At 44.8% G+C, this 72,089-nt stretch overlaps 1 protein-coding gene and 1 non-coding gene across 2 annotated transcripts; both read left to right on the top strand.

Moving 5' to 3' along the window:
- The first annotated feature begins 43,821 nt into the window (after positions 1–43,821).
- On the top strand, positions 43,822–44,573 carry LOC136520941 (uncharacterized). The gene has a single exon (XM_066514632.1). It carries the CDS (start codon positions 43,838–43,840, stop codon positions 44,300–44,302), a length of 465 nt encoding a protein of 154 aa, XP_066370729.1. The 5' UTR covers positions 43,822–43,837; the 3' UTR covers positions 44,303–44,573.
- Positions 44,574–65,223: 20,650 nt separating this feature from the next.
- LOC136525105 (small nucleolar RNA R71) lies at positions 65,224–65,330 on the top strand. The gene has a single exon (XR_010776429.1). It is a non-coding gene; the product is annotated as a small nucleolar RNA R71 (small nucleolar RNA).
- The last annotated feature ends 6,759 nt before the right edge of the window (positions 65,331–72,089 follow it).

Here is a 72,089-nt window from a genome sequence, read left to right as displayed (position 1 = left end):
ACATGAAAAGCCAAGCTGATTGGGATACGCGTTTTGGCCGGTGGTTAAAAACTAGCATTTGGTCAAACGGTATCACCACTTTCACTGCCGTAGCGATAGAAGCGACGGTGTGATACCTCCATCGTCGATTGACCGATAGCGGGGCCTCGTAAGGAAGGAAACCAATAGTTGAAACTGCTACCACTGATGGGTTAATGGTAGATGGGGCAATGGTATTGGGGTTGCATTTTCTTTGTTGCATGAAAAGCCGGGCTGACTGGGTTACGTGTTTTGGCCGGCGGTCCAAAACTAGCGTTTGGTCAATCGGCGGTAAAAATTCAGCACGAGTGTTGAATGCCCTCAACTTCCAATGCCATCAAATCATCATTACTTCCGTTGCCTAAAGCCAAAGAGCCATACCCACTACTCTACATATTCTTCAAGCCCAATGCCCTCTGAAACCCACCCCTCTTCTTCATCCATCATCCCCGTCTCTTCCAATCTGCAAAAAAAATGTTTGACAGCCCCATCAAGTTTTCAAGTAGCCTATCGTCTAAGGACGATTTACTAGCCCACCAGTCCTCTGAGGAGGATGTCTCCTCTAATGACTAGATGCCTTCTGATTATAGTCCTCCATGGAGCTCTGAGAAGGAGGACCCAGAGGAGGAGGAGGAGGACAAGGATGAGGACGAGCAGGACGCCGCCGATGCCGATGCCAATGATGACGACTCCAACTCCGATGACTCTGACTCTGACTCCGACTTCGACTTGCCTCCTCCCAAGTGAGCGAGGCAAGCATGATTCTCTCTACAAGAGGATCATATTTAGATTAAGTAGTTTATAGTTAGTATAAGTAGTTTTAATAGTTTAGGTTAGTTATTATGTTTCTAGACGAGTACAATCGTATACTCATTCAAATTGTATTTATCTGTATATGCAATGAATCAATGAAAAAAGTTCTTTGAAATATTATGTTTCCTACTTCTGTTCTTGCTATCTATCTTTGATCCTTGCTATATTCTAGGAGATATTGCTACGCGATGTCTATTTTTTTCTTTTTTTTTTGTATATATATATATATATATGGATGAAAAGTAAAAACTATCATGTACGGTTCCGGTTCTAGGAGAATCTAATAGCAGTTCAACTACTAACAATCACCATATTATAGTGTTGGATTAGCGTGGCAATGGTTGGCTTAATATAGATATTGTTTACCTTATCCCGTGGCATCCGTTCTCGTTGCCGATCAATCTAGATCATCTATTTGGAAAAAGAAACCTAGAACTACCCGGTCTGTTCCCCAACTCACCTTGGCCCTATCGGTGCATTGGCGGCTGTTGGAACCACCAAAAAACCCCAATACAAAGCCATTAGTTCTCCCCCACCCGCTATTTTATCTTCATTCTCCCCACCAGTTGCTTCATCTTCATTCTCCCAACCCGCCTTTGCTTGCCCTGCTTTGAGCACCTTGCATTGTCGTCGTGGACAACTTAGATGGATTCGGTCACCCTCCCCCCCTGCTGTTTGCATTTGGTTCCAATTGGTTTTGGGTCTGGTATCAGTTTTGTTCATATTAGGAATATCTTCATTGCAACAGATGTCTTACTTCAGAAGAAGCCATTAAAATGCAAGCAACCTTACCTTTTGGCGGCTATGGGTGGCACTAGGACCCCAGATGATGTTGTTTGCTACTTGGGGATGGAGCATTCACCTGGACCGACTGTTGATTGTTGAAGACGCTGTTCGTCACCTCCTCGGACCACAAAATTTGACAAGAATCGTTCAAGACCCTGTTTGTGGAGAGATTTTTGTGCTTTGTAGGACTGGACCGGAAGAAGACATACTTTATAGATACAATGTGTTCATGGATGGAGATGCAGTCATCTTCGCTATGGTTCACTACCTCTGGCTGTCGGGACCGCATCAACCAATTGAGTACCTTAGCAACTGCCTACCCATCGGACATTAAGTCTTAGAATTTGTGAAACTTTTATGTTAATGAAGTTTATATGTACTGATGAAACCCCTGGATTAGTATATATGAGTACTGCATAATCGTTGAACTATTACTTTGGTTGAACTGTTAATTGAATCAATTGGTCTTGATTGTGGTCCATGTGTACACCTCTATGTAAGCACGGAGGATCCAAAACAGACCTTCTTCTACAGGCGGATAGTACCCTGAACCAACGGTGACACATCATTTCATCTTGGAGGGAGTCTGAGGGTTTTGAAGGACGTTTTGGTGCCTTGGTGGGAGGCAAAAGCGTAGACAAAAGGCCTAGGATGACCTCTTCACTCAGAGTTGCAACACTTTGAACCCTGACTGCTCCATGGCTGCATCTAGCTCCAACTCCTCCTAGTGGTTGGCACCATCCTAGGGCGATGTCGTGAGAAGAACACCGGCTTCCAGCGGAGGAGGCTACAATGGGAGGGGGCCACCCATCCCGTGCCATGTCGAGAACCACCCTTGTGTTGCTGTGGCTTGAAGACGCCTCGGTGGATTTCATGGAGTGATGGAAACCTAGGACATCGGTACCACAGATGCTGTAGGGCAAATAATGTAACTCGATTTTTTTCTTGTCCATTTTATTTTCGCAATACAAATGCTGAAATCCTACTGTACTCATGGTAATTTGGTTTTTTTGTAGCCCAACTTAGATTGCGGGTTCTTTAAATGGCACGATCCCCAATATGGATAATTTCTGAGGACTTTGATATTGGATTTACGTAACAAGATTTGGGAGCCAAAGGCGAAGGCCAATGTTACAACAAATGAAGAACATCTATAGGAGGAGGAAGAGATTATGCCACAGATTGAAGAAATGGCCATGGTTCCAACGAAGATGATGGAAGATTCTATACCTTTGAGAAAGAAATGTGCTTCTTGTTCTTCTTTCACCTATTTTGTACTTACCTTAGTTCTTGGCATGTTCATTGGCAAGTTGCTTAGTTCACCGCAGTAGGTTCAAGTATCAATTTATGATGTATCGGACTAAAATCTATCACTTTTGTACAACTATTGTTAAACTAAATGCAACGTGATTATCTAGGTGTTTAATTTATTGAAATGTAAATGCTAGTGCATCCAAGTACAATTTGATGTGTCGAACTGAAATCTATCACTATTGTACAACTATTGTTGAACTAAATGCAAGGTGATTAATCAGGTGTTCAATTTATTGAACTATAAATGATAGAAGATCCAAGTATCAATTGATGTGTTGGAGGCATCCTACTTCCCTAGACACTAGGCCCTGGTACAGGGGCAACCAATTTTATTTAACTGTATATACACTCCTACAGTCCTACCACACCTTCCTCCCATCCATTCCCAACTCTACTCCCTTACACTGCTTCACCCTCCTAGCTTCGGATGAAAGGCAGCCTCTCGAGTGCTCACTGCTCCTTCACCTTCAACCTCGCCGGCGCACAAATCTTCAGTGTGTCGTCCCTGCTTCTCTGCTCCATATAGATCTAAGGTAACTGCACTAGATCTACTCCTTCACCAGATTCTATATTTCTTTGTATTGCTCTCTCATGCTCTCTGCTCCTTCACCTCCAACCTAGCTATAGTAACTTTGTTGGATCTGTAGATGAAAATGCATCTTCTTGTTCTGGAGTTTGTGGCCTTGTATATCCGTTGAGTGCAGCTTGTGAGCCTTATTGTCCTCAGTATTGGTTCACCAAATCAGTGCTTTGTGAACAAAGTCGTTGAGCTAAAAGAAAGTGTACCAATGGATGTGGATAGGGTTGTAGTGGCTAAGGCTCGAGATGACATGGAGATTGACAATGATCCCATGGAGGTCGATAATGATCTGCAGGATATTAAGGAGATTCACAATGATCCCATGGAGGTCGACTAGGATCTGCATGGAGAATGATTAATTATGCAACCAATGATGTACACACTACTACAGAAAATCTTTTCTACAGTGTTTCATTTTGGGGCTCCGAGGCGGGCGGCCTGGTTTCCCACCTCGATTATTCGAGGTAGGGCAGCCAGGCAGCAATCACGTCAGTTAATACATTAACCGAGGCGGGCATTGTAAAATAACCGCCTCGGTTAATACTTATTAACCGAGATGGGCCTTGTAAAATTATCGCCTCGGTAAATCAGGCCTAGCTCGCTAGCCCACACCAGCCCACTATCATCTCCAATATATAAATGAACCCTAAAATCACTCTCTCCCTCCCCCTTAGCCGCAGCAAACTCTCTCCCTACCCTCAACCGAAGCCGTAGTGCACTCTCCTCCGAGCTCCCTCTCCCAGACTCGACCGTGCGACCATGTCCCTCTCCCCTCTCACCCATGCGACCATGTCCCTCCCCTCCTTCTCGATGGCTTGCGTGGGGGCAGTGAGCATGGGACTGCTCGGCGGTGGCGGCTTCCCCTCCCCCCTCAACTCCGGCGATGCTGTAGAGGTCGGATCCGGTGGCATGGAGGCCGGATCTAGCCTCCCTATGGTGGCACACTTCCTCAATGTCGTGGATCTAGGCGGTGGTAGCTTCCCCTCCCCCTTCAACTCCGGCAGTGGCATAGAGGCCGGATCCGGTGGTGTGGAGGCTGGATCCAGCCTCCTAACGGCGGCGTGGGTCCTCCCTGTTGCGAATCTCAGCGGTGGTAGCTTCCCCTCCCCCTTCAACTCTAGCGGTGGCATGTAGGTCAGATCTGGTGGCGTGGGCAATAGATCCAGCCTCCCGATGGTAGTGTGGGTCCTCCATGTCGGGGATCTAGGCTATGGTGGCTTCCCCTCCCCCTACAACTTTGGCGGCAGCGCGTGGCTTCCGCTCCCTCTTCTACTCTGGCAGCGGCAAATCCAGTGAGCTTCGGCGATGGCGGCGGCGCATGGACAGGCTTGGTGGGCTCATGGATGGGCTCGCTGGGCTTGTCCATGGGATTTTTTTATTTGATTAACTGAGGCAGGCGTCCAACCACCTCGGTTAAGGCCACGATTAACCATGACCTTTTGACCGAGGCGATTGGCTTGCCCGCTATTGACGATAGTTAACAACCATTATAAACCATCAAAGAAACATGAATAAGGGCATAAATATGATCACCAACAAAGGTATAGGGGTTTAAACTAATAAATTCCACAAGTTTTGGTGAATCTGTATTTTTTGTAGGGTTTAACCAGAAAACTGTCAAGGTAGACCTACATGTCAGATTTAATTGCGCTTATCCACCACTAAACGGACAGTAGAAGGTTCTAGAGGACACCAGAGGACACTGCACTGAGGCTGAGAGGCAAAGGCTGCCAGGTGGGACCGGCTAGCCCCACCTGTAGGCCGCTCGGCCCCTGGGCCCACCACTCAGTCTCCACGTTGCAATGTCGGTTCTCCATCGCCTTCTAGGTTGCATCTCCGCTGTTCCTCAAGTCAGTTTGATCCAAGGGCTCATGTTTGACGCTCTAGCCTATATATATCAGCCGCTGCCACCCCCTAAGGCATCAAGTCATTTGAGAAGATAGAAACCCTAATCATCCTTAGAGCTCCATCAATTCTAGGGCATAGCTAGTTAGGTTAGGTCTAGAGGGAGCCCGATCGTGTCAAGAGTGTGGTTTGGTATAATCCTTGTACCCCCTCTCTTTTGTATCTCCATTATTTTTATATGCTTGCTATAATTGTTATGACAATATTAGTATTCATCTTATTCATGTTCTTTGTTATAATGTTCATCGTCTACTTTGATTATATACTTAGTATAGCTAGTTTATCATTATGTCTATGCATAAGTTCACAAAGTGCTCGCTCCAAAGTACACGGGGTGAGTGGTCGACATTGTGTAAGCATGGTGCTTATGCGTTGTTTACCTACGGATACACCCTATATTCTAGGTCATGAGGTAGATACACCCTATATTGTGGGCCATGCGGTAGATCACGGATGTGACACTCCCATTGAGTCCTTTGTAGTCCACTCCTAGAATATAGGTATACAAGTAGGATCTAGTTACAAAGGAAGACAAGCTTTGTTCTTAATCTTCCTTAGTAACATCCCTTATGTGTAGATATAAATATGATCTTAGCCATGATTACTTGGTGTAATTGCACTAATCAATGTATGCTTTTGAAAGGACCGTGACGCCTAAGAGGGAGGGGTGAATTAGGCAACTTAAAAATCTAACTCTAAACTATGGCCTCTTTTTCAACCTTAGCAAAACCTATGCAAAGGATAAACTATCTAAATGTGCAACTATGGTTTTGCTAGTGTGTTGCTATCTCTACCGCAAAAGGAGTAATACAATCAATGTAAATGCGGAAGGCAAAGAGCAAGGTAGAGATATGCAAACTCCCATCGACGACTCCGGTATTTTTACCGAGGTATCGAGAAGCACGCAAGCTTCCCCCTAGTCCTCGTTGGAGGCCCTCGCAAGAGACAAGCTCCCAGTCGGGTAACTCCGTGGATAGCCTCGGGCCTTCCCCATGCGCAAGTGGGTCTCCAACGTGCCTCTCGGCAAGCCTCTCTCGGATGCTCCCCGCCGTCTTCACTATCAAGCTTCCAGCCAAAATGCCACGGGCCTTGTTCCCTCCGATACACGGTGGCAGCTACAGCACAAACGTGGTTGGTGTGATCTCGCAAGACTTCAAGCCCCTTTGATGTACAACAATGGTGCGCGCAAGCACCGAGTGGTAAGAGGTATGCAAATCTCACTAAACACTAGGCCTAAACCTAGAGCAAGCGCATAAGTGGTGGTCTAATCAACCTAAGCACTTCGCAAAGCACCTACGCTAATCACCTGATGAATTACTAAGCACTATGCAAGTGGAGATTACTAAAATGGTGTATCAACACCCTTGGTATGTATCCTCAGCTCCACACCACTCAAAAGGCCGGTTGGGGGTTGTATTTATAAGCCACGCTGAGAAAGTAGCCGTTGGGGACGAAGTCCCACTTTTCTGCTACTGACCAGACGCTGAACTCGTCCTGACAGGACACGTTCGGTCGTCCCGACCATTGGAGCCGCGAACACTTGATCGGACGCTGCCAGCGTCCGGTCACCTACCATCAGACATGTCCGGTCGCAGTTTTGTCGCTCTAGAACCTCTCTGTACTCAATCGGATGTTGCTGTCCTACGTCCGGTCGGTTGCCGCCAGCGTCCGGTCGCTGCAGATGATGCCTGTCTGCCGAGCCTCCGGTCCAGCATCCGATCGCTTCTTCCAGCATCCGGTCCAGCGTTCGATCGCCTCTGCGAGCTCGTTTCTTTGTGATCTTGCATACGGCTTGGTTCCTATCTTCATGCTTGGACTTTGCTTGATATCTTGGGTCTTCTCTTGTGCTTCTAAGGTCTTGCTTGAGGTGTTGATCATCGGATCATCGCGTCGCCTTTGTCCAAGTCACGTCTTGCATCCTATTGAACTACAAAACAATCACTTGCAAATTCATTAGTCCAATTTGGTTGTGTTGATCATCAAACACCAAAATCCAAAGTAAATGGGCCAAGGGTCCATTTTCCTTACAATCTCCCCCTTTTTGGTGATTGATGACAACACGACCAAAGTAAGCAAATAATAGAATTTTGAAATTTGAAAACTACCTACTTGCTAGGATGCAATGCAAGGGGCAAGATTATATGATGCTAAAAGATACTACTTGTAAGACTATATAGAGACTTATCTTGCCCTTGCAAATGTCCCCATGTGGTATTATGGATTTAAGCCTAGATTCCTACAAGTTTTCCCATTACTTAGGCTAATCCATAATCCACTATCCTCCCTTTCTCGGACCATTACTACAAATCAATGCTTGCTTTTGGTCCTCTAAATTCTCCTCCTTTGGAATCAAGCACCGAAAAGGAAGACATGAGTAGCACAAGTGAGGGTCAAACTTTGTGATCCTTTGTGTGTAGAGTGAAATAGATCACAAAATTTGACTCTCACATTATATAGACAAGGCTCCCCCTAAATATATGCATAGATATGATAGAGTGTAAAGCATATGCATAATTGGCAAAAAAAAAATTCACGGGAATTTAATCTATATAATGCATGGAGAAAGCATATAAATATCAAAATGAAATCAACATGATGATATTGGTTTAGAAATACCACTTGCAACCGGTGGTGGATCTTTAAATTATGATGCTTAACTCCGGGGACTCCATTTTCCTTGCAATGAGACTACTACACACATGATAGGCTTGAAAAGGTGTTAGTCTCAAAGCATCCAACTTGTAGAGTAACCTCCCCCTAAATTTGTGCACACAAGTATGGAATACTTGTTGGAAACATGCACATTGATTTTAGAATAAAAAAATACCACTTGAAAGATGACATCTCATGAATGTGAGAATCATTTTCAAAGATGATATTCAGGAGAAATTATCTACAATTTGGACTTTGGCACATATTAGATGAACAATTGAAGGACAAGCTATGTGCCGTGCTCCTAAAGAATTTTAAACCATGTAGGATTGCTCCAAAGAATAAGAATGAAACCGAGCAAGCCTACCATATGAAATACCTAGTGTATGCATGACAAAAGATATAAGCATGCAAATGCAAACCTAGGCATGAATAGTAACTAGATGCTAAAAGATACCAATTGTGGGAAATTTAAATCAAATACCAATTGAAGTAAATTGAATCTAGTTACCTAACATGGGAAGGGGAATTTGGGTCCATAGTATTCACTAACCCACTTGGCAATGATTTTGTCCATCATGATGCACCCCATGAAATGCATCCAAACTTTGCTAAGTCTCCAAATTCCCCAAAGTCCATTGGACTTCTCACTTCCCTTTCGGGATCCAAACCTTCTTGGTGCTCTTCATGTTGGAGATGATTTCCTTCGGCACCCAAAAGTGTTTGACCCTATTGTTGGCTTGCTTGTTCACCTTTATGGCCACCACCTTATCATTTTTCTTTTTCTTCAAGAGATAAGGTGTGGAGGCCTTCTTGTCCACCTTGTTGGTGTAGGTGTTGGAGAGCTTGCTTGTTTGCTTCTTCTCTTTCTTCTTTGCTCCTCCCCCATTCTTCACCTTGCACTCATAGGACTTGTGTCCTTCCTTGTGGCACATGTAACAAACCATGGTTTGTCCTTCATCAAGCTTCTTCACTCCCTTGGCGGTGTTATCTTGATGAAGTTGGGTTTGCTTCGCCTTGGCTTTCACTTGAGTTAAGTTCTTGGTGAGGCGAGCTACTTCTTGCTTGAGTTGCTCATTCTCCTTTGCAACCTCTTGTGTGCATGTGTATACAACAACTTTCTCAACACAAACTTGGTTGCACAAAGGTGAGTATAAACATAAATCCTTACAAGAAGTAGATGCATCCTTTTTAGATATAGAGCTTTTCTTTTAGATGCCTTGGTGGGGGTTGTACTAACAGCTTCAAGATTAGCAACCTTATTAGTTAGCTCATTACAATGTTAGCACATGGTTTCCTTTTTTGCAAGCAAACTTTTATAAGCATCTTGTGAGCTAGCTAACTTTTCTTTTAATTTTTCATTTTTCTTTACAAGTTGCTCATCATTGATTGTGCATTCATTTGTCGTTGCACTAGCCTTGAGTTGCTCAATTTTAGTAGATAGCTCAACATTGAGATTAGCAAAGTTCTCATATTGTTCAAGCAAAGTTTTGTATGCTTCTTGTGAACTATCTAGCTTTTCTTTTAAACTTTTGAGCTTCTTTTGTTGACTAGTGCAAACTTTAGCATAATTGAGATTTTGTAGCACAATTTCATCAAAAGAAGGCATATCATCATCACTATCACTCTCACTAGAGGATGAGCTTCCATTACCTCGTGCCATAAGGCACACACGTGAAGAGCTTGATGATGAGTGCTTGCGACCTCACCTCTTGTGATGATGTTCTTCATCACTTGAAGAATCATCCCATGATCTTATTGATGTGAGGGCTTGGTTCTTGCATGCCTTCTTCTTTGTCTTGGGTGTGGGCTTGTTTGGACAAACTTCCATAAAGTGCTCCAACTTGCCGCATCCATAACATCCTCTCTGAAACGTCCTCGATTTCCACGAAGGGAAATCCACAGAAATGAAGTGTAAAATGACAAAACAATCCATCATCTTACCCAAATCTCAGTGATACAGCAAGTCATGCATGATTATCAGGGTACAATATAGATTTTTACATGAATTATTCTCTTCGCCACGTAGGGCGGAACACACTCACACATAGCATCCTGAACCGCCTCAGATGAGGATAGCAGCGGAAAACGATCTCCTGGAACTAGCTCGAGCGCAGAACAGACCCTCTAGTCCTCCCAGTCATCGCCCTCGTAGTCGTACTCGGGCTCGGAACCTGTCCAAAAATCTATCAGTACACTTGGTACTGACCACGCATCGCCCACCCTATGCTTGCATTGCTTTGTGGAGAGTAGAATGCATTGGGGAAGTAGAAAGAGACCTATTTAGGCTGTGGGTTTCCTATGCCAGAAGTTAATGTTATAATAATAGTATGTTCATCAAGTTTTCTCTTCTTAACCCATCTTATTCACACGTTCTCCCCACCCATCTCACACACACCTCATCTCATCTCACTCTCTAGGCGACGAGATCGACTCCCGCTCAGATCTCGCCTCAACGGCCCAAGCCAGAATCCAACACGTAACCCGGGGGAAAGGTAGAGAAGGACTCATCTCTCTAATCAAGTGAAGCGTAGGTCATGGGAATGTCCATATCCGCGGACGCGGCTATACGTATAGATCGATCAACTCTGTAGAGCGGGTACACCTGGTAATCCACAAGATCGCCATCCTCGATGATCCGGCTCGTCTAGGCTGATTTCGACTGCCTCCCAACTGGTACAGTACCACCCTACCACTCAGCCCTGGGCCACCCCGAAGTCCACCAAAACGCTGAGACTGTGAGACGTAGTACCGGGCCCCCAAGGTCACTACGCTGTATTAGGAGGGTGTGGGTCCCCATGCTCATACCTCCCTACACTATCACCTTCCAACCTAGTAGTAGTGGTACCGCCCTAGTCAGTCGGGTAATCGTCCCCCGCCCATCGGGAGCGAGTGGTGTGCACGAAGGTCCCATGGTTCCGGTTCTCAAGACATACTAGTCCTTAGGGGGACCGGACAGGATATCTTCTCAAAAGGGGTTCACCAACTCCCCGTGCTATGACAACACCTCACCAGGGATAACCAACACCCCGGTCCACCTCTCACATATACCCGCCACAGGTAACTCTCGCAAGGGATGCCTAGGTCACACCCCTTCGGCAAGACTTGCCCCAAAGACTCATCGTAAGATCCTGTCCGATCGACTCAACCCTCACCACACACCCAAAACACACGCCAAGATTTCCCCATGTTCATTATCCAGTTTTACCAATTTTTACGGCACCTCGTGCTTCGCGCACATACGTCTCTCCCTCACCAGCATCACATCACAGACATAATGCGAGTAAGAGTAAAGCAGTAAGTATATAACAAGCGAGCATCTAGCCTATCAGTGGGTGTGCAGGAGTAAGGTTGCAGCAAGGTATATGGCTCAAGTAAAACTACCATGCAATCCTAACATCATATTATTGCATAACAGATTAAGCGCTAGCAATTCTAGTATAGCATGCGTAATAGGATCTACGAGATTGGGTGGGGCGTGGCACCTGGCAGGTCATCTCCCAAGTCCTCGCTGTAGTCGGGGTCGTACTCCTCAGTCGGTAGGTCCTCCGGCTCTATTAATCGTAACATATGGTCGCGTGTGCGACTCTTATAAAAATGCACAAAGGAGCAACAGAAATTCGAAAGATCCAAAGGTACTCAAGCACAAGCTTATGACGTAGGGTTCATTTTTAGAAAAATTTAGACACTGGTTTGGTATTTTTCTGAGCTAAAATGAATTAGTTATGGATTTTCAAAGATTAAATGAATTTCTAAAAAAGAAAAAGAGCTAGAAAATCCAGCAGTGACACGTGGCAGCACCCGATTAGCTGGGACGGAGTGAGTCACTGACTGGTGGGTTCTTTGACTGGTCAGTGGTCAACGGTCAACTTTGATCGGGCCGAGGCCGGGCTCTGGTGGGCCGACTAGGGCTGGATACGGGCCGAGCCGGCCCGGACACGTGGCAGCTTCACATGATCTCCTGGAACCCTGTGGATTTAAACAAAAGTGCTCCAGTCTTGTAGGCGTGGCTCACGGTGAGCATGAACCAGCTGTTCACGGGTGTACGTGGGGGTCTACGGTGGACCGTGTTCACCTTACCTTCCCTCCTCCTGGTTCATGGTGCACCAGGTGCACGAACTATGGTTCCGGTCCCTCCTCTTGCTTCACCGCGAGGTGGCGCGCCCGCCGGCGGCGAGCGGCCGTTCCTGGCCATGGCTGTACCTCGACAACATTTCCTTGGGCTTGGCCAAAACTTCCCGGTCCATTCTTCCCCAGCGATGTGACCGGCGTGACTGGGTACGCGCTCGGCATAACGGCGCTCAGAAGCACGGCTCCACCGGCGAGGTGAACGCGAGCGGCTCCTTGCTGGGGCTCTCTCTCCCTCCACCTTGCTACGCACGGTGCATCCCTTGCCGTAGCGAAATAGGTACACCTTCTCTCCTCGCTTCTACTGGTCTGACGCGGTAAGAACAGAACCTCGCCATGGTGAGCTCTAGCCATGGCGGGCATGCTCCACGGCGCGTCGCCCTTTGGCGTTCCCAGGCCCTCGGTGCATGGTGCGGTCCGTGGTCGGGGCGGCAGCTGTGTGTGCGTGTGTGCAAGTAGGGTACAGGGGTCTGGGCCTTCTCTCGCTCGCTCCCGGTACGGTGACGGCGAATGATGCCCGCGAACGCTACTGTGGAGAGCCGGAAGGGTGATTGGGGCTCACCGTAGGTGGCCATGGCAAAAGGATGTCGATGCCGGGCGAGTCGAGGCAGTGTGGAGGCGTGGCCATGCCATGCCAAGTAGCTACTCCGCTGTGGTCGGACGGTACGTCGTCCTCCGATCCAGCGGCTCCTCTTCGGCGGCCTCTCTTGCTTCCCCCTTCCTTTCCTCTTCCCTTTCCTCTCTTGGTCATGACGAAAAAATGGTGGCCACCAGGGCGGCGGCGAGGCGTTGGGGATTGGCTAGGGCACCTTGGGGTGTTCTCTTATAGGGGGGGTGATCATGGTGAGGTGGACGGCGGGAAGGGGCCTAGGGCCATGTGGAGGTGATCGGCGTGTTTAGGCTAGGGTTGCGGTCATGGCGCGATCGCGGGTCACCCTGGCGCTTCTGATTCGGCGCAACCACCCGCTCAGGCTTTGTACGATGGTGTCGGAGGTGGTTGCAAGAACGCGGGCCACAGCGCTGGCGTCATGGTGCGGATGGCTCCAACAGGGGGCAGTAGCAGTGCGGGTGGTCGAGGTGGCGTCGCATCCACGCGTTCGCTGCCACCCGACGCGAAGAGACGGCTGGCGATGGAGATTCCCTCTCCTCTGTCCTGACTCGGCGCGAAAAGGAGAAGAGGCGCAAGGAAGGTGATGACGACGGGGTCCCAGCTGGCAGTGACCGAGAGAGAGGGGAGGGCAGCTCCCAGCTAGGCCGCTTGACGTTGTCGGGCCGCGCCGGATCCGTGGCCCGTCACGGTGGAAATGAGGCTGCCGGTTGGCTGGGCCATTTGGGGCGGGGGGTTGGGCCGGCCTGCGGGTGCAGGTGCGTGGCCAGATGGGCTGGAGCCTGCGTGTGGCCTGTGAAGCCAGGCTGGCTTGAATTCCTGGGCCAAAAGGGTTTCTCTATTTTAATCTAGTTGAATTTGCTCTTCTTTGTTATCTCATCATTTTTCTAGCTACTCTATAGTTCCTACTTGCATACACATGTGCTGCCTACTCATGTATGCCCTAGTGGGGTCCTCTATAGGTCATTTAGAGTTCCACCAAGGGTTGGCAGCATCACCCACACATTTATTTAGATATTTTAAATAAAGGTGGTTGCTTTTATTAATCAATACCAAATAACATAAGAAGCAACTCATGCAAATTTAATTAATTACAAGGATATAAACATCTACAATAGGTACTACTTATACCACTAGGGTAGTTTTCCTACAAGACAGTCACCAACCATTGGCTATTTCTAGAAAAAATTTTGTAGTTGTGATTTTTATTCTTTTTTCTGTAACATCCCGCCTCCCCGAGGCTAGGCCCGCTTACATCTTGTAGCTTTCCTAGGACATAGACTGTCCTCACATGCCAACACCAGTCTTTTCTGCGCACTTTGTCCTCACTCATGCGCCCTCGGGAAGAACTTCCCGGTCGGTCACCCATCGCTCCAGGCCAAGCACGCTTAACCTTGGAGTTCTTAACAGATGGGCTTCCAGAAAAGAAGTTGCAACTTGTTGGTTTGAGTATCCTATTAATCCTATTAAACCCTAGGCTAGGGTGTTACATCCTCACCCCCTTAGGAGACCGACTCGCTAGGCGTCCCCACAAAGAAGATCGAGTATGTGTGCCGGGGTGAGCCAGGACCCGACGGGTTCAAGGGCCACATCGTGGTCCACCTCAAGGTCCCCGCCAGTGAGTTCGTACCCGTGCTGCATGCCTTCGAGACATTGGAGGTGGAGAACTCCATCGCTTCGTGCGTGCAGTCCGTCTCGCGCACTGCTCTCTGTGGTGTGATGCGTGACGCACACGACTACCTCAAGACGGGACCTCACCACCTGCACTGATGAGGAGTGCGTGGGGGTCGCCGCCCACCAGCTCACTGGCGCTGCACGTGCATGGTGGGATAGTTACTGTGACGCCCACGAGGACCCGGGGAGAATCTCTTGGGAGGAGTTTGCCGAGGCCTTCCATGAGCATCACGTGCCCGAAGGTGTCATGGATGCCAAAGTGGAGGAGTTTCGCAACATCTCCCAGGGCTCCCAGAAGGTTCAGGAGTACACCACTCGCTTCACTCGCATGATGAGGTATGCTCCAGGTGAGACTGATACCGAGAAGAAAAAGATGTACTGCTTCAAGAAGGGGCTGAACCCTCATCTCAAGGTGGCCCTCTCGGGTCATGCCTGCCGCACCCTTCGTGAGATGGTCAACAAGGTACTAGAGATGGAGAGGGATCGTCTGGAGGCGGACGCCCTCCACAAGGAGAAGAAGCGCTGGTTCGAGAGTTCCTCTCGTGGCCTGGCCCCGCAGAGGCCACATGCTCACGTGCTTCCCCCGCCCACTCATGCTACACTCAGGGGGCTGTGACCACTCCGAGCCATGGAGGTGGTACCTACACCGCCAACTACCACCGTCCTGCTCAGAGCCGTCCTGCTCCGAGTCGTCCCACTCAGGGAGCTGGCACGTGGAGGACCGCTACGCCCACCCCCATAGGTAGCGCGCCCTTCACTTGCTTTGGTTGTGGCTAGCCTGGTCACAAGATCGCCGAGTGCCCCGTCAAGAATGGCACACCGCCTGCTCCGACCCAGGCGAGACAGGCTACTACACCTGCTGCTCCGCGCAAGAACGTTGCAGGGGCTATCCATAGTCGTCTCAACCACATGACCGCGGAGGATGCCCAGGACGCTCCCGACGTGGTGTACGGTATGTTTTTAGTACAGGGAGTTATAGCTTCGGTTTTATTCGAATCTGGAGCTACTTGTTCATACATTTCCACCAAATTTGCACGGGGGCATAGCATACCTGTGACCCCCCGCAAGGAGCCCATCGACACCAGTTCACCTTTGGGTTGCATTATATGCACCAAGATATGTCAGGGAGTGAGTATCACCATCGAGGGCTACCCTTTTCTAGCCGATCTCACCTTACTTCCATCTAAGGGACTAGATGTCATACTGGGAATGGATTGGTTGACACATCACAAAGGAGTGATATCTTGTTCACCAAGGTACGTGGAGATCACACACCCGAGTGGTCACATAATCTGCTGTAAGCCTAATCAGGGAAAGACAGTCGCTATGTTGTGTGCCTTAGAGGCCAAGACAGTTGAAGAGGTAACCATTGTGAATGAGTACCCTGACGTGTTTCCTGAGGAGTTGCCAGGCATGCCACCTGATCGGGATGTGGAGTTTATGATTGACCTTCTGCCAGGTACCGGGCCTATTGCTAAAAGACCCTACCGCATGTCAGTCGATGAGCTGGAAGAGCTAAAGAAATAGCTCAAGGAGTTGTCGGACAAGGGGTACATCAGACCCAGTGCTTCACCCTGGGGTTCCCCTATTCTGTTCGTGAAAAGAAGGATGGATCCATGAGGATGTGCATTGACTATCGGAACTTGAATGTCGTGACAGTCAAGAACAAGTATCCTCTGCCCAGGATCGATGACCTCCTAGATCAGCTAAAAGATGCCAAGTACTTTTCTAAGATTGATCTTAGGTCTGGGTATCATCAGATGAAAATCAGAACCGAGGACATTCCTAAGACGACTTTCGTCACCAGATACGGGCAATATGAGTTCACAGTGGTGTCCTTCGGACTCACTAATGCCCCGGCCTATTTCATGAATATGATGAATAAGGTATTCATGGACGAGCTGGACAAGTTCGTGGTGGTGTTCATTGATGACATCCTTATCTATTCCTCCACCACCGAAGAGCATGAACAACATTTGAGAGTGGTTCTGGAGAAGTTGAGGCAGAATCAGCTATATGCCAAGTTTAGCAAGTGTGACTTCTGGCTCAAAAAAGTCACCTTTCTTGGTCATGTTCTCACTGCTGAGGGAGTCGCTGTAGATCCCGCAAAGATTGAAGCTGTGAAGGGGTGGGAACAACCCCGCAATGTGACCGATATCCGCAGTTTCCTCGGATTGGCTGGGTACTATCGAAGGTTCATCGAGAACTTCTCAAAGATAGCCAAGCCCATGACCAACCTACTAAAGAAGACTAATGAGTTTGAATGGACGCCCGAGTGTGAGCACAGCTTCCAGACTCTAAAATAGAAGCTTACCACCACTCCTGTTCTTGCCTTACCCGATATCCAGAAAGACTTCATAGTCTATTGTGATGCATCCAGATAGGGACTGGGTTGCGTGCTGATGCAATGTGGAAGAGTAATTGCCTATGCGTCCCGACAGTTGAAGGACCATGAGCAACGCTACCCGACCCACGACCTTGAGCTTGCCGCTGTTGTGCATGCCCTAAAGATCTGGAGGCACTACTTGATCGGGAATAAGTGTGATATCTACACTGATCACAAGAGCCTAAAGTACTTCTTCACACAAGAGGATCTGAACATGAGACAGCGCAGATGGCTAGAGCTTATAAAAGATTACGACCTGGAGATTCACTATCATCTGGGAAAAGCTAATGTAGTCACTGATGCCTTGAGCCGAAAGAGTTATTGTCACAATCTGTCCATGGAAGCTGTACCACCCGAGCTGTGTCAGGGAATGGGTGACCTTCGTCTTGAGATTCTACCAAAGGGTATGCTAAATGAGCTTCGAGTGCAATACAACCTCAAGGATCGGATCCGCAACGTGCAATTAGAGTGTCCAGAAATCTGGGAGATCCGAGAACTCATGAAGAGGGGCAAGTGCCCCGAGTTCAGGGAAGATGTGCAAGGAGTGTACTGGTACAAGGACAAAATCTGTGTACCATCTGATCCTGCCTTACAACAAGAAATTTTGGAAGAGGGTCATGACTCTAAGTATTGTATCCACCCAGGGGGCACCAAAATGTATGCCGATATGAAGAAACAGTTCTGGTGGAAAAACATGAAGGCAGATATCGCTAGACATGTCGCGCGATGCGACATCTGCAATAGAGTCAAAGCTGAGCATCAGAGACCGGCCGGGCTGCTTAAACCCTTGGATGTCCTGGTGTGGAAATGGGAGAGCATATCCATGGACTTTATAGTGGGTTTACCTCGAACCCCTAAAGGCCATGACTCGATTTGGGTGATTGTTGACCGACTGACCAAGGTAGCTCACTTCGTAGCTGTGAGGATTGACTACAGAGTTGATAAGCTAGCAGATCTGTACATCGATCACATTCTCAGACTCCACGGAGCCCCCACTAGCATAGTGTCTGATCGTGGCACGCAATACGTGTCCAAGTTCTGGAAGAGTCTCCACAAGGCCATAGGGACGCGACTGGATTATAGCACCGCGTACCACCCACAGACAGATGGTTAGACAGAGAGGGTTAATCAGATTTTGGAGGACATGCTCCGAGCTTGTGTCTTAAAGTATGGGTTGGATTGGGAGAAAAGCTTGTCCCACGCAGAGTTCTCATACAACAACAGCTACCAGGCTAGTCTCAAGATGTCACCGTTTGAGGCATTGTATGGCAGAAAGTGTAGAACCCCTCTGATGTGGTCAGAGGTAGGAGAGAGATCATTCTTTGGACCCGCAAAGATAAAAGAAGCCAAAGAAGGAGTCGCCCAAGTGTGAGAGAACCTGAGGATTGCCCAAAGCCGACAGAAAAGCTACGTAGATAACCGTCGGAGAGACCTCGAGTTCCAGGTGGGGGACTATGTTTATCTCAAAGTCTCCCCACTCCGGGGCACTGTCAGATTTCATGTGAAAGGGGAAATTGGCCCCCAGGTATGTGGGACCCTACAGAATTTGTCAGAGGATCGGCAAGTTGGCATACAAGGTAAAGTTGCCCAAGGAGTTGACAGGAGTACACCCAGTGTTTCATGTGTCCCAGCTGCCAGAGCAAGAGGTGCATACAGATGCACTAGATATTCAGGACACCCTAGAGTACAAAGAACACTCGATCCGGATACTAGATAAAGCCGAGAAAGAGACTAGAAGCACCGTGATACCCATGTGCAAGGTCTAGTGGAGCAACCACACTGAATGGGAAGCTACATGGGAGAAGGAGTCCGAACTCTGGATGCTTTACCCCTACCTATTCGCACATGAGTGAGGACAAAGTGCGCAGAAAAGACTGGTGTTGGCCTGTGAGGGCAGTCTATGTCCTAGGAAAGCTACCAGATGTAAGCGGGCCTGGCCTCGGGGAGGCGGGATGTTACACTCTCTTTCTTTGCTCATTTCTTTGATTGGTGAAAATGAGATCTTAAATTTGCATAGGCACACCCTTGACATTGAGCCTTTGGATCATCTTCTCCACCTTGTTGATCAATTTGATTGATTCTTCATCAAGGTTGGAAGTGGAGGAAGATTGATCGTCACTTGAATCTTCATCATCATCATCATCATCCTCATCTTCTTCTTCATCTTCACTTGAGGAGCTTGAGCTTGAGCTTGTCTCAACTTGCTTGCCCTTCATCTTCTTTTTCTTGCTACAAGTGAGAGCTTTGCCTTTGCTTGATGAAGAAGCTTCTTCTTGACCCATCTTATGTGACATTTCAAATGCCACTAACTTGCCAATGACTATCCCCGGGGTCATGGTGCTCAAGTCCTCCATGTTGTGAAGGATGGTGATGATGCTTACATATTTCTTTTGTGGTAGTACAGAGATGATCTTCAACACAATGTCCGCATCATCTAGCTTTATTAATCCTATTGAATGGAGCTCATTGATAATTAGATTCAAACGTGAATACATATCGCGAACAAGCTCATCATCATTCATTACAAAGGAATCATAATTTTGTTTAGCTAGACAATATTTTTGCTCATGGACATTACTTGTGCCGTCATGGAGCTCTTGGAGTTTTAACCAAATTTCATGTGCCATACTTAAAGTGAATACTTGGTTAAACACATCCATGCTAAATGATTCAAACAAGCAATTCTTAGCTCTAGCATTGAAATGCATTTCTTTTTCATCACTCTTTGTGGGTTTTTCGGGATTCTTAATGGGTTTCATCCCGTCATGAGTGACTCCCCAAACTCCCAAATCAACCGGCTCAAGGTGGCAAGCCATTCTAGCCTTATAATAAGGGAAGTTAGTGCCGTCAAAGTATGGAGGCCTAGAGGTATCCATCCCAACCACTCTAAATGGCGTCGGCTTAACGGCGGTTAAGCCAAAGGTCCAAATTTGAGCCAACCAGCTCTGATACCAATTGAAAGGACCATGATGCCTAAGAGGGGGGTGAATTAGGCAACTTAAAAATCTAACTCTAAACTATGGCCTCTTTTTCAACCTTAGCAAAACCTATGCAAAGGATAAACTATCTAAATGTGCAACTATGGTTTTACTAGTGTGTTGCTATCTCTACCGCAAAAGGAGTAATACAAATAATGTAAATGTGGAAGGTAAAGAGCAAGGTAGAGATGCAAATCCCATCGATGACTCCGGTATTTTTACCGAGGTATCAAGAAGCACACAAGCTTCCCCCTAGTCCTCGTTGGAGCCCCTCGCAAGGAATCCCTCGCAAGAGCCAAGCTCCCAGTCGGGTAACTCTGTGGATAGCCTCGGGCCTTCCCCACGCACAAGTGGCTCTCCAATGTGCCTCTCGGCAAGCCTCTCCCGGATGCTCCCCACTGTCTTCACTATCAAGCTTTCGGCCGAAACACCGTGGGCCTTGTTCCCTCCGGTACATGGTGGCAGCCACACCACAAACGTGGTTGGTGTGATCTCACAAGACTTCAAGCCCCTCCGATGTACAACAATGGTGCGCGCAAGCACTGAGTGGTAAGAGGTATGCAAACCTCACTAAACACTAGGACTAAACCTAGAGCAAGCGCATAAGCGGTGGTCTAATCAACCTAAGCACTTCGCAAAGCACCTACGCTAATCACCTGATGAATTACTAAGCACTATGCAAGTGGAGATTACTAAAATGGTGTGTCAACACCCTTGGTATGTTTCCTCAGCTCCACACCGCTCAAAAGGCCGGTTGGGGGTTGTATTTATAAGCCCCGCTGAGAAAGTAGCCATTGGGGACGAAGTCCCGCTTTTCTGCTACTGACCGGATGCTGAACTCGTCCTAACCGAACGCGTCCAGTCGTCCCGACCGTTGGAGCCGCGAACACTTGATCGGACGCTGCCAGTGTCTAGTCACCTGCTATCGGACGCGTCCGGTCATAGTTTCGCCGCTCTGGAACCTCTCTGTACTCGATCGGACGCTGCTGCCCTGCGTCCGGTCGGTTGCCGCTAGCGTCCGGTCCAGTGTCTGGTCACTGCTGATGATGCTAGTCTACTGAGCCTTCAGTCTAGCGTCCAGTCGCTTCTTCCAGCGTCCGGTCCAGCGTTCGATAGCCTCTGCGAGCTCGTTTCTTTGTGATCTTGCGTACGGCTTGGTTCCTATCTTCATGCTTGGACTTTGCTTGATATCTTGGGTCTTCTCTTGTGCTTCTAAGGTCTTGCTTGAGGTGTTGATCATCGGATCATCCCATCACCTTTGTCCAAGTCACGTCTTGCATCCTATTGAACTACAAAACAATCACTTGCAAATTCATTAGTCCAATTTGGTTGTGTTGATCATCAAACACCAAAATCCAAAGTAAATGGGCCAAGGGTCCATTTTCCTTATAGCTTTGACTTGTAATTAAGAATGACTTAGGAATTATTCCTCTAATATTCTACCTGACCATGCTAATGCCATAGAAAGGAGTACTCTGAGTGATTTATCATCATCATTGATCAATACTTTTCATATCTTGATTTACCCCTATTATGAGTAGAATATTGGTTATGGTTTACTTCTCCATCAATGGTATAAGTTATCAATACATGTCCATGCTTGACCTTCCCTATGGTAAAATATACCCTACCTAGCATACTCCCGGGTGAAGTGCTACAATGGTATAATTATCTGTGCGCTTGCATATTCCTTTTCATTCATATATCTTTATATTCTTTCTAGTCACATAAAATGATAAAGAACTACTTAGTTTCATTCTAGTAGTGATGCTAGGTAGTACCAACAAGCATCTCTGGCACTATCACTAGGGATGACAACCTAGGAAAGTAATGTTAGGAGATGTAGGTAATTAATAGGTGGCTACTAAAACAAGTGACAAGTTAATAAATACCAACACCCGCCTCGGTTAAGCCCTTTTGCCCGCCTCGGTTAAATTTTGTGTAGTAGTGACATATGAAGGCCTTTTAACTTTTGCATAGTGCTAGCCTAATTAGAATCTGCATTTTAGCTTTCGGCATGCTTGTTAGCTTGGTAGTGTCCACCTACTTATTCTGTATAAATAACTCAAGTTGGATTCCTTTCAATCCGCGAGTACTGGCATTGTGCTTTCCTTATGTTTTCTAAGTGTGCAGTTTGGCTTTCTTTCAATGTAAATTTGTGTGCCTTATTATTCACCATTGAAGTCAAGTTGTCGTCCTTTCAATCTGAGTACTGCAATTGTGCTTTTCTTAGTTTTCTAAGTGCGCAGTTTTGCTTTATTTCAATGCCAAACGTTAAGATTGTGTGACTTAGTGTTCATCACCGTATCATACGGTGGTCTCCGGTTGGTAATAGGACCCAGCTACCCAAGATGGTACTGTGCATTCATCGTCTTAGATACAAAATTTCCAATCCCGCGTTTGAACCCTCCCGCGCGGAACTGATGAAAGTTCGATTCTCGCGTGACATAAAAGTTACGTAGAGAGCAAGCAACCCCTGCCCCAACATCCCCCCTTAACCCTTCCCCCCTATCACCCCCTCCCCCCACACACATAGCTTTTCTTGTCTTCATTGTTGTTCATCATCGCCGCTCCTACTCATGACCACCAGTGCACGAGCTGCTGCTGTCACCGGAGTTGCCACTCATGCTCACCACTGCCAGATCCAAAGGCAAGTGTAATAAGGCCTTACTTGCATCGCCGTCCTTTCTCCTCAAAACTCATCTCCTTACTAATGTTTATTGATGCAATTCCACGGCAGGGTGGCCTTATCTCTTCGGTTGGTGGTGTCCTTCTAGATGAAGGGGGCCCACAACATGAGGAACGCAGTGGATAGCCTCTTAGATGATGAGCTTGCCGACATCTTTAGCAACCTCCCTGCCTAGTCCTTGTGCTGCTGCAAGTGTGTCTATCACTCCTAGTGGCGTGTCATCTCTGACTCCTATCAATGTAAGAAGCTTTCATAGACTATCATCAGCTTCTTCTATGGTAGCTGGTGCAAGGGCAATCGCCACTTCACCAGCATCACCGGTGAATGGCCCTCCTTGTCCTTCTTGCCCTTCCCCCTTAAAAAGTCCTGGTCTCAGATTGTTGTAGCGGCCTCGTCCTTTGCTGGTGTGCTAGGCCTAATGGATGACATCGCTATGTTGTCTGCAATCTGGCGACCGACAAATGGCATGTGCTGCCACGTAGCATCTGTTCTGTTGGTTAGGCTCACTTAGGTTCTAAACCAACATCCTCGCACTTCCATGTGATTGAATTTGCTGAGGTGGAGGGTGCGTGCGTAGGTGTGGAGATCTCCTCATCTAAAACTACATCATAGATCTTTAAGGAATCTGAACGGGGTGAGGGTAGTATTGTTCTATGTTCAAAATCAAGAAGTGTTTTTCTTAATGGTTTTATGCACATGGTTGAGTACTCTATGATAGTTGTTGTGGATATGGAGGGAAAGACATGGAGGACAATTCGTAAACTAGGTGGTGCTAAAATGTTCATCCATCAAACTCAGGGTCACCTGTGTGTGTGTTGTGCTAATTTTTGCAATAGGTCTTGGCTTTTAGTGCGGATGCTTGAAGACTATGGTGCTGATAACTAGAATTTGAAGCATGTTGTGGACATGGAAGAACTATTTGGATGCATGAATGTTAAAGTTGGTTCTGAGCTTTGTGATGAGGAGTACAAAGTGATTATAGTTCACCTAGAATGGAATTTCATTTTCCTTGTTGGGAAGGATAGAACATTGATTACATATGACATGGACCACCGAAAGGTTCATGTCATCCATGCCTGTCTCATCCGCTTTTGTAGATTAAGAGGGTGTTTCCATATGAACAGGCCTTACTATCTTCCTTATGTTTCCTTATTCATGGAGTCTTTAGCAGAGTAGTAAAGGTGCATTTCCTGCATTTCATCATCATGATAGTCTTTGTTCAGCTAGGCAGTTGTTTTCATTCTATGTATCTATATGCCAATTTTGGCTTGTTAACTAAAGGAATGGTATGTTCAATATTATTAATTATGCTGCTTTGTTCAGGTTGTGGATCAGAGATGAATAAGAGGGGTTCCATGGTGCATTGGCTACCAATCCGAAGGATGCACTAATTATATTCATTTTTCCTTGCAAGCAGGAGTGCCACATATAAGGAGCACAGCTACATCATTTCCTTATGTAAGTCTATATAGATCAGTACCTTTAGTATGCTCTATGTACCGCTTGTGTTAGGACATTAGTTAAGAAAGATGTTATGGTAGTGTCCATTGTTATTGTAAAAAGTATTCTTGTTTGTGAACATGATTTATGGATGTAATGATTATATATATGTAAGCTTTTTGTTCATCAAGCTATTAAGGGCCTAGCTAAATCAGTAACTATTGTGAAACAGGATGAAATTATGTCACCGTCGCTATAGGTATGATGCGGCAGGGATCAAAAGTATATCACTGTCAAATCCTTTAGCAACCCAACATCGACTAAATGATCATCAAAGGCGGATCGTGGTGCAAGGCGATAGTGACCATGACCTTTGTATTGGCAGATCATACGCTAAAGCGATGGTGGTGTTAACCTCTACATAGGCATCTCGGCCATCAAACTGACAGTGAACCCGCACCGCTAACAGTCAGGTCGTAGTACAAGGCGACGGTGCTGGTGACCACTACACAGGCGGTTGATGTGCCCACATGATGATTTTGATAACCTCGACATGGTCGGATCGTTTGCCAATGTGGCGGTGTTAGTGTACATCCACAGCCGGGTCATGCTCTAATGCGACTAAAGTAAGGACCTAATCAGGGATGGGTCATAAGCCAATCGGTGGTGTTAGTGTACACCGTAGTCAGTCCCAGATGGCAACGGTGAAGGCTATAACCATCACTGTCGATACCTTACTACCAAGGCTGAAATTGGACTATGATGTGGGTTACGACACGACTGCGAAAGGTGTGAGTGTAGTAGTGTGTACTCATTAGCCGATATCTGAACCTTGGGGTTAACTACCTCATCTTCTTTGGCTTTAGCCAACGTCAAGACCTTAGTGTTTCCTTTGGCCAACTGAAACTCTACCATATGTATCCCTAGGAAGGATGCTTATCTATGTCCATTGTTGGTTTCTTAGCTGGCTCAAACTTGATCTTTCCTTACTCGATGGCCTTCTGAATATGTAAGCTAAAGATTCTACACTCATTGGTGTTATGATTAGTAGCATTGTGAAACTTGCAGTATTTCTTCCCTTTAAGTTCTTCAGCCGAAGGGATCACATGATTTGCAGGTAATATCAACTACTTCTTTTCCAGCAGCAAGTCATAGATCTTATCGGCCTTCCTAACATCAAAGTTGTAAGCATTTTCTGCTTCCTTCACCCATGGATAAGATATAGGAGCCTTGCCCCATGTCCACTCGGCCATTACAACTTCTAGATCGTCCCCATCTGAGTCTGCATAGTATGGATTAGACACAGCAACAATATCCTTCAAATATTTCTCTTTGCACAGGGACTGATGCTGACTCTTAAAAGCAGACACCCTCTGAACTAAATAGGCCAAACTTTCAAACTCCTAGCCATCAAACTTCCCTTTGATTAATGGAGACATCCCATGAAGGGCCAATTCAGCCAATTGTCCATCAAACAGGTTCAATGAGTAGCAACGGCTCCTTACTTCTCTGAATCTTTGAATGAACTCAGAGCCTGACTCATTGTTCCTTTACCTCATGCTTGTCAAGTCCATAATCTTCTTCTCTCCTGTCCTACTATAGAAATATACGTGGAACTTATTCTCTAGATCGGCCCATCCAGTGATTGAGTTTGGCTCAAGCGATGAAAACCAACTGAAGGATGGTCAAGATAGGGACAAGGGGAAGAATCTAACTTTATGTGCCTCCTCAACAGATGCTTCTCCGAGCTGAACAAGATAGTGGTTGATATGTTCCATGGTTGTCATCTCATCTATCCCGGTGAATTTGGAGAAATCTGGGACTCTATAGCGTGGTGGGAGTTGCACAATGTCATACTAGGCCAGGTATGGGTGCTAGCAAGAGCCAACCTATCCTTTGGGTTTTAGACCAAACTGGCTCTGCATCATAGCAGTTATCCGGTTAACAAACTCATCAGCATCCATGCCAGCAATTTCCTATCTCGACTGCCCTTGAGCCTGAGCCTGAGAACCTTGTACTTGAGCTTGTTGACCTTGAGCCAAAGGCTGCTGGACTTGTTGTGCATTATAACCATAAGGATTTGGGTACCCAGGATGTGGCATGAGCTCATATGTGCTGGCATCAGAAACCAAGTGATATCCCTCTAGATAGTCAATCTGAGCATTGCGAGTAGCATATCCTTACAATCTACTATTGAAGTAATTAGGATCAACATCCTTGGTGATCCTCTGGACTGATGGAGCAATTTTATGGGCCGACTAAAGCGTTTGATAGGAAGTAATGAATCTTCTTTGAGCCGGCCATTGCGTAACCTACTGAGTAGCTAGAGAGGTTGGCAGCTAGACTGAATAAACTTTGTTTTGTCTAGTAGGCTGTTGATTCGTCTGCATGATAGGGACACTTGGTGATTGTTGTGCTTGTGGTTGCTCCCTATCATCTGACTCTACCCCCCTATCATCTGACTCTACCCCTTACCATTGGTAGGGCTTGATCTTGCCCCCTGCTATTGACAGGACTTGACCTTGCCCCCTATGGTTAGCTGAGCTTGAAAATCTAGGGCTTGTCCTCCTTGAAGCTGTTGCGTTGGTGCCTATTTGAACTATTCATCATTCGGCTACTAACATGAGCTAGGTACACTGCTTCCCATAGTCAAAGGATTCAAGTTGTTGAAATACGATGGCCCTACTTGATTAACCAGTGCCCCGAAGAAAACTTCTTTCATGACATTGTCAATTGTATTGGCTAGCACCTGATTGTGATTCATGAAGGCTTCATGAACAGTCTTATGGACCATCTGGGTAGCAATTCTGGCTTTAGCTTCTTCATTTAGATCACTCTACCCATGCAGGAGGACTCTTGGCAATGGAGACTTCTGAATGACTAAATCACACATCCTACTATAAGATAGCAGGCACTTCTCTCTGAATTCTTCTACCGCCTGCTCAATGAGTGCCTTTAGGTCATCAGGCAGGTCTTCAAGGTTGACCTTGAGGATTGTTTGATTATCCATGTCGACGATTGTGGTCCCACCAGGCGTGCCAAGCTATGTGTCAACAACAAAAAGTGACAGGGGTTGATCTCCACAGCCGGGACACACGGCAAGTCGAGAGAAATAGCGTGGAGCAGATCCTGAGCTTTCCCCGAACTTTGGAGGACACTGGACCGGATGGTCATGACCGAGGGCATGCCAGTCAATTTGACCCTGCAATTGACAAGGAGAGAAAATTGATCAGTAATTTAAGGTGGAACATGCCGGTGTTTGTCCAGACAGTTCCAAATATGCATCTAAGTAGCTCATGAAATAAGGCTATCGACTAGAGAGTCGATATCCAGCATGTTCATGATACATGGTAAGTAAAAGAGGTAAAAGAGTAAAGCATATCGGTTATTGTCAGTTAGTCAAGTATATAGATCTTAACTAGTTGATAATCATGAAAATATGCGAAAGATGTAAGGATAGGCGTGTAAACATTCATATGAGAAACATACTAGCTTTTAACCAAGATAAAAACAAATAAAAGCATGTAAATAGCTAGTACATCCTCAACAAAATAAGCTATCGGCTAAAACAGTCGATTCTAGTGATCTTGTCGTATAGCATACAATCACCCATCCATCGGATATGAATAAATCTACAAACAACTAGACTCAATCTATTGTACCGTCAATAGGTCGGGTCATCTGATGCAGCATTAACAGTAGGACCCTAGATCAGAGACTAGCAGACGATAGATCTACTTATATTGCAAAAGGAGTCATGAGGGCATATTATACGCGTGGAAGCTCAGGCCATCGACTAAATAGCCGATGGAGACATAGCGGGTGGTTGATGCCATGCTCTTCTTAATAGATAGATCTTCTATCCGATAATATCCAATCTGACACACTATCAACAGGTCAAGTCAGCTGATGCAGCATTGATAGCAGAGTCATACCGGATACTAGTGATAAATGAATCTACTCTTAATAGAACACGACTTCAAACATGCACCATGTACGATCAGGATTGAGATAGATTAGTCATCAAATGGGATCTAACTTCAAGAATCGAATTCAATCATAAAGATGTCTAGCAGACGATAGATCAAAATAATAAGACTAATAAATCTCAATCCAGATCGAGCAATTGGTGATATTATATTAAACAATTTACTATTTAACATAATATCGATAACTTTGATTAATACCAACATTTACAAGAGATCAGTTGTTTGTTGTAGCCTTGTAATGGTTGATACGAATGGATAACTAATCTATACCATGATTTGTAAGAGATCAGTCGTCTGTTACAACCTTACAAACAACAATATAGATCGATAACTAACTTAAACCGCAACTTGCAAGAGACCAGTCGTCTGTTGCAGCCTTACAAGTAACAATATAAGTCGTGATGGATACTCACAAATGAGTCGGAGGTCAGGTCATCAGATGCAGCCCTGCTTGCCCAAACAACTCATCGAAATCTACTCAACTCCTACTCCTAAGGGGTGGCGTAAGCCGAAAAGTAAAGTTACTTGTTTGGTTGATCGATGAGGGATGTCTATTACAATAGCTAGAGTTCAATATTTATACCCAAGGCTAGACTATGAGTCCTGGTCGAACAAGACTGATCGCAAATTTTGGAAAAGAAAATGAAACATCCTAATTTAAGATAACTTGGACTCCAAGCTTCCCCTTCTGTGGAGTCTGCCACACTTTCCTGCTCCTGATCAATGCCATTCTCATCGCTGGAGTCTCTTCGAGATGTTGATGTTATCAAAATCCAACCAACTCTGAACAACGTTTTGACCAGCTGATTTTGAATTCATCACGGCTCTTTTTGGTACATCCTGGATTATGGGGTCTCATGCAATGAAGCAAATTCTGGTGTCAACATCGGCCAAGTCAAGGAGGTGGGCGATGGTGTCATGGCACTTGGAGAAACCGTACATGCATCTACATTGGTGATAAAATAGCATCGATCAAGTCACGAAGGAAGGCGAAGACGTCAACCTTGGTGAAGGTCGAATATGCATCAACATCGGCTAGTCATGACTTGACTAGTGAGACAAGCATGATGGGTTGTCAGTTTGGTCCTAAAAAACTGGGGATGGACGATTTGATGGTTTGGGCCTCAAAACCATCGGAGCAAGGTTTGGTAGTTTGGGCCTCAAAACCAGGCATTGATGGTTTTGTGCTTTAGGCCTCAAAACCATCAGCGGCGGGATTGACTGGTTTGGGGGTCATCATTGGGGAGTGGCGGATTGGGACACACGTAGTGGCATCACGAAGCTTGCGTCAAGACGAAGCGATGTTGAGAAGGTGCCGAGTTTGTTGGATTGATGAAGAGAAACTTGGACAGTTGTACCCGTGAGGGTATTTGGGTTGAGTACTTCATGTAAAGGCAACACGAGAAATAGTCAAGTGCCTATATATATGGGAGATGGTTGTTTGTGAAGCCAAGCCTTGGAGATTAGATACTCATTTGTTAGGTTGAGAGCTTTTGGTCAGAGCTAGGAAGAGAGGATTGTCTCTTTCATTGAGCTTTATGCCATCCAAGCTTTGAAATCTGCTAGGAGTGGCTTATAATTATACAAGGTGAGGTACTCAAGAGTTCAAATTCATGCACTACTTTTTGTCCTCCCCCAAATCTAAAATGTCTATTTTTCAATTATTTTCGTGATCATTTTTGGGAGAATTTATTATTGCTGCTTGGGCTGATCTTTTTGCACAATTTTGTGAGGTTTTGGGACCCTTGGAACTTGAGCAAACCATTGTTTCAAGCCTAGCATCTATCTACCTTGTTCCAAGCCCCCATAACCTCTCTTTTCATGATCTTTTGGTGATTTTCTCTTGAGAATTCTTTGAGCAGAGATTCTGGTGCTTCTCGTTGCTTCCTTTTGGTGCCATGAAGTCTTGGGAAAATGTCTATCCTCTTTGTGGGTCACGCATTGGACGAATAATCGGCGGTGCTAAAATGTTTTGCCGCCGGTTCAGCGTACGATGCGGCAGCGAAGACCGGTGTTCACTGCTGGATCATACGCTGGGCCGGCAGTGAAAACATTTGTCGCCACTAGTGGGTCACCCAGATGGGAGCTCTCAAGCCATGAGCTAACGATGATAAGTATCACCGTTAGTTGTCTCATAACTGATAGTGAAAGACCCAACAGTGATTAAACTTTCTGTAGTAGTGACTCCCAAAACTCTTCTCTCTAGAATGTTGTGAAAACCCAAATTTGAGAAGAAAACAATCGATTTTCTTGGCCAAGCATTGAGGTTTTGGTCAAGATCTCTTAGGGATAAATTCACAATATCCTAGTAGAGATGTGTACAAAGTTTGGTGCCGATTGGGTATCATTTGGTTGAATTTTGGAGATTTTTCACTGCTACCTTCTACTTCTGCACAAATAGCGCAGAACCTCTGGGCTTTGGTGCAGAACCTCCGCGCTCTAGGAATTTCCTTGACTGTGGCTAGATTCTATGTTTTCGGCATTTCTATGAGTTTATGCTCATCTTCTCTAGTGTTATCTTGTCACATGTTGACTTGTGTGTCCTAGGAGTCTAGAAGAAAAGCTCTTTGGGTTGATTTGGGGATATAAGCCAATTCTTGAGAAGAATTTTGATTGTCTCTCACTTACCTCCCTTAGTCGTTGTCTCGATCCTTCAAGGGTAACCACTTTGATTTGCTGTCCCAATAAAGCGCGGGGGGGGGTTCTTTTGACTCAGACACATGATATCTACAAAATCCATGTCAGTGACACACTGCTAATAAGAGTAGTTTTTTTTTAACCACTTGATCTTAGGCCTTTGTACCGGGAATTCACAGGACAAGAGGGAGTAGTATCTGTTTTCCATAGGACAGCAGTACAACGTAGATGCTCATAACACACACGCACACTTAACCCGATGAACACACGTATGCAACAGCCTTCTAGGCAGGCAGATAAGTGGATATCAGTCTTTTCTCAATCGTTAATCCGAGCACCCGGACGTCCGGCGCGCGAGATGCGTCAGGACGCTAGGTCCTTCGTACCGTGCCCCGCCCCTCGCACGGAATCACGCCCGTCCCCCGCACGGAACAAAATAGAAATCGGAACCCGCCCTTCCTCCGCTCCCTAACGCGCTCCTATCCCCCCTTTCCCCAATGCACCCCGTTCTCCCACCGCGCCCCTGTCCCAAAAGAGCATATGACACTTCAACTGCAACATTGCAAAAACATGTGGGAAAACTATGTAGTGCAACATCGGGTTGTAAAATACTGCAGCATTGAAAAAATATATAGTGCAACATTAAAAACATGCACTGCAACATCGAAAAAATATCTACTGCAACAACAAAAAATATGTACAGCAACATCAAAAAAATGTGTACTGCAACATTAAAAAATATATACTGCAACATCGAAAAGACATGTACTGCGACATCAAAAAAATGTGTACTGCAACATCGAAAATTATGTGCTGCAACATCGAAAATTATATACAGCAACATCTCAAGCAGTAGTACTGCAACATCGCAAAAACATCTGTTGCAACATCACAAAAACATCTTATTGCAACATTCGAAAATCATCTGTTGCAACATCCTAAAACACCCATTGCAACACGGGAGGAGGAATAGGGACCCAGAGCTCGTCGAAACCCTAGCCACCACCGCATCCCTCGGATCCAGAGGAGGAGGAGGGCTTTGATCTAGAGAAGGACTCACCTACCTCACCGGAGCCGCTGCCATCACCCTCGTCTCCGGTGGCATGGAGGTCGCGGAGGGAGGGAGGGAGGGGCGGTAGTGACCTGGCGCGCGGGCGCGGTGGCCCAGAGAACGGTGTGCGACGCGGCAACGGAGTGGGTGCGGAAGAGCGGGAAGGAGGAGCGGGCGAGCAAAACGAGTGAGTGGGTGTGGGGCCATGGAACGGGATGGGAGTGGGTGGGGGAGTCGAGGCGGAGAGCGATGGATAAGGCGTTGAGGCGCGCAGCGGTCGGTCGAGTCGAGTCGTGCGGGGTCTGTCTGGATGGGACGGACGCCCGTACGGTATCATTATCATTTCTCAATCAATGTATTAAATTGGTACATGCTCTGACATTTTTTTCTTTTGATTAGAAAACTACAAACATACATACTTCAACCTGGTAACTAATTACTCAGCAATGCAAATCTATATTCTGTGTCCGTCATGCATGAGCAAGGAAACTTAGGCCGCGCTTAGTTCCTTGCAGAATCGGCGCCGCCGAAATTCTCCGACACTGTCCTGGCACTGTAGTGCACTGTAGTGTTTGTTTGTATTTGGTAATAATTGTCCAATTGTTGACTAATTAGGCTCAAAACGTTCGTCTCGCAAAGTACAACCAAACTGTGCAATTAGTTTTTGATTTCGTCAACATTTAGTACTCCATGCATGTACCGCAAGTTTGATGTGACGGATAATCTTCTTTTTTATAGTGCCAAATTCAGGAAATTCGGTGAACTAAACTAAGGGCTTACAAATGGGTCATCATGGATTAGAACAAAACAAAGGCAGGTGACCAGATTCAGATCCGACCAGTCACACTCCCATACGATCACATGGCGAGCAGCGGTTAGAAGTGCGTTGTCGTGTACCAGTTCGGAGCGTTAGACTGTCTCCAACCGGGAAGGCAAATGGCGACCTATACCCAAAATACATCGCGTACAGTGTTTTGCGTCCTGAAATTATCCTCCAACGGAGGACGCAAAGACGGCACCCATTTTGCGTAGGAATCGAGTGGGAAGGCAAAAAAGCGTCGTCGTTCTCGGCGACGCAAAACGCTGCAGAGAGAGAGGGAGAAGCGACCGACGCTGCACAGGGGCGGGGCCGATGGAGGTCGGTGGAGGCGCGGCTGCCGTCGTGGAGCCCGGATCCGCCCGGCCGCCATCGGAGGGAGCAGGGGTAGGCGACCTGGTGCCCCTGCAAAAGCGGATCCCGGCGAGGTCGCGGCGAGCGGCTCTGCTCCCTCGACGAGCCTGTGTGGATCCCCAGCGAGCGGCTCACATCCCCGGCGACGTCGCGGCGAGGCGTGCCCCTGCGGGAGCGGCTCCTCCGGCGTCGTCTGCACCTGCGCGCAGATCCGGAGGGGGCGCTGGAGGCGGGGCCGGAGGTGCTGCGCCTGGGGAGGAGGGGCACGGCCGGAGGAGCTCCTACCTTCTCTTCCCCGGATCCGGCCGGCCGGCTCCTTCCCCGGCGCCCCTGCCTTCTCTTCCCCGGATCCGGCCGGCTCCTGCCTTGGCGCCCCTGCCTTCTCTTCCCCGGATCCGGCCGGACTCGGTTGGAGGCAGCGCGGAGGGCTCGCTGGAGGAAGGGCGTGGCCGTGGTGCTGCTTGGCGACAAAGGGAGGACCAGGTGCGCGGGGACCGGGCTGAGGCCGGAGCAGCGCCGCCGGCGAGGAGCGCTGAGTCTTGTTTTGGGTTCGTCGTTGGAGAACGAGGGATTTGGGTCCGTGACGTATTTTTCGGTACGAGACTCAAATGCGGAATGCGTCTCATATTTGCGCTCTCATGGTTGGAGACAGTCTTACAGCTACGATCAATCGATGATGGTGGTCCCTGTTGCACATCAGAGCAGGAAGCGGTTGCTACGGCACTAGCGGCCTCTTTATTATGAGCTATAAATGTGTTGCGGTTGCACCCAACGCACCTGGCATGGCAGACTCCACTGGTTTTTGCGTTTTTTTCCTTAAAACAAAAGGTGTCGATTAATAGCTCCGTTCGGCGTTCGGCTTACCCCATATTCAGTTTGTTCGGCTTTTTTTTTTCCACCCAAAACAGTATTTTTCTTTCACAATATTTCAGCCAGAACAGTATTTTTCAGCCAATTTCAGTCAACATTCGGCCAACAAGAACCTTCTCACAATTTTTTTTTTTTTTTGCCGCGGTTCCGGGCAATTCTCCCCAGCCAGCGAGAAACAGCTTCTCTAGCTTTCCACACAGTCATCATCACCGTAGCATATTTTACACTAAGGCCCCGTTTCGATCCCTACCAATGAAACTCATTCTAGGAATCAGATTCAAGCAATCAAATTCAGCAAGAAATAAATTACTCGGAATTTGTTTCAATTCAATCTTTTTTTTTGTTTCCACATAGAATCTATTTCAAAGAATGAGTTTCAAATGCTGTTTGGATGATAGGAATACGGAATCTACAAACACAGCTCTCCTTGTACACACGCAACATGCACCTGCGTTGCGTCTGGCAGGTTGGTCGTATTAGATTGATCTCTAATCCTAAACTGGACCCAACGGCCTAGTTGGGCCTTTGATCAGCGCTGGGGCGTCCAGCCTACTATGGTTGGAGGGCCCCTGTCACACTGCGCAATAAATAGAGATGGGGCCGGCGGCTCTACGCACGAGGTTCGCTTGAGCCGAGCTCCTCACCGACAAACCCTAAACCCGATCTAGTGAGGGGCGCAGCTAGTGACGGAAAGCACCTCCACCACTGCACTGCGCCGCCATTGGTCTTCACCGCCGGTCGCCACTGCTCATCACTGACACCGTCTTCACCGACCGTCGCTGCCCTAGCGCAGACACCGACGCATCACCCATGGCAGACGCCTTTGGATCGAAGGCCTACGATGGTCGGTAACCTAGCACTACTCCTCCCTCTAATCTCTGTCTAGTTCATGTACTAGGACATGCAATTCATTTACAAGAAGTACCCGGCTAGATCTATGACCTTGTGATTAGAATAGTCTAACAATGGTACCAGGGCCAGGTTTTTCTAGGGTTTTAGATCTAGAACGGATGAAAGATAAAACAAAGAGTAGATCCGTTCGGATCTGAGAAAAGAAGAGGGTCACCGAATCCTAACCCTAATCAGGTGAAGAACAAAGAAAAGAAAGGGTCTCGGATCTCAAAACCGAAACCTAACCCGCGAATCAATCACGGGGAAGAAGAATAGTGAAACTCTAACCCTAACCAAACCCTAATCTCGATCCTAATCCCATCCCCAACCCTAAATCGGATAGATCCGAGAAAAGAAGAAAGGAAAATCAAAGGAAAAGAAAAGGGGAAGGGGAAGAGACCTACCTCATCGCCGCACCGTGCTGCCACCTCGTCGGCGCGCGGGCAGGTGCTCGGGCAAAGGGCGCCGCGGCCAGGCCGCTCGACGGCGGCGCGCTCACCCGCTGGGGAGCGCGCACGCTGGCGAGAGGGCCGACGACGGCGCCATCATTGTCTCCGTAACATCATGGGACTGAGACAGAGGAGGAGCAGAAGAGATCAGGGTTAGATCTAGGGTATTGAAGGGGATCACGGCACCGCCGCCCAGACCGCTCGACGGTGGCGTGCTCACCCGCTAGGGAGCGTGCACGCCGGCGAGGGGGCTGGCGACGGCGCCATGGCTGCCGCTCATCGCTTGCGTTTCGCTCGGCTGCTCGCTGCTGCTGCGCTGAGGAGAAAACGGAGCGCGGTGAAGAGAGAGAGAAAAGAGAACCGAATGGTCTAGGGTTTCAGGGTCAGCCGCGACCAGGGGGGTTTGATCCTGCGACATCGACGCTCGGCCATCGGATCGAAACAGACGGCACCGGTTAATCGGGCCGACTTGCGGCCCAGGCAAGCGAGCGCGCTGCGCGGCTTTGCTGGCCCAGGCCTAGGTTGCGGCCTGGGTGCGAGCAGCGCGCGCGCAGAGAAGTGGGCCGAGCTGGTTTTCCTTGCTGGGCCAATGAACAGTGCTGAAATTGAGTCATTTTTTACTTTTTTATTTTCCAGTAAAAGTTTTTTTCTGAAAAATGGATAAATGACTCAAAGAAAATAGAAAAGAGTTTTTTGCCTGTGGGTAAAATTCATTAAATTAAATTAATTTTTCGCTGCGTATTTAAAGTTGTTATTTTCATTATTAAATTCGAACCAACGTGAGAATTTAATTTTAAAAAAATAGATATGTTTTTAGTTGATTATAATATTGTTATTATTCTGACCAACGTTGATTAATGACAATATTGTGATGTTATTTATGAGTTTTGTCATGCATTAATTCTATTTCTGTCTAACGATGATTTAGAATTAGTGTAGAGGATAATTATATGTTTTAATTTTGATCAACGTTGGAACTAAAGCATGCAATTGTTATTGTTATTATTTATGTTCTCACTCTATATGAATTGTGTTTTCAGGCGAATACAACTTAATGGGTTGTATCAAAGAGATCCCCACTCTCAAAGGTGATAACTATACGGAGTGGAAGAAAAAGATTGACCTGGCCTTCATCTTGGCTGAGGTGGACTAGGTAGTCACCTCATCGTGTCCCACTGAGCCTGTGGCACCAGTGAGGGAGACAAATGAGGCTGATGCCGCTTGGGCAACTAGAGAGAGGGATTTTGCATCCCAAAAGATGTCCTATGACCTTGAGCATAGAAAATAGGTCACTGCCAACAAGAAATGTATGGCTGTGATAAAGAACACGATTGAACCTACGATTGTAGGCTCAATCCCAGAGTGTGACACCGTCACCGAGTACCTCGATAGAATAAAGAGTCAGTTCACTAGCTCTTCAAAGACATATGCTACCCAGCTAATAAAGCAGCTGGTGACAGAGAGGTACTCTGGAAATGGTGGCATAAGAGAGCGCATATTAAGGATGAGCAATTTAACACCCAAGCTAAAACCAATGGATCTGGCTCTCAAGGAAGGGTTCCTTATCCATCTGATTTTTGCTTCCTTGCCAAAGGAACTTGACACTTTTGTTGTCAATTACAACATACATCCCGAGAAGTGGGACTTAGAGAGGCTCATGGCTATGTGTGTGCAAGAGGAGGAGAGAATGAAAGCTGCCAATGGTGGCACTATAAATTATGTGAAAGACAACAAGAATAATAATAATAATGCTAACTCCTCCTCAAAGCCAAAAGGAAAGGGTCCCATGCTGCATCAGCCTCAGCAGAACAAGTTCACAGTAGAGAAAGACCTGTGTCTCTATTGCAAGAAGATGGGACATTATAAGAAAGATTGTTCCGATTATTTAAAGATGATCATGGCAAAGAAAGGTGAGAACATTATTACGTTCATAAATGAATCCCTGTATATACAGTATTCAAAATCTACTTGGTGAAATGACTCAGGTGCAACTGTTCATGTTGCTAACTCTTTACAGGGATTCCGTTCAACGAGGATTATGCAAAGAAGAGAAAGACACGTTAAAGTAGCAAATGGAGTCCGAGCAGATGTCAAAGCCGTTGGCGATCTTTCTCTAGAGCTTGCTGATGGCTTCACACTTTTACTTAGAGATGTACTTTATGTTCCCTCTTTATAGAGAAACTTGATCAGTGTTTCATGCTTGGACAATGATGGATATGATTGCCATTTTGAAAATGACAAATGTAAGATAACATTTAATGATGCATGTGTTGGTCTTGCTATCTTACAAAATGAGCTTTATTTGTTATCACTACGTGATGATGTGAATGTTGTATGTGATGATAGGAACGTTGCGTGCGACAATGAGGATGTATCCACGTCTGCGGATGTAAACAAAAAAAGAAAGAGAGCTCACGATGCGTTGTCGAAATTATGGCACTATCGTTTAGGCCATATTTCGAGGGGGAGAATAGAAAGACTAGTTAAGAATGATATTCTTCTTCCATTAGAGCTCTCAGATTTAGAACAATGCAGAGAATGCATAAAAGAAAAGTATGTAAAGAAAATTAAGAAAGATGCCAAACGAAGGGCAGGAATTTTATAGATTATTCACACAGACATGTGTGGTCCGTTTTCTATAAAGAGTGTGGATGGTTATGATTCGTTCATAACATTCACAGATGATTACTCCCGTTATGGCTACATTTATCCAATCAAAGAAAGAATAGAAGCATTGGATAAATTTAAGATATTTAATGCAGAAGTTGAAAACCAACACAATTTAAAGATTAAGATAATCATGTCCGACCGTGGGGGGGGGGGTACTACGGTCGGCATACCCCATATAGCCAAGTTCCTGGACCTTTTGCAAGGTTCTTATAGGAGAATGACATAGTAGCCCAGTATTCTACACCGGGCGAACCTCAGCAGAATGGAGTAGCTAAAAGACGCAATCGTACCCTGATGGATATGGTGCGCAGTATGATTAGTTACTCTACCTTATCGTTGAGCCTATGGATGGAGGCGTTAAAAACTACCATTCATATTCTCAATAGACTACCAAGTAAGTCGGTGCCCAAAACACCGTATGAGTTGTGGACAGGAAGAGTGCCCTCACTAAACCACTTACGTGTGTGGGGGAGTCCTGCTGAGGCTAAAGTATTTAACCCAAACATTGAGAAGCTAGATCCCAAAACAGTAAGTTACCATTTCAATGGCTACCCAAAAAAGTCAAAAGGTTTTCGTTTCTACTGTCCAAACAGACATGCAAAGTTTGTGGAAACGAGACACGCTGTCTTCCTAGAGGATGAAATGATGAGGGGGAGCATGGTAGCTTGAGAAATTGACCTTGAAGAGAAGCGGGTGTATGCGCCCACTCCGATGATTCATAAGCCATTTTTCTCACTACCTGCTGTCGCTGCACCGACAGTGCAAGATACTGTGGTGCTAGCACCTGTTGTTATTCCGTCTATGGCAACAATGAATGATGATGATGAACTTATTTTTCAGGATCCTATAGAACCTATTGCCACACATGCGGGGGAGCAACAACAGCCTCAAACAGAAGATGTACCAAATGTGGAGGCCCCTAGAAGGTCTCAAAGAGTTAGAAAATCAGTTATTCCTACTGACTATAAAGTATACAACACTGAGGAATTTCAAATGGAGGTTGATCCCACCTTATTTGAAGAAGCCATGAGAAGTGATCATTCATCAAAGTGGCTTGAGGCCATGGAAGATGAAATGAAATCTATGAATTCCAATAAAGTTTGGGACTTGGAAATAATTCCTAAAGGAGCCAAAATAGTAGGTTGTAAATGGGTCTACAAAACAAAACTTGACTCTCAAGGGAATATAGAGAGATATAAAGCATGACTTGTGGCAAAAGATTTTACACAAAGAGAAGTGATTGATTACAATGAGACCTTTTCTCCAGTCTCATATAAGGATTCCTTTAGAATCATGGTGGCATTAGTGGCACATTACGATTTAGAATTACATCAGATGGATATAAAGACGACATTTCTCAACGGGGACTTAGAGAAAAAAATTTACATGGCACAACCGAAAGGTTTTGTCATGGAAGGAAAAGAACGAATGGGATGCTGCCTAAAGAAATCCATTTATGGATTAAAACATGCTTCAAGACAGTGGTACTTGAAGTTTGATCAGACAATAAGGAATTTTGGGTTTAAAGAGAATGTTGAGGACAATTGTGTATATGCAAAGTTTAAGAATGGGAAGTTTATCTTCCTTGTCCTATATGTGGATGATATCTTACTTGCTAGTAGTGATGTCAGTCTACTACTAGAGACAAAGAAGGTTTTGTCCTCAAAATTTGATATGAAAGATCTTGGTAAAGCTTTATTCATTCTAGAGATCGAGATTCACCAAGATAGAAGTAAAGGGATATTAGGACTGTCACAAAAGGCATACATAGAAAACATCTTAAAGAAATTCAGTATGCACAAATGTAGTCCCTCACCTGCTCCTATAGTCAAGGGTGACAGATATAGAGATTTTCAATGCCCTAGGAACCAATATGAGATCGATCAAATGAAAGCGGTTCCATATGCTTCAGCTGTTGGAAGCTTGCAATATGCTCAAGTATGTACGCGCCCTGACTTGGCATTTGTTACCGGGTTACTTGGTAGATTCCAGAGCAATCCTGGAATAGAACACTAAAAATTAGTAAAGAAAGTCTTGCATTATTTGCAAGGAATGAAAAGCCTCATGATGATGTATAGAAGATCTGATTCACTCCATATAGTGGGATATTCAGATTATGATTATGCGGGAGATGATAGAAAATCCACGTCTGGATATATATTCACTCTCGTAGGGGGACCTATTTTATGGAAAAGCTCAAAGCAAACCGTCACTACATCATCCACAATGTATGCTGAGTTTGTAGCGTGTTATGAGGCAACGGGGCAGGTGAACTGGCTAAAAAAGTTCATACCCGTTTTGAAGGTGGTTGACGACATCTATAGACCACTTAAGTTATACTGCGATAATAATACGACAGTACAGTATGCTCACAACAATAAGTCAAGTGGTGCTGCCAAACACATTGACATAAAGTATTATGTTGTGAAAGATAAAGTCTGGGATCATGTCATAAGTCTTGAGCATATAAGTACCAAAAAGATGCTCACAGATCCGCTTACAAAAGGCTTACCACCCAATGTGTTTAGAGAATATGTAGCTGGCATGGGTTTAAGGGAAAGCCTATAATTCCTGGACAAAAGAAGGCCCAAAGTTAAGTATCTATTTTAGAACAGAGTGGTGTGTTGTAGCTATTAAATCTATTGGCAATTGACCGTGACGATGAAACATGCTCTATGCGCTAATCTGTAATGGAATGAACAAAAGTAAATGATATGAAATTGAAAGATGGTAGGAGATCAAGGGGGAGATTATTAGATTGATCTCTAATCCCAAACTGGGCCCAACGGCCCAGTTGGGCCTTTGATCAACGCCTTGATCGGGGACGCCTAGCCCACTATGGCTGGAGGGCCCCTGTCACACTACGCAATAAATAGATGTGGGGGCCGGCGGCTCTACGCACGAGGTTTGCTTGAGCCGAGCTCCCCACCGACAAACCCTAAACCCGATCTAGTGAGGGGCGCAGCCAGTGACGAGAAGCACCTCCACCACTACACTGCGCGACCATCGGTCTTCACCGCCGGCCACCACTGCTCATCACTAACATTGTCTTCACCGACCGTCGCTGCCCTAGCGCAGACACCGACGCAACACCCATGGCAGACACCTCTGGATCGAAGGTCTACGATGGTCGGTAACCTAGCACTACTCCTCCCTATAATCTCTATCTAGTTCATGTACTAGGACATGCAATTCATTTATAAGAGGTACCCGGCTAGATCTATGACCTTGTGATTAGAATAGTCTAACAGGTCAGACTGCCGCAAGGCTCCCTGGCCATGAGCGCTCCGGGGCAGGGCCATGCCCAGGCATCATCACTGGTGCCCCTCTCAAGAGAGCCCTCCCTCCGTGCATTCCCTCATGCATCACCATGTGCCAAGCGCAAATTGGGCGGTCGCGCAGCCCTTGGCTTGCAGGTTGCGAGCCCTCAAGACAGATGTCCGCTTGCAACCGCGATGCTTGCCCCGGGCTGGGTTGGCCAGTGGCCATGGTTCTGCGTCCTGTTAGCTTGGCTAATAAGCCATGACTGAAACTACTGTTGGCTGATTTGTTGTGAGAGAAAAATACTGTTCGTTGGCTGAAAAAGTACGGCTTATAAGCCAAGCGAACAGGGCGCTGAGTCCGAGCGGCCTTCGTCGTGCATGGTCGTGCTCCTTCATGCCTCCGACCATCGTAGTCTCCGCATCGGGCATAAGTCGGCAGCCTCGCCCTGCTAGTGCATAACACATAGGAGCAGGCAACCAGGCATGTCATAGGGGAAGGGGCGACGACAAGGGGGATCTTAGGAAGGAGGCACGCCGACAGCGTGGCTCCTTGGAGGATCGCACGCCCTGTAGCGGAGGATGGGACAGGGTCGATGGCCGCAAATCGGTGAAGTGGAGACCCGTAGATCCGAAAGTTCGAAATAAGGGAGCAGCAAGATGCGGCGCATCTCACGCATGACGAGGAGAGCGAGGTGGTGGAGTCGTCGAGGTCTCCGGCAGGGGGAGCGGCGGCAATGGCGGTGTCAGGGAGGGCAGTGACCGGCATGTCGCCTAACCTGCTGCACGGTACTCCCATGATTTTGGTTTTTGCACATCCCGTTTTTTAACCCGTGAATTGGAACAAGGCCAAGTTTTGCTCGCTGGAAAGTTTTGCTTGGTTAGGGGGCATAAAAGGGAGCAAATAAATTTGTGTCTAACTAAGAGGAGGAAGAGTAAATTAGTTTCAAAAAAGAGGAAGAGTAAATTGTTCTTTTTTTATGTCTATTAGTCAAGACTATTAGAATATATATAATCAATAATGCCGCGGGAGGCGCCGACGGCATCCATCCAAGCCAGAGACAGGGTGAGCCGGCATCGGAAATTAGTATGGGCGCGCTTGCCGACGACGCCGACAACGCCACTGCTTCAAGTGTCGCACGCCGCTTCCTCGAGCCAGATCCGTAGTGGAGGCGCTATGCGAGGGCGTAGGGCCTCCCGCTTGGGTCGCCTCGGTCGACCTGATGCTGGGCAAGCTTGCCGCCTTGCTCGTCGCGAGCCGACAAGCAGTCACACCAGCACCTGGGTGCCTACAGGCTACAACAACCGCTTCTCAGAAGGTTCAAGCTTCGTTGGTGGACTCCCGTACTCTAGTGATGGCTCCTCAGTGCACAACGGACTCGTCTCCGTTGTCCCATGTGCAGGGCACGGCTCCACATATGGGACGACCCGTTTGTCGCAGGTGCTGAGGCGCCAGGAGAGGATGGTGAGGTCTGGCCACCTGGGTTAGAGCCGCCCAAGCATATGGCGGGTTCTACGCCGACGCAGGATGGCCATCCAGACGACCAAGCCACACCTTACCCTCCTACGCCAACGAAGGGTGGCCAACCGAACAACGATGCAACGCCCACACCGCGTGAGGCCGCTCGGTGCCTCGCACGGTTTACCGAGGAGGTGCAATTCAAGCGAAGGTCATCCTTAATTGCCACTCCACCAAGGCAGATGCTCGCAACCAAAAATTCCTAGCCAAACAGGAGTAGATGGATTGCCGCTCAACCGCTGGCGCACATACCGACCTCCAAGAGGGGCGAGGTACTCCTCAGGCAAAGGATGGGCACCCTGTCACAGGTGACACCAACTTCATCCACGTCCAAGCGAGCATATGATGCTATCTTCACAGGGAACTTGACGTCGAGCCAAGTTGCAGCTCTGGACGAGTTGTTTCCGACGACCAACAATAGGGCTGGTAGAAGAGCCGCTCGTACCCCGGTGCGCTCTTCTCGGATGGCGGAGTAGGAGCGCGCCGACTGCAGCTTGGTTGTGTACCATTTATGTAATATCAAAATTTGAATTTGTATACTAGGATGGTCAAGTAGACCTTCTTGGGCGCTCATCGTTTGTATAGTTAAACTCTTCTTCTTAATTACAATGATACACAAATCTTTTGGGTATTCGAGAAAAAAAATAATGGTGTGAAAAATATAATTTTTTTGGATAGCCAAGACTCTATCTGATGAAATAGGAGAAGGAGATGACAACGCTTTAAGGTAAGACTATTGTTAACTATAATGACTCTTGTCAGCCGTTTGTTGTAATCAGTAAGTATTGTTAGAGCCATTATAAAATATATTTTTATAATATATACATATTTGGTGTTCATAGGATAATATTAATATAAACTTAACTAAAATTTAGATAGTTTGATTAATGACAAAACTATAATTGTATTCTTTTGCATCTGGACAAGCTTTGTTCAGATTCAAAGACAAAATTCTATTGTCCACTTAATGAAAAACTTGCGCTCCGGCGCATGTTCTTGAAAAAGGACAGAATTATATATTTTTCTGGGGATGGAGGGACTGAAATCCTTCTTGTTAATTTGGACCGTCGATTCATAGCAATCAGATCTAGTGCTCCTACTTTTGAGCACTCCCGGCATCAGTAACGCACCCAATCTCTGATGATTAGTCCTCCCGTGATCCCGTCTCCGTTCGCCCGCAAACACGTTTGCCCAGTTGAAACGGAGTTCCCTTTTCCCCGTCCGGCCTTCCGCTTATAAAACACGCCACCGGGCTTGCTCCTGCTTCCCCAATGTTCTCCGCAAGCATCCAATCCAAGAAAACCAAGCCAAACAGGCAAGCCAGAGGAAGAAGCAAGAAACCACCTGCTCCCTCGCGGAGATGTCGTCGCAGCTGGTCGAGGACCACCGTTCGGGCGCGGAGGTGCACGCCGGGCACGAGCTGTGCGAGCGCAAGTCCCGCGAGTTCATGGTGGAGTTGGGCCTCCCCGACGGTCTCCTCCCGCTGCCCTCCCTCGACGAGGTGGGGTACAACCGCTCCACGGGCTTCGTGTGGCTGCGCCAGGCCGCCGGCGTGACCCACACCTTCGACTCCATCGGCAAGCAGGTGTGGTACGACAAGGAGGTGACGGCGTTCGTGGAGCCCGGCCGGATGCACAACCTCGCCGGGGTCAAGAGCAAGGAGCTCCTCATCTGGGTCACCCTCTCCGAGATCGTCCTCAGCCCCTCCGGCACCAAGATCGTGTTCCGCACCCCCGCGGGGCTCGGCCGCGCCTTCCCCGTCACCGCCTTCCAGCTCAAGCCCGCGGCCGAGGAGGAGGCCGCCGCCGCCGCCGCCGCCAACTGATCTGCTTAGCTTCCGGCGCCGGCGGCTGCGTGTGGGCTGCTCGATCTGGCAGCGGCGCCGCGAGATCCGGCGGTGACTCTGTGAGTTGATTCAGGTTTCCTCCGCTGTGTATGTGCAATGGTTGTGGATGATGCGGGAATAAACGGCGTCCCTGGATCCAGAATTCATGACTGTGCGCTGGTGCTGCCACAGTTTGGTTTTGGATTGATTGACAACACGTCTCTGATCTATCCAGTTTATTTATGCTCGTATCGATCACTGCTTCGTTGCCCGTTTCCTCTATGTATATGTATATGTATCAGAGGATTGCATTGCCAGTTTGTTTGCTGGAATGATGCAATTCTAGTTGCTGCGCCCTCGTCTCTTCAGATCTTGGGTCCTGACCCTCACAATGGGTCAGGGACAAGGTACAGAGACAATTCTGAAGATCTAGCTTTGTTTGCTACTTACACGTTCATGATCCGTCAATTTGGTCATGTTTTGTTGAAATTGGTCGCCTGTGAGGCGTTTTTTTTTTGGGTGGAAACTTGTGAGGTGCGTGTTGGAGGTTGGAGCAAGGCTTCAGAGGCCCAGGCCTGTTTAGTTTCTAAAATTTTGCAAAATTTTTAAAGATTCTCTGTCACACGAAGCATTAAATATAAATAAAAAATAAAATTAATTATATAGTTTAGATGAAATTCACGCGACGAATTTTTTAAGCTTAATTAGATTATGATTGGATATTAATTGTCAAATAATAGCGAAAGTGTTATTGTGGTACTTTGGCATTGAGGCAGTGCATGCGTACAGCATACCTTGCGGCTCCCTAGATGTTGAGGTGCACAGCTCGGCATCTCACTCGTGTTCATCAAAGGAGTTACGAGCTGAGCAAGGTGGTTAGCATTTAGTATAAACCTTCATGTGCAGTGCAGTACTACAACAACTACCTACTACCGAAGGTTGGCATTTAAACCTGCCTCTGCGTGCCGTAGAGGGTTGACGGCCTGCACGAACACTCCGTTCGGTCCGGCTCGCAAGCAACGGAAACCGCTCGCTTTGCAGCACATGCTGGTGCCCACATGGTATTGAATTGAAGAACTCTCAATCGAATTTGATTGCTGTGAATTTCTATCAATTCCAGGTGTTTCTCTTATCAATGTTCAGTATCGAGTCTTCGACACAATAAAGGGGTATTTGGTTCGAGCTACTAAACTTTATTAGCTAGCTACTAAATAGTTTAGTCACTTTTAGTAACTCTAAAGTTACCAGAGATAACTAAAGCTCTTTTAGTAGCTTTTAGTCATAGTGTTTGGTTAAAAAGTTACTAAAGTGACTAAAAGCTACTAAATTTATTAGCTACTGGGCGAACCAAATAGGCCCTAAGTCCTGAACGTATAAACTTGCGTGCATAGGCCTAGTTTAGTTGGGTGAAATTTAAGAATTTGGCTACTGTAGCACTTTCATTTTTATTTGGCAATTAGTATTTAATCATGGACTAATTAGGCTCAAAACGTTTGTCTCGTGATTTCTAACCAAATTGTGCAATTAGTTTTTTTTCGTCTACATTTAATGTTCCATGCACGTATCGCAAGATTCGATGTGATGGCTACTGTAGCACTTTTTGGGAAATCTTTTTGAACTAAACAAGGCCATATCTTCGGAGTATTCATCATGTCACAGATCATCATGTCACAAAGATGTTAGCAATGTGACGATCTTCCTTTTTGAAAATTACCATTTCTAGTAGCTGCCTAGTTGTTCTAGACGCTTTGTGGTTTATTTTAGGATTCCCCTCTAGTACAACGTAACTTTTAGGCACTTGCAAACTTATGCAACATCTCTACCTGATATCCATAAAATTAATAGTTTAAAGGGGAGCTAGACAAGTTTTATATTAGCTCTAATTATTGCGCAAACTGTGTTTGGGGTTGAGCTGAACTTTTTAAAGGCAAACTCTGATTGGCAACCCATTGCGCAACCACACAACCACGCGACGACTGTGCCGCCTCTGCTAGAGGTTTAGCCCTTGTTTAGTTGGACCCCAAAGTCTAAAAAGTTGCTACAGTACCTGTCACATCGAATGTTTGCGGCCCGTGCATGGAGCATTAAATGTAGACAAAAAGAAAAACTAATTGCACAGTTTGGTGGGAAATTGCGAGACGAACGTTTTAAGCCTAATTAGTCAATGTTTGGACACTATTTGTCAAATAAAAACGAAGGTGCTACAGTAGCCCCAAATTCCAAATTTCACGAACTAAACAAGGGCTTAGTGGATGTTTCTTCATCCCGACCCCAGATCTCTGGTGACAGGTTGACCTGACAATGGGTACCAGTGTGGTATGGTGGGTGGGTGGGGGAGGGGCGGAGCACCGCCAACCACTATAGTTGGAGGCGGCGTTTGGGCAAAGTAGAGGTGGGAAGGCTTGTCAGCGACGGATTAGCGAAGGGCAAGGTCGACGAGCGAGGGTGGATAACGAATTTTTGCAACGAGGCGGCGTGTCGCTAGCGGTCACGGACGGTGGTGGGAGGCGGCAGTGGGGTAGGGTCACACGTTCGCACTATAGCGCAACCAGTTGCATGTTTAGCCCTTGTTTAGTTCACGAAATTTGGATTTTGGGCTACTGTAGCATCTTCGTTTTTATTTGGCAAATAGTGTCCAAACATTGACTAATTAGGCTTAAAACGTTCGTCTCGCAATTTCCCACCAAACTGTGCAATTAGTTTTTCTTTTCGTCTACATTTAATGCTCCATACACGAGCCGCAAACATTCGATGTGACAGGCACTGTAGCAACTTTTTGGATTTTGGGGTCCAACTAAACAAGGGCTTACTCTGTCAATCTGTCCCTTTCTGAAGAGCTAGCTATGGAATTTAACAGGACGGGAGAATTTTTCTATTTAGACACTATTGTCTAGTAGTTTGCAAGGATTTGTCATTATGGGTTACAATAGAGTTGTGATTAAGGTTATAGGTTCCGGCCCTTCCATCTATTGAAATTTCAACTTATAGTTCCTTTCTGCAAGGACCCTCAAATACTTGGCCCTTATATTTAGGTGTCACAATAGGGATTATGACTAGGGATTGCATCACGGGTTGTGACTAGAGGTTGCTACATGGGTTGTGTTTAGGGGGTTGTAGGAGGGTTTGTGGTTTCGGAATTCTAGGTTTTGTTCCTTCCTTCTACTGAGCTCACAACCTTTTATTCCCTTCTACATGACCCCCACATGTCTGGCCCTATATTTAGTGGTCAAAGCAAGGGCTATGATTATATATGGTACAGAGGATTATGATTAGGGGTTGCGGCAGGGTTTGTAAATAAGGGTTGCAACATGGGATTGTGGTTAGGGTTCCATGTTCTAGCACTTCCTTCTGTTGAACTTGCAACTTTTAGTTTCCTTCTCCATGAACTCTCCTATAGTAGATGCTTGTATTTAGCATTTGCAACATGTGTTGTGATTAGGGTCATTGATTATTGGTTGTTGTGGGAGTTGTGATTAGGTGGTCGTAGCAGGTGGTGTGATTAGGGATTGCTAAAGGGTTGTGATTAGGTTTGCAATAGGGGTGTGTGATTAGAATTTCTATGTTCTACTTTGCTTAAAAATTTTAAAAAAGTTTTCTCATGAGTTCCTATAAGATTTGCCTTTTTCAATGTGCTTGGGCTAAGTTGAATAAGTAGACCATTAATTTCTTTAGGAACCATAGCTGGGCAAATCTATTGGCCTCCTAAAATTTTCTGCTCTGCCACTGCTTGTCAGGTTGGAACCTTGATAGAAGAGCGGTAGACCAAGGACTCACCACAACATGGACTAGGGGTGACCAGCAAGTCATTGATACCACCGGAAAACACTGTGTGTCATCTTGTGTGGTATCGATCACTTGAGCTCAATTCAATTGTGGATCTTTGAGAAATTTACTATCTTAGAATTGAATTGCTTGCTCTTGTCACCCTAGGCCTCAAACCTCTATCTAGAAGTTGTCTTATTAGGGTCTCTTGCGTTACTAATCAAAATTACCTAGTGCCTTTGTTTTCAATGGTCACCGACTATTCACTACTACACTCGCACCTTTTACAGCCGTGTCGTAACCTATATCACAGTCTAATTTTGGCCTCGGCAGTAAGCTATCAAGAGTGATGGTCATAGCCTTCACCGTCGGCATCTGGGACTGACTGTGGTGTACATTAACACCACTGATTGGCTTATGATCCGTCCGTGATTAGGTCCTTACTTCAGTCGCATTGGAGCACGACCCGACTGTGGATGTACACTAACACCGTCGCATTGGCAAATGATCCGATTGTGTTGAGGCTATCAAAACTATCGTGTGGGCACATCAACCGCCTGTGTAGTGGTCACCAGCACCGTTGCCTTGTACTTCGACCCGACTATCAGCGGTGCGGGTTCACTGTCGGTTCGACGGCCGAGACGCCTGTGTAGAGGTTAACACCACCGTCGCGTCAATGTATGATCCGCCAGTACAAAGGTCATGGTCATCGTCGCCTTGCACCACGATCCGCCTTTGATGATCATTTAGTCGGTGTTGGGTTACTAAAGGATTTAGCGGTGATATACTTTTGATCCCTAGTGCATCATACGTATAGCGACGGTGACAGAATTTCATCCGGTTTCACAATAGTTACTAATTCAGCTGGGCCCTTAATAGCTTCATGAACACAAAGCGTACAGATATATAATCATTACATCCATAAATCATGTTCACAACACAAGAGTACTTTTTACAATAACAATGGACGCTACCATAACATCTTTCTCAACTGATGTCCTAACACAAGCTGTACATAGAGCATACTAAAGGTACTGATGTATACATACTTACATAATGAAATGAAGTACTTGTGCTCCTTCTATGTGGTGCTCCTGCTTGCAAGGCAAAATGAATATAATTAGTGCATCCTTCGGATTGGTAGCCAATGCATCATGGAACCTCTCTTATTCATCTCTGATCCACAACCTGAACAAAGCAGCAGAATTAATAACATTGAACATACCATTCCTTTAGTTAACAAGCCAAAATTGGCCTATACATACATAGAATGAAAACAACTGCCTACCTGAACAAAGATTGTCGTGATGACGAAATGTAGGAAATGCACCTTTACTGTTCTGCTAATGACTCCATGAACAAGGGAACATAAGAAAGATAGTAAGGCCTTTTCATATGGAAACGCCCTCTTGATCTACAAAAGTGGATGACATAGGCATGGATGACTTGAACCTTTCTACGGTCCATGGCATATGCAATCAATGTTCTATCCTTCCCAACAAGGAAAATGAAATTTCATTCTAGGTGAATTGTAATCACTCTGTACTCCTCATCACAAAGCTCAGAACCAACTTTAATATTCATGCATCCAAACAGTTCCTCCGTGTCCACAACATGCTTCAAACTCTAGTTATTAGTACAATAGTCTTCAAGTATCCACACTAAAAGCTAAGACCTATTGCGAAATTTAGCACATCACACACACATGTGACCCTAAGCTTGATGGATAGACATTTTAGCACCACCTAGTTTAGAAATTGTCCTCCATGTCTTTCCCTCCATATCCACAGCAACTATCGCAGTGTACTCAAGCATGTGCATACAACTATTAAGAAAAACACTTCTCGATTTTGAACGTAGAAGAATACTACGCTCATCACATTTATATTCCTTAAAGATCCATGCTATAGTTTAGATGAGTAGATCTCCACACCTACGCACGCACCCTCCACCTCAACAAATTCAATCACATGGTGCGAGGATGTTGGGTCAAAACCTAAGCGAGCCTGACCAACAGAACGGAAGCTACGCGGTAGTACATGCCATTTGTGGATCGCCGGATTGCAGACAACATAGCGACGTAATCCATCAGGCCTAACACACCAACAAAGGATGAGGCCGCTGCAACAATCTGAGACTAGGACTTTTATAAGGGGGAAGGGCAAGAAGGACAAGGAGGGCCATTCACCGGTGATGCTGGTGAAGTTGCGATTGCCCTTCCATCAGTTGACATAGAAGAAGCCGACGATAGTCTATGAAAGCTTCTTATGTTGATAAGAATTGGAGATGACGCGCCTCTAGGAGCGATAGACATACTTGCAGCAGCACAAGGACCGAGCAGGAAGGTAGCGGAAGATGTCGGCAAGCACATCATCTGAGAGGATGTCCACTCCGTTCCTGATGTTAGGGGCCTCCTTCATCTGGAAGGACACCACTAGCCGAAGAGATGAGGATGCCCTGCCATGGAATTGCATCAATAAACATTAGTAAGGAGATGAGTTTCAAGGAGAAGGGATGGCAATGCAAGTAAGGCCTTATTACATTTTCCTTTGGATCTGGCGGCGTGAGCACGAGTGGCAACGCTGGTGATAGTAGCAGCTCATTCGCTGGTGGATCTATGCGGGTGTTGGTATATATTAATGCACACAGAATAATCCGCAAGTGCACAGATATTATGCCGATGTAGCACTTCACCGAGAGTAAAACTAGTTTTATATCGAACTCGAGGAAACGCATGTGAGAATAACTAAATCTAACTTAACCCAATTTCATAATCAAGGCTAGATAATAGGAGCGTAGAGGAGATCATAGGGGTCTTCTAGTTCTAACTTCGGTAAGCTTTATATTATCTTGGGTTATATTGATGTTTATAATGGTCGGTAACTACCATCAATAATTCCCCCAAGCTTACCCTTTGCTAGTCCCTTAGCAAAGCTAAACTTAGCATGGATCTGAAATTTAGGGTCGTAACAACTCCTCAAAAGTACACATGCATTCAAACAAGAATTCTCCTCCGGATTAGACCAAACTGATCTAACTTTCAAACTTACTCATATTACCTTCATCTATGGGGCTCATGGCCTTCACTTGGGTCTTAAGCAATTGAAAGACAAAGCAATCAAGTCAAGCACTCTGTCTTATGTTCTTTGTTCAACCATTATTCCAGAGTTTTTGTAAGTTTTCAAAATAAAACTTAGAGATTCTACTATATGACACTCTCAAGTCTCTCAAAATATGTGGTATTTATGGATCCTCACCAAGGCAATAATGATGTTATGCCTTTCTTCCTACAACTAATGCTTATATGGAGCTCATAGGAAGTGTGATAACATGAAAGAGCATACTTGCAATACATAATTGTAAAGTCAAACATCGGATCCAAAGAGAGTTGAGTCATACAATTAGATCAAGATGTGCATGTGTGTGGAATATATGGTGGATGTATATGGTAGCTAGCCTAATTCTAATATGCTCCTTGAAAACATATCTCTCTTTTGAAACTTGAAAATATTTGCAAGAAAACATGGGCTATCTTCTTCATCTTCTTTTTTCCTAGGCGGGCATCTGAGTACCCATTGTTTTCAATATCTCGGACACTTGTCCATTTTTTCATCTCTCTTTTTTTATGAATAGCTTTTGCATAGCCCCATGCTTCTTGTTTGGAATGAAAACTTTTGAGAGATAGCAAAAAGAACTTGGAGCATTTATTTGGTGGATATCTATGAAGAATATTTTTGGTGTTTACTCCTAGTGTAGGAGTAAAACATTTTTAGGTGGATCTTGATGGAAAGCATGTTTTTTGCGCCTACCCCCAATGTAGGAGTAGTGCATATGTGGGTGGTGTGTACGTGATCTTGATTTTAAGAGCAAGACAAACCTCTCATAAGGCATCAACAAAGCTTGACTAAACTCAATGCAAAACAAGCAGCATATATGAGTGAAAGTTTTTCTAATCTAAATATCATATATGGCTCTGGTAGGAATGCAAGCTTTGTCATATAAGGAACTCATCATGTAGGATTTTCATATTTTTCAAAGGATAAATCTCCAGAAATTTAGTATCACTAGGAACAAGATAAACAACAGCTCAGACCTTCTCATATCATATCCGTCAATTGCCTAGACTTAGATCAAGCATTGGTACCCACGAGTTTCAAGTTCAGAGTAAATTCTCATGTCAAATCAATCACATCCAAAACTTGGGAGAATTCAAGACTAAAAACTAGGTACTTGAAAGGAATTACAATAGATCAACTATTCACCATTTCCATCACGTGAGTTCATCTTCAAGCTTTATTTATTTATTGACTCTTAAAAACAAACTAAAGCACACCTTAAGCAAACAATATATACACTCTTTTTATTTGGTTTCCATCATTTTTTTCTCATACCATAGTAATATATATATAAAAGACAAAGGCAAATTTTCATTTTATTTTCTTAGTTTACCATTTTTTTAACTAATACAAATTCGACAATTAAATAAACTAAAGAAAATAATAAAATACTAGAAAGAAAACTTACCTTAGGTAAATGGGGGCTCCTTCCCGAAGCTGGGTGTTGGTATGGTCCTTCAGCGAGGCGGGTGGTTAATGTGGAGATGGCCAAACAAGTAGTTCCAGTTGTCATTCTCCTGTTGCTGTTGTTGCTGGATGGCGACGAGGCGTTGTCCTGCTTCTTCTTGCCACTAGGAATGTTGGTGAAGAGTGTTCTAGATCTCCTGTTGGTTCTCCTCGATGGTGGTGAGGCTAGTGTCGAAATGAGCGTACTCCATCTACTGCTCATGATAACCTGTGGGATGGTCGTGGTAGCCACGGGTAGAGAAGAACATGCGTCCTCCTTGGTGGCTACTAGAGACCTCCTCATAAGACTACTGTTGGTAATAGTCAAAATTGTCGTCTTGCCATTGCCCACTTGGGCCCTATTGCCAGGAACTCTCTAAATGATGTGGAGAAGGCTGCTCCCACCCAGCATGCTCGGGTTGGTGCATACAGGAAGATCCCAACTTGTCCTAACATACATGCTAAGGAAGGTGAACCTAGGAAGGTCTTGCTTGATCAAATCCTATGTAGTTGGTGAAGGCAGGGCCTTTTGGAATGGGGTCGTCTCCACAATACCAAGGCTGCAGGTTGCGAGTGATCCTTGTAGAGGAACTCCTGCGAGGTGCTTGCTCTATTTTCTACAAATCAAAGACAAACGAATCTACCACATATAGACCAAGGTTCTGGTCTGGTAACAGAAATTCATTTATGTAGTCCATATACATCATGACTATTTTCCCATCCTTGCCCTTTTTTAACATGTGTGCAAGATTAAAATAGCCATAATCAATAATCCATCGGGGACTATCAATGTATGTAATAGAAGCGTTTGCTAGTAAACCCAAATTTCTAGCTATGCGGGTGACCAAAGAAGTGCACCCAACATTTCCCTTAAGTCCAGGAATTTCTGCCCACTGTGTCATCATGAATTTTACAGGTGAAACCTTCTTTCTTTTAACCATAGCATAGAGCAGTTTAAGTTCATCATTCCTTACTGTGCGGAAATCATTTCTAGGAAAAAGAGAAAATCCTAGACATTTGTGCATGAACCGCAAAGTAGGGTGGTGAATGTCATTGGTGCGAGGGTGGTAGCAAACAATTTCTTTTGATATCTCTCTCCAAAACTTTGTCCTATTAAAATCTTGTATAGCCGAGTCTACATCAATTGTGCACTGAGTAGGAAATCCTAGAAGCTCACTAAAGTTGTTCCAAGGAAAAGAAAATTCTTTCTCAAAGAACCTAAATGAGACTTCCAAGTCGGTGGTTTGTAAAGTGCATAAAAATTCAATAGTCAAAAGCTTGCACCCTAACTCATCTATTTCCCATGCATCCTCCCATCCTACAACCTTGAAAATAAGTTTAAATTCAGAGTCCATGCCTATGGACTGAAGTAGGGCTGGATCGAAGGCAGGGGTGAGGACAAAATCCAAGTCCTTTAGCTTCTTGTAGATGTTTGTCTCCCTATTATCCTAGAGCTTGAGCTGCTTTCCTTGTAGAAGAACATTCCTCTCCATGGGGGCTGATCAAGATGGTGCTCCAATAGCGGGTGACGGAGGATCAACCTCCATGTCGGTGCTTACTTGGGATGAAGAACTTCTTGTTGAACAGAACGATATCGCCCGCTTGAGTTTGCCGGCGATCTTTCTCATGTTCCTGCAAAATAGACAAAAACAACACAACTCATGGAACGGGATTAGGAAAATAAAAATGTTAGTGGTTAGCCGTTCCAAAAGTCAGACGTCTAGAGGTTAGTCCTCCAATATTGCCTAGTGAATATTCTAATCAGTATTTTGGTATGTCTTCCACCCTAATTCTTTTTAATTTCCTCTCTTGATTTGGACAGCACTACCACTCTTAAATTCTATTTTTCTTGCTTAAATTTAGCAGCACCTCTTCCTCTCTTTCTCAAGATTTTAACACTACTTTCCTACTCAAACTTCTTCTCACTCTTTCTTCTTCTCACACCGGACGCTAAATAAAAAATGACCGGACGCTGAGCTGCAGCGTATGGTGGAGTACAATAAGCATCCTTGCCCGACCAGACGCGTCCGCTGATATCGGACCCGACGCTGCCAGCGTCCGATCGACTGTCCTGCCGTATACTGCTTTTTCTGATTCACACCGGACACGTCCGATGTGGCGACCGGACATGTCCGGTCACCATACCAGACGTGTCCGATCACTCTGTAACCAACGCGACTAACTCCTCTTCGACTCTATCTTCTTCACCCTTGCTCAAATGTGCCAACCACCAAGTCTATCACCTTGTGCACATGTGTTAGCATATTTTCACAAACATTCTCAAGGGTGTTAGCACTCCACTAGATCCTAAATGCATATGCAATGAGTTAGAGCATCTAGTGGCACTTTGATAACCGCATTCCGATACGAGTTTCACCCCTCTTATTAGTACGGCTATCAAACCTAAATGTGATCACACTCTCTAAGTGTCTTGATCACCAATACAAAACAACTCCTATGGTTTATACCTTTGCCTTGAGCTTTTTGTATTTCTCTTTCTTCTTTCCAAGTCCAAGCACTTGATCATCATCATGTTATGATCTTCATTTGCTTCACCACTTGGAATGTGCTACCTATCTCATGATCACTTGATGAACTAGGTTAGCACTTAGGGTTTCATCAATTCACCAAAACCAAACTAGAGCTTTCAATCTCCCCCTTTTTTGTAATTGATGACAACACTTACACAAAGATATGAATTGAAATTCAATTGAATCTATGTTGCTTGCCCAAGCATATTTACCATGTGTAAAAGGATATGGACAAGTTTCATGAACCCCAAATGGTAGCAATTGCTCCCCCTACATATGTGCTAAGAGTTTGGATTGTAGCTTGCACATATGCTTAGATAGGAAATATAGGAGTCAATGTCTACCAAATGATGCTAAGGTATAAAAGATGGACCTTTGAAGCGTGATACCAATCGGAGTGCACCAATATACCATCCTTAGCACCATGGTTAGCTCAATACCACTTGGAAACAATACTTGGAAAAGAAAGTTATCTAGTGATTTCATTTCATCATTTAATCTTACAACTAACATACATCACACAAGCATGGATGTTGAAATTTAATACTTGTGCCATGCAAGCAAACATATGAAATGCACATTCAAATGCACCATCTAAGTTCATGAGCTTGCTCCCCCTACTTGTGTGCTCAAAATTTTAGTTGATCCCTTTCCTTTGTCATATCTCTCCCCCTATGTCATATATCAAGATATCTTTATGTTTCTCTCCCTTTATGATATTATGATATTTCTTCCCCTTTTTCACTATCTTTGCTACTATGTTTGTTTCTCTCCCCCTTTGTCATCAATGACCACAAAGGTTCTAAATATAGATAGTATTACTTTAGGGTCAAGATTATCAATGTCAATCAATGGGGTGAGGATCATTTTCCAAAATTTGGTCCAATCTAGATTATTTGCCAAAGATATTTAACTCGGTTTGATCCAAGGACAAGCTTCTTCACATCTCCAAATAAGGGTTATCTTGTACCATGTTGAGTTAGACACTTATAGCTCATTTTCTAGATAAAACACTAGGTTTACAAGCCCATAAACATGTCATATGCAACCACTAGATCAAGTCAAGCATAGAAGCAATAGTGATACCATATAGACATCAAAATCATTTGATTTTCATGAATGAGCCTAATAAAATAGAACCACTTGAAAGGTCCTAATAAAATTGAAAATGTGACTAGATGCACTAATCATGTCCTTAGCAAAGATGTATGTCATGCCAATCAACTTTTACCATGGATTGCTCGAAGGAGAGGCATGTCATATGAGTGGGGAGTGCATCAACACATATTTGAGAAATCCAATATGTTCAACTCATTCCTTAGCTTGCAAAACCTTTTCTTATCCAATGGCTTGGTGAATATATCAGCAAGTTGATCTTTGGTGCCTACACTCTCAATGCAAATGTCCTCTTTTTATTGGTGATCTCTTATGAAATAGTGGCGGACATCAATGTGCTTTGTTCTTGCATGTTGAACCGGATTGTTGGTCAACTTGATTGCACTCTCATTGTCACATATCAATGGCACTTTCTTGAACTTGATTCCAAAGTCACTCAAAGTGGCCTTCATCCAAAGTACTTGTGCACAACAACTACCGATGGATATTTATTCGACTTCGGCGGTTGATAATGCAACACTATTTTGCTTCTTTGATGACCATGAAACAAGTGATCTTCCCAACAATTGACATGTGCCCGAGGTGCTCTTCCTTTTAACCTTGCATCCCGCATAATCTGAGTCAGAGTAACCAACTAGCTCAAACTTTGCTCCTTTGGGATACCACAAACCAACATTTGGTGTATGCTTCAAGTACCTCAATATCCTCTTTGTAGCCTTCAAATGACTTTCTCTTGGTGAGGCTTGAAATCTTGCACACATGCATACACTAAATATGACATCCGGCCTTGATGTGGTCACATAGAGTAGGCTTCTAGTCATAGACCGATACAACTTTTGATCCACCATATTTCCACTTGCATCACTATCCAAGTTGCCATTGGTTCCCATTGGTGTGCTAATGACTTTGCTATCACACATGCCAAATTTTTTGATCATGTCCTTGATATACTTGCCTTGACTTATAAAAGTACCGTTCTTCAATTGCTTGATTTGAAGCCCAAGGAAGTAACTCAACTCTCCAATCATGGACATCTCAAACTCATTAGCCATCATCTTTCCAAACTCATCACAAAATTCTTGATTGGTTGATCCAAATATGATATCATCAACATATATTTGCAACACAAATAGATCTTTTCCAATCTTCTTGATGAAAAGAGTGGTGTCAACCTTGCCCATTGTGAACCCTTTAGAGAGTAGGAAATCCCTCAATCTCTCATATCATGCTCTAGGTGCTTGCTTCAAGCCATACAATGCCTTCTTCAACTTGTACACGTGGTTGGGCTTCTTGTCATCTTCAAAATCAGGAGGTTGCTCAACATATACTTCTTCATTGATGTAGCCATTGAGAAATGCACTCTTAACATCCATTTGATAGAGAGCTTGATGTTGTGGGCACAAGCATAGGCTAGCAAGATTCTAATTGCTTCCAATCTAGCAACCGGGGCATATGTTTCACCAAAGTCAAGACCTTCAACTTGTGTATAGCCTTGTGCTACTAATCTTGCTTTATTCCTTACTACTATCCCATCTTGATCTTGCTTGTTTCTAAAGACCCATTTAGTTCTAATCACATTGTGTCCCTTTGGTCTTTCTACCAACTCCCATACTTGATTTCTTGTGAAGTTGTTTAGCTCTTCATGCATAGCATTGACCCAATCAACATCCTTCAAAGTTTCATCTATCTTCTTTGGTTCAATGGATGACACAAATGAGAAGTGTTCACAAAATGATGCCAATCTTGATCTTGTTTGTACACCTCTTGAAATATCACCAATGATAGTGTCCAAAGGATGATCCCTTGCAACATTGGTTGGTTGGAGGATTGGAACTTGATTGCTTGCACTTGCTTGATCATTGGGTTGAGATAATGTAATAGTCACTTGATCTTGTTCATTGTCATGAGAGCCACTTGTACTAACTTAATTTGTATCATCTTGCACATTTGAGTTAGAGAGCACTTGCACTTGATCATCTTCTTCATCATTCACTTGCCTAGGCCTCAATTCACCAATATCCATGTTCTTCATGCCATTTGAAAGTTGAATGCCTCTAACATCTTCCAAGTTCTCATTCTCTACTTGTGAACCCTTGGTTTCATCAAATTCAACATCATGAACTTCCTCAAGAGTACCACTATTTAAATTCCAAACTCTATATGCTTTGCTTGTAGTGGAATAACCAAGTAGGAATCCTTCATCACATTTCTTGTCAAACTTGCACAATCTTGTGCCTTTCTTCAAGATATAGCATTTGCAACCAAAGACTTGAAAATATGCAATGTTGGGCTTTCTACCATTCAAGAGCTCATATGGTGTCTTCTCTTTCAATGGGTGACAATAGAGGCGGTTGCTACAATAGCAAGCCATGTTGATAGCTTCGGCCCAAAAAGATTGACTCACATTGTACTCACTAAGCATAGACCTTGCCATATCAATGAGTGTTCTATTCTTCCTCTCAACAAGGCCATTTGATTGTGGAGTGTACTTGGCCAAGAATTGATGTCTAATTCCAAATTCATCACACAACTCATCAATTCTAGTGTTCTTGAACTCACTACCATTGTCACTTCTAACTCTCTTGATGGTTGTTTCAAATTCATTGTGAATGCCTTTGACAAATAATTTGAATGTTGCAAACACATCACTTTTGTCCACTAGAAAGAATACCCATGTGTATCTAGTGTAGTCGTCCAATATCACAAAGCCATATTTGTTTCCATCGATACTAGTGTATTGTGTTGGCCCAAACAAATCTATGTGCAATAACTCAAATGCTTTACTAGTGCTCATCATGCTTTTCTTAGGATGGGTGTTTCCAACTTGTTTGCTGGCTTGACAAGAGCTACAAAGCTTATCCTTTTCAAACACAACATCTTTCAAGCCTTTAACTAAGTCATGCTTAACCAATTTGTTCAATTATTTCATTCCAACATGACCAAGCCTTCTATGCCATAACCAACCCATGCTAGACTTAGTGAACAAGCATGTGGACAATCTGGCTTCACTAGCATTGAAATCAACCAAGTATAGATTCTCATATCTAAAGCCTTTGAAGATCAAGTTAGAGCCATCTACACTTATGATCTCTACATCATCTACCCCAAATATGCATTTGAATCCAAGATCACACAATTGTGCCATGGATAGCAAATTGAAGTTCAAGCTTTCTACTAGCAACACATTTGATATGCTCATGTCATTGGATATTGCAATCTTACCAAGCCCTTTGACCTTGCCTTTGCCATTGTCACCAAATGTGATACTATCATAACCATCATTGCCATTGGTGTTGATTGAGTTGAACATTCTTGCATCACCGGTCATGTGTTGAGTGCACCCACTATCAAGAACCCAATGCCTTCCTCCGGCTTTATAATTGACCTACAAGAGAAGATCAATTCTTTTTAGGTACCCAAACTTGCTTGGGTCCTTGAAGGTTAGTCACTAGGCTCTTTGGTACCCAAATGGCTTTCTTCTTTGAGTCCATCCATGGTTTACCAATGAACTTAGCCTTCATACCATTTGTACCCTTAGTAAGCATATAGCATGAATCAAGCTTAATGGAGGATACATTAGCATTTTTGCTCTTGTTTTTGCATTCTTGCTCTTTGTGACCCACTTGCTTGCAACTAGTGCAAAACCGACCATTGTTCTTCACAAAACTAGTCTTGTGAGGAGCAAAGGCCGCCTTGCCTTTCTTGGGGGTATAGCCCAATCCTTCTTTGTAGAGAGAAGCTCTTTGGCTACCTAAGCACATAAGCAAGTGGTCCTCACTACCATAAGCCTTAGCTAAGGTGTGAGTGAGCTTAGTGACCTCCTTCTTGAGGTTCTCATTCTCAACCACTAGTGAGGCATCACAAGTGAGACCATTAGTACTAGATGAGGTAGAAGTGGAAGTGCTACAAGAAGGGTTAGTAGGAGCAACAATGATAGGCATAGATAGTGATTCATCAATTGTATCACAAGTTAAACCTACATTGCAGTTTCAACACGCTTCTTTTTATTTTGCTCATCAAGCAAAGAGGAATGAGCCTTTTCAAGCTTTTTGTGAGCCTTGCCAAGCTTCTTATTGGCTTCCTCTAGCCTCTCATGAGATGCATTAAGCTCATCAAAGGCTTGCTTAAGGGCTTTTAGTTCCTTATGCAAGCTTTTTGCATTCCCTTCTCTTGATATCAAAGTGTTCTCTAGCATCTTCTAGCATGTCAATTAATTCATCCTTAGTAGGTTCATCATCATCACTATCACTATCATTTTCATTTTCATGTTCATTATCATCAACATGTTCTTCATCACTTTCATCATCACAAGATTGTACCTTAGTGGCCTTAGCCATGAAGCATGATGAAGATTCAAAGAAAGAAGGCTTCTCATTGATAGCAATGCTTGCAAGAACCTTCTTCTTGGTGGTCTTGTGATCATCACTATCATCATCATCATCACTTGAGGAAGCATCACTATCCCAAGTGACTACATATGAACCACCCTTCTTCTTCTTGAAGGCCATCTTGTCCTTCTTCTCTTTCTTTTCCTTCTTGTCCTTCTTCTTGTTCTTCTTGTTGTCATCATCATTGTCACTATTGTATGGGCATTGAGCAACAAGATGATCTTTGCTTCCACACTTGAAGCACCTTCTTGACTCTTCTTTGTTCTTGGATGAAGACTTCTTTCTTCTAGCATGGTAGCCCTTCTTCACCATGAACTTGCCAAATCTCTTGACAAATAGAGCCATCTTATCATCATCATCATCATCCCAAGATTCATCTTCTTCACTTGATGTCTCTTGCTTAGCTTTGCCCTTGGATGATGTGGCTTTGAATGCCACGCTCTTCTTCTTCTCATCCTTCTTCTCATCTTTCTTCTCCTTCTTTTCTTCCTTCTCATCATCATCTCTATATGTATCATCGGTCATTATATCTCCCAACACTTGGTTTGGTGTCATGGTGTCCAAACCACTCCTTACTAGAATAGTGACCAATATGCCAAATCTTGAAGGTAAGCATCTTAAGAACTTGTGGGAGAAGTCCTTATCCTTCACTTCTTCTCCAAGTGCTTTGAGATCATTGATAAGCACTTGAAGCCTATGGAACATCTCCGGCACACTCTCATCATCCTTCATCTTGAAGCTTGCAAACTTTTCTTTGAGAATGTAAGCCTTTGCACCCTTCATGGCTTGAGTGCCCTCAAATGACTCTTCCAACTTCTTCCATGCCTCATGAGCCATCTCAATATTTTTGACTTAGCTCAAATGTTCTTTCATCAATTGCATCATGAATAGCACTTAGAGCAATGTCATTGTTTTGGAGAAGTACTTCTTCGGCCGCGGTGGGATTCTCTAGATCTTCAATCTCAATTTTTGTTTCTACCACCTTCCAAACCTTCCTATTGATTGACTTGATATAAGTTGTCATCTTGGCCTTCCAATAGGGATAGTTCGAGCCATCAAATTAGGGTGGCTTCTTGGTGTTGTTGATTTGAGCCATTTTAACACCGAAGGTTGTTAAGCCTCAAATAACGGTGACCTCGGCTCTGATACCACTTGAAAGGTTCTAATGGTTAGAGGGGGTGAATAGCCTAATAAAAATTTCTACAACAACACTTAACGAAAGGTTAGACAATTATGAGGCGAAGCAAGTGTTGCGCTAGCCTACTCAAAATGCAAGCCACCTACCATAATTCTAGTTTAGATAGTATCTATTCACACAATAGCTATGACACTACTCTATGTTAGTGTGCTCTCAAAGGCTAACTAAAGAGCCACACTAACCAAGCAAGCAAGCTCTCACAACTAGCTACACTAAAGCGCTTGGCAACTAGTTTGCGGTAATGTAAAGAGAGTAAGCAAGATAGTTATACCGCCGTGTAGATGAAGAAACCAATCAATCACAAGGATGAATAACAATGAAGACCAATCACCTCGGAATCAATGATGAACACAATGATTTTTTACCGAGGTTCACTTGCTTGCCGGCAAGCTAGTCCTCGTTGTGGTGATTCACTCACTTGGAGGTTCACGTGCTAATTGGCTTCACACACCAAACCCTTAATAGGGTGCCGCACAACCAACACAAGGTGAGGATCACACAAGCCATGAGCAATCCACTAGAGTACCTTTTGGTGCTCCGCCAGGGAAAGGTCAAGAACCCCTCACAATCACCACAATTGGAGCCGGAGACAATCAACACCCTCTGCTCGACGATCTTCGCTGCTCCAAGCCGTCTAGGTGGCGGCAACCACCAAGAGTAACAAGCGAATCCTGCAGCGAAACATGAACACCAAGTGCCTCTAGATGCAAACACTCAAGCAATGCACTTGGATTCTCTCACAATCTCACAAAGATGATGAATCAATGATGGAGATGAGTGGGAGGGCTTTGGCTAAGCTCACAAGGTTGCTATGTCAATGAAAATGGCCAAAAGTTATGAGCTACAGCTGGCCATGGGGATTAAATAGAAGCCCCCATGAAATAGAGCCGTTATACCCCTTCACTGGGCATAATGCGGGGTGACCGGACGCTCCGGTCCAACTGACCGGACGCAGCACCAGATGCACCGGTCGTGAATACCGGACGTGTCCGGTAGCTCCCAGACTGCCACGTGTCTAGTTCAAACCAACATAGCCATTGCTACCTAATCTACCGATGACCGGACGCTCACATCGGACGCTGAATCACAAATGACCGGACGCTGAGCCACAGCGTCTAGTGGAGTACAATAAGCATCCTTGCCCGACCGGACGCGTCCGGTGATACCGGACCGGATGCTGCCAGCGTCCGATCGACTGTCCTACCGTATACTATTTTTTCTGATTCACACCGGACACGTCTGGTCGCTGAGTTTGTCACCAAATACCGGACGTGTCCGGTCACCATACCGGACGCGTCCGGTCACTCTGTAACCAGCGCGACTAATTTCTCTTCGACTCTATCTTCTTCACCCTTGCTTAAATGTGCCAACCACTAAGTGTATCACCTTGTGTATATGTGTTAGCATATTTTCACAAACATTTTCAAGGGTGTTAGCACTCCACTAGATCCTAAATGCATATGCAATGAGTTAGAGCATCTAGTGGCACTTTAATAACCTCATTCCGATACGAGTTTCACCCCTCTTAATAGTACGGCTATCAAACCTAAATGTGATCACACTCTCTAAGTGTCTTAATCACCAAAACAAAATAGCTCCTATGGTTTATACCTTTGCCTTGAGCTTTTTGTTTTTCTCTTTCTTCTTTCCAAGTCCAAGCACTTGATCATCATCATGGTATCATCATCATGTTATGATCTTCATTTGCTTCACCACTTGGAATGTGCTACCTATCTCATGATCACTTGATAAACTAGGTTAGCACTTAGGGTTTCATCAATTCACCAAAACCAAACTAGAGCTTTCAGTCTCGGAGATGGAGACCTTAATGGCTACACTTGCTTTTCACGCCACTCCAAATTAGAGTATTGTTCTAGTCTTAGCTTGAAGGTGAATCACTCTTCCTTTCCATTGATATGGAATTTGATTTCTCCAGCTCTGACATCAATGTGAGCATTTGTAGTGCTCAGGATGTGTCTCCCAAGAATGAGGGGTGTCTTCATGTCTTCCTGCATGTCAAGTACTACGAAATCTATAGGAACAAAAAAGTTTCTTATTTTTACCAGAATATTTTTGGTGATTCCCGCAGGGTAGCGGACCGATTGGTCGCCTAGTTGCAAACTCATTGATGTTGGCGTGAGTGTTGAATAGTTGAGCTTGTCGAAGATCTTTTTTGGACATGACACTGACACTTGCTCCAAGATCGCATAACGCATTTTCGAAGTTCTAGCTCCCGATTAAGCAATCGATACTGGGCCACCCTGGATCCTTCTTCTTGATAGGTGAAGTATTTAGGATGTCCGCACTACACTCCTTTGTTAACTTAATTACCTCAGTGGAAGGCAGTGGTCTTTTGTTGTTGAGGATGTTTTTGAGATACTTCGCATAGGTAGGTACCTGTATGGCATCTAGCAACGGAATATTGATATATAGCTTTTGAATTACCTCTATGAACTTACCAAACTGCTCATCTATTTTGGCTTTCTGATTTCTATGTGGAAACGGTAGGAGAGTCGTGTCATGAAAATCTTGTTGTAATTCTTGCTCTTGTGGCCCAAATTCTTCAACTTCATCGGTTGTTTTCTTCTCTTCCTGTGCTGCCACTGGTTCTTACCTGTCCTTGTTGAATATGGTGGATCACGAGTAGACTTGCCACCTCTTGTAGTTATGGCATGTACCTTCTCAAGGTTAGTGGCAAAAGGCAGAGCAGTAGCCAACTGGGCTAATTGGGATTCTATCTTTTTATTATGGCTAAGTTGGTCTTTTATAACAGAAGAAAAAATATCCATTTTAGTATTTATGCTTTCTAGGACCTTATCATTAAAAGCAAGCTTCTTAGAAATATTCTCATTATCCTAGCTTGTTCTAAGATCAGGTCTCTCAAGGATGGTTGCTTAGGAGTAGTATAACTATTACCTAGGTACTTACCTTGGTAAGTCGACCGTTGTTGTTGATTCCTCCCTTGTCTCTAATGTTGTGGAGCAGAGTTGTTGATGATGATGTTTGCATCCTCCTGATATTTAGGGAATTCAACCCCAAATATTCTCCACATACATTCTGAGCATTGAATGCATCTTGAATAGCCTAACGATCTTTCTTGTAATTGGCTCACTGTTTAAGTCAATTCAACAATACGTCCATCTTGGTTGACAGTGCACACACCTCTTCTAGTACTTCTTCACTCTTATTACATAATTGAATGTTGCATGATGACCAGCCCTGATTAGAGGCTATCTTTTCCATAAGAGTTTCAGCTTTTCCAAGGGTGAGTGACATAAATGATCCTCTAGCAGTGGCATCGAGTTGTTCATGAGCTTTTTGAGTTAATCCATGGTAGAAACTTTGCATGAGCAACCAATCTTCCATCCCATGATGAGAACAATTTGAAATGTATTCTTGAAAACGTTCCCATGCTCCTAGAATAGTTTCTCCTTTCTGCTATTGGAAGTTTGAAATCTTTCATCTTAAGGCATTGGTCTTGCCTACAGGGAAGAACTTTTCTAGAAAGGCCTTTGAGCATCTTGCCCAAGTGTTGATGTGATCTTTGTTGATGTAGAACCACTAATTTGCTCTTCCCACTAGTGAGAATGGAAACAGGCAAAGTAGTAAGATGTCTTGAGCAACGTCCTTGATGACGACTATGCTGCTAATCTCCAGAAAATTCTGAAGGTGAGCACTAGCATCTTCATGTGCCTTTCCGCTGAATGGAGTAGCTTGCACCATGTTGCTGAGGCTTCACTTGAGCTCAAACTCAAGATTGTTGGTTTTGAGTCTTGGTATAGTGCGGATGTTCTCAATGCTTGGAGTAGAGAATTCACGTAGAGTCTTCTCAGCCATGACTTCAGGAACCGGTGTTAAGCTTCCTCTTGATTCGATTGATTCTTATTGGAAATTGTTGGTGAATCACAACCAAGTCTGCAATACCCTGTATAAGATATGAACAAAGACAAACAAGTGTAAGCCTACTAAAGCAAAGGTTATCATTTTATCAATAAGTATTTATTTGATCAATTCTCTTTAGCCATGTGCCCCATCCCCAGCAACGGCGCCAGAAATGCTTGTTGGCATTTCATAGCATCACTTGTAACTAGGTTGTCATCCCTAGCATAATGCCATAAATGCATGGTTGGTAATTATTAATGACACTTGTAAACTTTAGTGAAAAATATATATATTAAAGTATCCGCAAGCGCACAGATAATATACCATTGTAGCATTTCACCCAGAAGTATACCAGGTATCGTTAATTATATTTTTACCATAGGGAGAAGCTTATGTAGTGGTGTTAGCATAGAGATATTGAGAAATGTGTATACTTATGATAATAATCACTCTCGTGCTATTGTAAGGGTAAGTCAAAGGGTAAATTGAAGGGGATCGTGATGCCTAAGAGGGGGGGTGAATTAGGCAACTTAAAATTCTAACTCTAAACTATGGCCTCTTTTAATAACCTTAGCAAAACCTATGCAAAAGACAAACTATCTAAATATGCAACTACGGTTTTGCTAATGTGTTGCTATCTCTACCGCAAAAGGAGTAATGCAATCAATGTAAATGTGGAAGCTAAAGAGCAAGGTAGAGATATGCAAACTCCCATCGATGACTCCGTTATTTTTACCGAGGTATCGAGAAGCGCGCAAGCTTCCCCCAAGTCCTCGTTGGAGCCCCTCACAAGGAATCCCTTGCAAGGGCCAAGCTCCCAGTCGGGTAACTCTGTGGATAGCCTTGGGCCTTCCCCACACACAAGTGGGTCTCCGACGTACCTTCCAGCAAGCCTCTCCTGGATGCTCTCCGCTATCTTCACTATCAAGCTTCCGACCAAAACGCCACAGGCCTTGTTCCCTCTGGTACATGGTGGCGGCCACACCACAAACGCGGTTGGTGTAATCTCGCAAGACTACAAGCCCTCCCGATGTACAACAATGGTGCGCGCAAGCACCGCGTGGTAAGAGGTATGCAAACCTCACTAAACACTAGGCCTAAACCTAGAGCAAGCGCATAAGCGGTGGTCTAATCAACCTAAGCACTTTGCAAAGCACCTATGCTAATCACCTAATAAAACACTAAGCACTATGCAAGTGGAGATCACTAAAATGGTGTATCAACACCCTTGGTATGTTTTCTTAGCTCCACACACCTCAAATGGTCGGTTGGGGGGTCTATTTATAAGCCCCACTGAGAAAGTAGCCGTTGGGGACGAAATCCCGCTTTTCTGCTACTGACCGGACTCTGACCAGCATCCAGTCAGTACTGACCGGACGCGTTCGGTCATGAAAACGGCTCTTTGGAACCTTACTGATGTTGATCGGAGTCTAGCACCCAGCATCCGGTCACTTTTCTACTCAGCGTCCGGTCCAGCGTCTGGTCACCTCTGTGAGCTGTCCAGCGTCCGGCCCAATGTTCGGGCCAGTGTTCGGTCACCTCTGTGAGTTGTCCAGCGTCTAGTCACCTCTGTGAGTTGTCCAGCATCCGGTCCAGCGTCCGGTCACCTTTGTGAGCTCGTTTCTTCGCGATCTTGCGTCCGGCTTGGTTCCTATCTTCGTGCTTGGTCTTTGCTTGATATCTTGTGTCTTCTCATGTGCTTCTAAGGTATTGCTTATGGTGTTGATCATCGGATCATCACGTCGCCTTCGTCTAAGTCACGTCTTGCATCCTATTGAACTACAAAACAATCACTTGCAAATTCATTAGTCTAATTTGGTTGTGTTGGTCATCAAACACCAAAATCCAAAGTAAATGGGATTAGGGTCCATTTTCCTTACATAAATAAACAATAATTGTAAGGTAATAGTGATATTCTAGAGATAGAATTAGAGACTCATAAAATGTAGTACAGCTAAGCAGGAGATTCATTAAGAGCAAAAGATTCCTAAGTCATTACTTATCTCCTAAGTCTTTTGTACACCCTAATATATACACTCTAATCTATAGTATAACTAACTCTGAATCTATCCATAAGGAACATTGCTAAGGAAGATCAAGAACAGAGCTTGTCTACCTTCGTAATCACGTTCTGCGTGCTCTATAAATGGGAAGTGGACTATAAAGGACTCAATGGGAGTATCACATATGCGATCTACCACATGACCTAGAGGACAAAGGGCATCTGCAGGCAAACAATATCTAAGCACCATGCTTACATAGTGTCGACCACTTAACTCACGCGCATAATGAGCTAAGCGCTTTGCGAACATGTGCATAAACTCATCATTAATCATAACTATATCAAGCATGCAACTAGAGCAAACTAAGAACATAATAAATAGCAACATAATAATATTAAAGTAGCACAAAATCATAAATATAGAGATACAATAGCTATACCAGTCTCCAAACGGCAGATCCGGAATCCTGTGCCATAGCCCACACTCTTCTTGAACTTTGCTAGCTAATCTATACTAGAAACTTGAAGAACTAGAGCTCTAATCTCTAATCTCTAGAAACCCTAGTTTTCTGTCTAACCCTGACTTATGATCTGATGACTCGATTCTCCCTAGAGGGAGGGGGGCTAGATTACATAGCCCTGAGGATACAACGTGAGCCCTTGGATCAAACCAACTTAAGCAATGGCTTAGATGCATCCTAGGAGGTGGTGGGAAACCGACATAGCGACGAGGCTGACAGGTGGGCCCCTAATGGGCCGGGCGGCCTACAGGTGGGGCCGGGTGGCCCCACTTGGCAGCCTCTCGGCCTCCGCTTCGGTGACGTGGTTTCTGGAGTCCCCTGGAACCTTCTGGAGTTGGTTTCGCTTCGGAATTCTGATTTTTCCTTTGACCTTTAGATCCCTCTTGACGGTTTTTCTGATTAAACCCTGTTGAAAACACAGATTCACCAAAACTCATGGAATGTGTCAGTTTAAACCCCTAAGTCTATATTGGTGACCATTTTCATGCATTATCTCGGGTTATATTGATGTTTATAATGGTCGGTAACTAACGTCAATAACCTATATGTCTACTGAATATGGATTATAAGGGTTTTACTAAGGTCTTGATAGAAAGGTTAACCCGTGTAGCCAAGGTGGTGATAGGGGGCAACCAAACAGGATTCATCAAAGGCAGAAATATTCTAGAGGGCGTTGTAGTGCTGCATGAGGTGATTCACTCGTTGAGCGGAGGCAACTGTCAGGGCATGATTTTCAAAATTGATTTCGAAAAAGCTTATGACAAAGTAAGATGGGATTTCTTGGAAAAGTAATGAAGGGTAAGAATTTTATCTTTATGGATTGAGTGGATCATGCAAACTGTCAAGGGTGGTCAAGTGTGTATCAATGTCAATGGGACTAGGGGGGCATATTTTAGAACCCTGAGAGGGCTTAGGCAGGGTGAACCACTGTCACCTTTGCTCTTTAACCTTGTAGCTAATGCGCTCAGTGTGCTAATGGATAAGGCGGTTAACAAGGGTCTAATCACAGGGGCTTTGAATTCGGTTATTGAGAAGGGCATCTCACATATACAATATGCTGATGATACAGTCTTAATGATGGGTCTGATAGCTCAATCACTAACTTGAAAATTGTGTTATATTGTTTTGAATGGCTGTCAGGGCTCAAAATTAACTACCACAAGAGTGAGGTACTTCTCTTTGGATTTTCTCAGGCTGAAAAAGAAAGGAAAGCTAATTTACTGAATTGTAAATTGGGTGAACTACCTGTGAAATACTTAGGCATTCCAGTGTCAGATAGGTCTTTGGGTGTTTTAGCTTTCCAGGGTGTGCCTAGTAGGATGTTGAAACGTTTGGATCCCTGGAAGGGCAAGTTTATGACCTCTGGGGGCAAATTAATACTTACAAATGCTTGTCTGACCAATTTGCCTATGTACATGATGGGGTTCTACATGTTACCTAAGGGGGTGCATAAGAAGATGGATACTATTAGATCCAAATTTTTCTGGCAGGGAGCTGATGAAGTGTTCAAGTATCATATGGCCAAGTGGATCATGATGTGTAAACCGAAAATTATGGGGGATTCGGTGTGATTAATACCTATCTGATGAACCAGTGCCTAATTACTAAATGGATTTGGAAGATCCAAAAGGGCTCTAAGGAGTTATGGTTTAGACTACTGGATGCCAAATACATGAAAGGCAAAGGGTTCTTTGGATCACCCTATAATGGGACCTCCCAGTCCTGGAAAGGTTTGCACAAAGTGAAGCACCAGTTTCAGTGGGGGGCTGAGTACAATGTGAGAAAGGGAGATAGGACCAGATTTTGGCATGACGCGTGGATTGGAGGCATGCCTCTGAAAATTCAGTTTGGTAGTGTTTTTGAGATTTGTCAGAAGGCAGATGCTATGATAAGGGATTTTTGGAATGCAGGGGAATGGGATATTCCATTAAGAAGGAGTCTGCATGGGGCAATTCTCGAGGAATGGGAAGAATTATGGTCCGTCTTACAGGAAATTCGTTTAGAGGATTATGGCTGTGATGAGGTGTCGTGGGCATTGGAGAAGTCTACAAATTATACTACTAAGTCCTTATATAATTGCTTAACTCATAGAGGAGTTAGGGACAATGTCCATGATACTCTGGAAGTGTAAGATTCCACTCAAAGTAAAAGTTTTCCTTTGGCAGGCCATACATAATAAACTTCAAACTGCTGTGGCCTTGGTTAAGAGAAAGTGGCGTGGGAGCCCTTTGTGTTGTGTTTGCAATAAGCCTGAAACTGTCAACCACATTCTGTTTGAGTGTGTTTTTGCCCAATTCATTTGGTGCTGTGTTAGGGATGCTTTTAATCTACAGGGCTTCCCTCGGTCTTTTCAGGACTTAATGTCCCAATGGATGCCAAGGAGGCTGGGGGTCACTAAGAAATTATGCTTCGCTTTCTTTGCAGGGTTAGCATGGGCTATCTGGAAGAACCGTAATAAGATGGCTATCGAAAAGAACTTCCCGATAAACCCAGATGTTGTAATTCATATGGTTGTAAACTTTCTGCAGACGTGGGCAGATCTTCAGAAGGATGCCGACAAAGCCAAGATGAGGGGGATGGCACGGTGCTTGGAGGACTGGATGAGCAGGAAGAAAAGCTTCGAAGGACATTGTTCTGATGTTATGGTCATTTAGATCGTAGTTCTCCTTTTGCTTGGTCTGTTTTTTAGCTTTGTGGGCTGGTAGGCCTGGTTTTGTCGTCTAAATGTTGGGAGGTGAGCGTTGGTTCTTTATGTTAAAACTGGTAAACCCAGTGTGTAAGACTTTGTTATTGGCTTTCTTAAAAGCCGAGTTAATCTCCTTTCAAAAAAAAAGGAGGGATACCTAAGTGATAAAAATTTGATGCATCATCAATCATATACGTTGCAGTTTGCAAACATCCAGAAGTTCCCCTTGTGTGATTTTGGCTACCTCTTAGCTCTTGGATGTCATTGATATTGACTTGAGTCCTATGGGGATTATATGGCATCTTGGGACTTTTTGCTATTATGTCTATATAGCAACTCACGGCCATTAAGCTTTATATTGTATTTAACCAAGTGCTAATATAAAAATTGTTCCTCTCAGGCTCAGCCGCTCAGGCGTGGCAAGGCCGTGCTGGTGCCTGCTGAGACATGTGCTGCTACTGGCCTGCGCGCGAGGTGGGCCGGCTTGCGTTGCGGCAGCTACACTAGGGCCTGCAAAACTACTAGCGGCCACCCGCGGGCCCTATTTGTTTGAACTTATCAACCCGGCTTATCAGTAATGGTATAGTATTTTTCTCTCACAACAAAACAGCCGCAGCCAACTTATCAGCCGCAAAAATCATTAGCCGAACAGCATGGGGCACCGCACATCTGCCCAAAGTGTAACTAGAAAATATTAATAAAATAAATGATTTGAATACTTTTATAAAGTTTTTCAAGATTCATTTAAGTCCACAATTTAGAGAGTGAAAAGAAAAAAAATAATGTTATAACTTTCAAGATTCATTTAATGTTGCATTAATGCCTTTGCATTAACTTTACCGGGCTGGGTAGAAAATGAATTTGAAAATTCAACTAAGTCTAGAATAGGTTTCGTTCTATTTTTCAAAATAAAACTTCCAATTGTATCAAAAACTAGTTCTAATATTAAATTCAAGATTGAGTTTCAAAAGTCTTTGAAAATGAATTTTGAAGATATAGTTAAGTATATTTTCAGAAGACTTTGAAATTTTCAGTAGTTTAAAACATATTTCAAGTCTCTTGAAAAGTAATATTACAAAATATTTTTAAAAAAAAGATTTCAAGTTTGGTTTCGTAATAGTTTTAAATTTATTATTTAA

This window comes from Miscanthus floridulus, chromosome 18, assembly GCF_019320115.1.
Source record: "Miscanthus floridulus cultivar M001 chromosome 18, ASM1932011v1, whole genome shotgun sequence".
Lineage (NCBI taxonomy): Eukaryota > Viridiplantae > Streptophyta > Magnoliopsida > Poales > Poaceae > Miscanthus > Miscanthus floridulus.
This window is presented reverse-complemented; position numbering and strand designations above follow the sequence as displayed.

What these genes read in the sequence shown, in the direction of transcription:
- LOC136520941 (XM_066514632.1), top strand. Translation starts at nt 43,838, where the DNA reads ATGTCGTCGCAGCTGGTCGAGGACCACCGTTCGGGCGCGGAGGTGCAC.